This window comes from Cajanus cajan, chromosome 1 (assembly GCF_000230855.2).
Source record: "Cajanus cajan strain Asha chromosome 1, NIPB_CcT2T_4, whole genome shotgun sequence".
NCBI classification, from domain to species: Eukaryota; Viridiplantae; Streptophyta; class Magnoliopsida; order Fabales; family Fabaceae; genus Cajanus; species Cajanus cajan.
The window spans coordinates 74,865,660-74,937,748 of NC_138517.1; the positions used below are offsets into that span (position 1 = coordinate 74,865,660).

The 72,089-nt window shown below is 29.6% G+C and overlaps 6 protein-coding genes and 1 pseudogene across 10 annotated transcripts in view; 2 read left to right on the forward strand and 5 right to left on the reverse strand.

Moving 5' to 3' along the window:
* PTAC14 (plastid transcriptionally active 14) overlaps nucleotides 1–2,619 on the reverse strand; it is an 11,486-nt gene extending 8,867 nt beyond the window's left edge. Inside the window, exons 1-5 of one of the 3 annotated variants that reach the window (XM_083062629.1) lie at nucleotides 2,381–2,619; nucleotides 2,148–2,297; nucleotides 789–926; nucleotides 436–561; nucleotides 111–239 (exon numbers count right to left, since the gene is read on the reverse strand). In XM_083062629.1, coding sequence (XP_082918755.1) covers nucleotides 111–239; nucleotides 436–561; nucleotides 789–926; nucleotides 2,148–2,297; nucleotides 2,381–2,437 — 600 coding nt within the window. In that variant the 5' untranslated portion in view covers nucleotides 2,438–2,619. The remainder of the gene's footprint in view (nucleotides 1–110; nucleotides 240–435; nucleotides 562–788; nucleotides 927–2,147; nucleotides 2,298–2,380) is intronic. The other 2 variants (XM_083062627.1, XM_029272954.2) reach the window with 2 other exon arrangements.
* Nucleotides 2,620–15,407: 12,788 nt separating this feature from the next.
* Nucleotides 15,408–19,344, forward strand: LOC109806339 (homeobox-leucine zipper protein HDG8). Its single transcript, XM_020368711.3, has 7 exons — nucleotides 15,408–15,809; nucleotides 15,935–16,033; nucleotides 16,123–16,326; nucleotides 16,853–17,021; nucleotides 17,107–17,366; nucleotides 17,502–17,582; nucleotides 18,976–19,344. Exons 1-7 carry the CDS (start codon nucleotides 15,408–15,410, stop codon nucleotides 19,342–19,344), a joined length of 1,584 nt encoding a protein of 527 aa, XP_020224300.2.
* Nucleotides 19,345–22,938: 3,594 nt separating this feature from the next.
* Nucleotides 22,939–29,130, reverse strand: LOC109805899 (vacuolar-sorting receptor 6). Of its 2 annotated transcripts, none has more exons than XM_020368181.3 (13): nucleotides 28,653–29,130; nucleotides 27,082–27,774; nucleotides 26,919–27,007; nucleotides 26,691–26,760; nucleotides 25,879–25,962; nucleotides 25,695–25,771; nucleotides 25,500–25,581; nucleotides 24,634–24,716; nucleotides 24,450–24,513; nucleotides 24,223–24,351; nucleotides 23,798–23,901; nucleotides 23,574–23,688; nucleotides 22,939–23,273 (listed from the first exon to the last, which is right to left on the reverse strand). In XM_020368181.3, the coding sequence occupies exons 1-12, from the start codon at nucleotides 28,930–28,932 to the stop codon at nucleotides 23,575–23,577; spliced, it is 1,869 nt and encodes a 622-aa protein (XP_020223770.1). In that variant the 5' UTR covers nucleotides 28,933–29,130; the 3' UTR covers nucleotides 22,939–23,273; nucleotide 23,574. The 2 variants fall into 2 exon arrangements, with proteins under 2 accessions (XP_020223770.1, XP_082918765.1); XM_083062639.1 differs by lacking the exon at nucleotides 22,939–23,273 and adding an exon at nucleotides 23,304–23,457.
* An 8,440-nt stretch (nucleotides 29,131–37,570) lies between these two features.
* On the reverse strand, nucleotides 37,571–39,458 carry LOC109805609 (vacuolar-sorting receptor 7-like; annotated as a pseudogene). Its single transcript, XR_014428069.1, has 2 exons — nucleotides 39,039–39,458; nucleotides 37,571–38,079 (listed from the first exon to the last, which is right to left on the reverse strand). The product of XR_014428069.1 is annotated as a vacuolar-sorting receptor 7-like (transcript).
* A 7,832-nt stretch (nucleotides 39,459–47,290) lies between these two features.
* LOC109806741 (isoflavone 3'-hydroxylase) lies at nucleotides 47,291–54,201 on the reverse strand. Its single transcript, XM_020369244.3, has 3 exons — nucleotides 53,345–54,201; nucleotides 53,033–53,228; nucleotides 47,291–48,077 (listed from the first exon to the last, which is right to left on the reverse strand). The coding sequence occupies exons 1-3, from the start codon at nucleotides 54,052–54,054 to the stop codon at nucleotides 47,472–47,474; spliced, it is 1,512 nt and encodes a 503-aa protein (XP_020224833.2). The 5' UTR covers nucleotides 54,055–54,201; the 3' UTR covers nucleotides 47,291–47,471.
* Nucleotides 54,202–60,520: 6,319 nt separating this feature from the next.
* On the forward strand, nucleotides 60,521–64,493 carry LOC109806708 (serine carboxypeptidase-like). Its single transcript, XM_020369191.3, has 9 exons — nucleotides 60,521–60,843; nucleotides 61,521–61,689; nucleotides 61,860–61,979; nucleotides 62,074–62,217; nucleotides 62,312–62,462; nucleotides 62,602–62,690; nucleotides 62,779–63,040; nucleotides 63,981–64,114; nucleotides 64,229–64,493. The coding sequence occupies exons 1-9, from the start codon at nucleotides 60,521–60,523 to the stop codon at nucleotides 64,316–64,318; spliced, it is 1,482 nt and encodes a 493-aa protein (XP_020224780.1). The 3' UTR covers nucleotides 64,319–64,493.
* A 2,532-nt stretch (nucleotides 64,494–67,025) lies between these two features.
* LOC109806032 (isoflavone 3'-hydroxylase-like) overlaps nucleotides 67,026–72,089 on the reverse strand; it is a 14,386-nt gene continuing 9,322 nt past the window's right edge. The window contains exon 3 of the mRNA XM_020368366.3: nucleotides 67,026–67,821. Within this exon, the coding sequence (XP_020223955.1) occupies nucleotides 67,204–67,821 (618 nt within the window). The 3' untranslated portion in view covers nucleotides 67,026–67,203. The remainder of the gene's footprint in view (nucleotides 67,822–72,089) is intronic.

Below are 72,089 nucleotides of genomic sequence, written 5' to 3' on the forward strand. Positions count from 1 at the left end.
TGTACATTATCTGCCTTTGATATCAAGAATTGGTCAGTAATAATTTCAAAACAGGAATACCCTATCAAACCATGGCTAAATGATACATAACCAGTTTATTTAATACACACCTCTGAAGCTAGAAGTAAGCTGGTGCACTCATCTGCACTTGGTAAGAAGTCACCATACAATTGCCAAAAGTTGCCTTCACAGTCAAATGCATACAAGAGAAGGCATGCCAACCTTAGGTCCCAATCTGTCTGTCACAGATTTTCTCAATCACATTAACCAAATGACCATAATATTTTTTTTTTTACTTTTGTGTAGCAAGTACAATGGTCAAAACACAGGGTAACACATTGGTAATAAATATATTTATCATGAAAAGTGAAAACAACCAAGCAAATTGATTATATAACATATCTTATCATGAACTCAGAGGAGAAATGCAATTACCTCTGGATTTGTCGAGTTGATAATATCAAATATTGGATGATCCAAAGGGATTATATCAGGGAAAAACATCCATGGGAGCTTCTTGCTTATGGTTAACATCAGTTCAAGAGGAATTTCCATTATAACCTGCTCGAGTACATCATTAGGGAAATCATCCATGGACAACTACTAAGAATATAATGATAAAGGATATTATACAAATATCTAACTACATAAAATAATTTAGAATTTAACTTTAAGTGCAATCTTTTTCACATGTGCCACCACCAGCAATCAGAAAGGCAATATCTGGTGCAACATAAGTGGAGTATGGAGTACCATCAGTAGTAGCAATATTAAATGCAGCTACTCACCCTTGCTCGACGAAGAGGCTCTACATCTTTAGAAGCATACACACCAAAACCATCTGGACCTTCTTTAAACTGAACTCCATAAGCTCGCATGCTTCGGACATAACCAATCTTGTAGAAATCAGGATCAGCCGGCTCCAACTAGAGGAACAATTACATTGACAAAAAGAAAAAAATCACAACAAACATCTCATCAAAGCTGAAGCCCCTTGAAGAATTCATCATCCAAAGACTGGTTGTGCAGAAAGAAGATAATGAATCTCAATACAAGTAATATGAGCAATTGAGCATAAAAGTAGATCAAATTAGAAACAACACAAACTCTACCATATTAAGTATTATAAACATAAAAGCACATCGAATTATAGAAACAACACGCACTGTAACATATTAAGTGTTGTGAACTCTAAACATAAAAGTCCCGTATTGTATGTCTCAATAAATGGGATGCAGTTTGTATATCTATTGGACAATGTCACTTAATGTCAATCAGTTTTAAGATAGAAACTAATATGTTATCAAAGTCTATAGTCCATTTCCATACATCTCCTATTCAGGTAAACATCGCCTGCTTTTAGCAAGCATGTGTAAAGGATAGCTATGTGTAGTCTCACTCTAAGCCCTATTTTGTTCCCACATTAATTTTTCTACATTTTCTTATTCTCAATTTGCACTTATATCTATATAAATTTCTTAGTATATAATAGTCAGGAATACAGACGGATTTGGCATGTGCATTACTACTTTTTTGATTTTGCAGTGTGGATGATCGACAAATAAATCACCCAAATGTAACGGGAAAAAATACCACACAAGCATTGGATTGCTTGTGGGCAAGGTGAGGCAGGGCGGGAGAGGGGGGGTCTCACATGTGCGTAACTACTATATTTACAAGCCATTTTGTAACATGTATAGATACGAACACGACATATTAATCATGGAAAAGGCACTGTATCAAGTGTTTTAGACATGGAAGCACATTAAATTATGGAAACAGCACTCACTCCAGCTGTTCCTAGCTATGTGTAGCCTCACTCTTAGCCCTATTTTGTTCCCACATTAACTTTTCTACTTTTTCTTAATCTCCACATGCACATATTATCTATATCAATTTCTTAGTAAATAATAGTCATGAACTATATAGATGAACTTGTCAAGTGCATTACAACTATATTTACAAGCCATTTTGTTACATGTATAAAGACACTGTAGAAGTGTTCTGAACATGAATGCGCACCAAATCATGGAAACAGCACTCACTCTAACTGTTCCTTGTCAGTTAGTCACTGCCAAAGTGCCAACCAAACCAACTAGCAAACAAACGAGGGGCAAAAAGGAAAAAAAACAAAAAATGTGATTTACCTCAGACGATGACTCTTCAACTTGGGGAGGCTGAAACAGGGGAAACGGGGGTGCATCAACCGAAGCTTTGATGGGTCGAGCTTTGTTTTCGGCGTGAGAGCCAAACGGGTAAGTGGGTCGCCACAAGAAGCCACGGCGCGAACCTTTGAACTGTGGAGAAAGAAAACAGGGTTGGAAGAGGTTCAGATTGAAGAGAAACAAAAAATAATGGAAAAAAGGAAAGAAATTGGAACCTGGGTGTTGGAGAATATGGTGTGGGTTGGTTGGTAAAGAGGAAAAGAAGAAGCCATTGGATTGGAAATGGAAAGAAGCGCAAAATCAAAGCATATGAGCACAGTGGAAGCGAAGGGGGACACAACTGAGTGTGTTGAAGAATATGTATAGAGAAAACGTTATCCAGTCTCTGGTTCCAGTCTTCTTGTGGCGACTCACACGACTCATTTAAGAGCATATAATTTCTTCTCACAGGGTTAGTTCCTAATCCTATTCCTACATATGCAAGTTAAGTTATAAAGTTATATTTTCACCATTAACAACTTCTGGTTTTTTATCCCAGTTTAATTAGAATTTAGAAGCAAAATTAACTAATATGTTGTTAATTTTATCAATTTCAAATGGAAATATTTTTTCTGTACTACTATTTTTTTTATTGGAATTTAATGTTAAGAATATAAAAAAAAAATCATTAAAAATAAAATTTAATTAAATGAAAGACATTTTTGAAGATAATAATACTAAATATGATAAAATTAATTAAGTTTTGTTTATATTTAACTTTAAGTTCATCTTTTTTCTTATATTTGAGTTCTGAGAGAGGATCTTTAATAGTCGTTAATCTTGTAACTATTTATCGCAAGAAAAAATATTATTTTCTTGGTCCTATATAAATGTCATCTTTGATTTGTTTAGACAGATAAAAGAATAATAATAATTTACAAAATTAACTTTATTGTTAATATTTTTTAATTAAAGTAATGCAACACATTTACTTTCTAAAAGATATTATTAAGGTGTAAATAAAAAATTAATATTATGTTAATTAGTTAAAATGATACTAATTTTAAAACTTATTTTATTTCTTTATACACAACATTTATTATGAAACAAGAAGTACAAATTGTTATGGAGAAATACTTCAAAGTCTTGACCTACAATTGAAATACCATTTAACAATTGACATTTAATTTTTTTAGTACCACCGACCTAATTCACTTACTCATCAAAAACTGCAAGCAGCTTCTATCTAAGATATTATTTGGCCCAACACTTACTCAACATGAGTTTCGACCAAATCATGTTCTGCACACTTGAACATGCTTTACGTATGGAATATCTTAACACACTCCAACCTGTTTAAAAATTTCTCATGTTTTACATCACACCTTATCCTTATATAAATGACATCATTTATAGTTTTTTTACACTTAATTTTTATCATACTATTACTTTATTTGCATACTTAGTGACTTGGGAATTAAAGTGTTCATGGGTGGCCACCATTGTCATCCTCAATTCACGGGTGCCCTATCTTTGGAGTTCTCATCTTCTGGTTTGTCTATATTCCACCATCCTAACATTGGTATCATTTGTGGGGAATTGTTACCATCTTCTTTATTTTAGGATGGAGATTGTTAGAACCTTCATATGCACATGCTTAGACAGCCCTTTAAGGGGGGCGTAGAGACCTTTGTAACTAGGGATGGCAAATAAACCCGTACCCGTGGGTAATACCCGAACCCGTCCCGACTTTGACGGGGAATACCCGGTTTGACCGGGTACGGGGACGGGTACGGATAAAACCCGATAAATTAAACCGGGTACGGGTACGGGTACGGGTATGACATCATACCCGTACCCGTACCCGTACCCGATTTAATTATATTAAAAAAATTTAACATTTTATTATATGTAATTATTTATTATAATGTGAAATATTTATAGTTGTATAATTATTAAGAAATCTCTTGATTAAAATATGAGATAAAGAAATAATCTAATTATAACTATAATATATTAGAAAAATAATTTAAAAATATTATTTTTTTTTTTGCAAAAAAAAAAAATAATTTTTTACGGGTACGGGTACGGGTACGGGTATACCCGATACCCGACGGGGACGGGGATGGGGATAAAAATCACATACCCGACGGGTACGGGTACGGGTACGGGGATGAGTTTATGTCCCGGGGACGGGGACGGGTATCATAAAACCCGTACCCGACCCGCCTCGTTGCCATCCCTATTTGTAACTTTGGAAGTATGAGTTCCTCCAATTGGACCAATACCACTTGTAGTTGGTGCAACTGTTAAGGCTTATTAAGAAAGTCTTGGTGTAGTGGTAATTTCAACCTTAATGCTACCATTGATGATTCTTATGGCTAAAATTGTCACATTTCTCCTACAAAAATGAGATACCATGGAACAACAAAATTGTTTGATCACATTAATGCAAGCAAAAGGGAATGACTACTTGGGCCACATTCTTCAACCACCATTGTGTTTTCAATGCCCGTATTAGGTTCCCTCATGACTAATTCCTCCACCAGGAACAACCACTTATTCATGAAAATCACTATGGACCCCTTCATTTTTCCTTTCTTTGATCGTGTCATGAGTTTCATAGTTTTGAAGCAACTACAACAACTTTCAATGACAAAGTTGTATGATGGTTAAACTTTATGAAGGTTGAAGAGGAGCATATTGAAATCCCCAACAAAAACCACACAGGCCGTGAATGTCCAATCTTAGGTAAAAATCTTTACATTTTTTTAATTTTAAGAAGCTCCTAACCCTATACAAGTGTCACGAGGAATGTGTTGAGTCTAGGCCACACAATTGAGCACATTAGGCAATGTAGAAGATAAAGTTGGCAACCATTGCGATGGGAAGCGTAGATGACTATAATGGAAACCTATTTGAGTTGTAGCATCAACTTCACCATTTTATTCGTAAAACCCATTGAGTTAAACCGATTCATAACAAGTTAATGACATATCTAATCTAATAAAAGGCTTTAATCAACTTGATTATCTAATTTTAATTCAACTAGTCTGAGATTGTTTTTAAAACATTGCTTGAGTGGTTTGAAAAGAATACTAGAGCAAGCAAGAGGTAATTAGATAGAGCAACCCTGATGCATTTTTTGGGCATACAAAACCACCTTTATTCAATGATTGTGGAACCACCATTCTAACTCACTATGGAATTAAGGTCATCATTCTAGTAGAGATTAGTAAGTTGACTTGGATAATCTCCAACTCGAACCACGAACTTAACAACTTGACTTTACAAGAAGAGATAGACTTAATCAAAGAAAGAAGAGACATAACACCTATCTAGGAAACAACCTTAAAATCCAACTATCAACAAGTACAATAAAAAGTTGGTAGTTAAAGAATTTGAAGAAGGGGATCTAGTGTTAAGTAGAGTCAAGATTAGAAGAAAGAACTCTTCACAAGGCAAGCTAACTGAGAAGTTGAAAATTGATTTAGGAACATATAAATTGGAAACACTTTTGTGGACATCGATCCCTCGAGCATGGAATATTTGTAATTTACATAAGTATTTCAATTAATGAACATGTAATTCATTCCATGAACAAGTGTGGATTTTTAGAACTTGCAACTATTCCTCAATTTTCTTAGTCTAAGTCAATGGTGTTTACTCAAATTCTTTTGTCTCCATAAAAAGTTGCATATTGTCACTTGACTAATGATAAAGAAATTATATATATATATATATATATATATATATAATATATATATATATATATATATATATATATATAAAGCTAAGTTGATGGTAATTATCCAACTTAGACTTGTCAGCCAAAAAAATGACAAGTTAAGTTGATGGCTATTACCTAACTTAGACTTGTAGGTTAGAAGAATCACAAGCTAATTGATGGTATTTACCCATCTCAAACTAGTAGGTTAGAAGAATCACAAGCTAAAGCAATGGTATTTACCCATCTCAAACTTGTAGGTCAAAAGAACTTCAAACTAAGTTGATGGTCGTTACCTAACTCAAACAAATAGGTTGGAAGAACCATAAGCTAATTTGATGGTCATTACACAACTCAAACTTGTAGGTCAAGAGAATCGTAAGCTAAGTTGATGGTTATTACGCAACTCAAATCTTGTAGGTTAGAAAAACAACAAGTTAAGTTGATGGTCATTACCCAACTCAGACATGTAGGTCAACTTTCCCACTCTTCAACCTTATTAGATGGTATTAAATGCCAAAATTAAATGATGTGACTATTAAGGAGTCAAGACATTTATGTCTATATTTAGGTAACAAGCAAGCGTTAACAAAATATTCAATTAAAACGTGTTTGACAAAAGTTTATTAGATGTCGCAAAATACAAAATAAATTTCACCATTTATGAATACAAGTAAAAGTGATCATGTTGGTCCTTAAGTTCAAAGTTGTAACAACAGGCTCATCACTTGGAGGAGTAATAGTCTTAACTGAAACATTAGTTTGACAGTTCAACATTTTCAATAACATGGTTGAAAGGTGCAGTAGTGAAGTTCACAACATCAATAACAATGGTGCTCAACTCTTTTATTAGCTTAGTTGCATCTAGGACAACAACATCTTCTTCAGGAGAATCCAATCGATTTAGACTTAGTTGACTCTTCCATAATGGGAGTTAGCATAGTAAGGTAGGGTTGAGAAGCAATACTTATATTATCCTTCACACTCCAACACTTCCATTCCCCATCCTCTATAATGCAAGTCAAATCCAACCCGACCAAATGATAATGTTAATTTTACTTATAATTATTTGTCAATTTGCATTAATAAAATCAACTTTCTTTAGCTTTTAATAAGCTTGGTTATCCTTTTAATGATTTTTAATTTTTAATTAATTAGATATTTGTTACATAACCTAATTATACCACTAATCCTCACTTTTTTTTTTTAACATTTGATTAGGAAGTAAATTTGGAACAAGTCAAGCAAGAAAGAACACATGGAAGTGAATAAGGAATAATTTTTTAAGACCATGTTGAAGATCTCACTCTACTCACATGATGCCATTGTGATAGAGACCATCCTTGATGCATTTGTGTGCTCGCGTCTAGTATGGGTCAGCCTATTTCGGACATCATTTTTATTACGTGACACTTTTTGATTCATTTTATCTCTCTGTCTCTCTCTCTCCCTCTCTTTGAGGGTTTTGCACCATTATCAATTTAGGTGAGTTTTAGGGACTTTTGGGGTATTGTTGGGGCTTCCTTCAACGCCTTCAATCTTCTCTTTGGCTCTCTTTTTTCAATGATTCACCTTTTTTATTTTTTATGCTCTTTATGAAATGAGGAGCTAAGTTCATTCTTGTTAGAATTAGATGTAACCAACCAAAATCTTAAGTAATTTATATTATTTATATATATATGTGTGTGTGTTGTATGTGTATATGCATCTTTCTATTTCAATTTATTGTGGAGTGATCAACCGTATCTTGTATTTGATTCATTAGGTATTGGAAAATATATTTTATAATCTAGAACTGGAAAAAAAAATTACCTAATGAAGCTTGTATTTAGGAATAGAACTTGATCCATTAGTTGTCTTAAATTCCTTTTTATTAATGCAAGTTTGTTTATTAAGTATTTAAGGGATTGATGCTTAATAAGGAAACTTAGACTCTTTCTTCTAAGGAATTAGGATTCGAGTAAAACTAGTGGGTTAACATTAACATTAATTGTCAAAGAAGATTTGTGTGATTAAAATGCATAAGAGTGGGACTCGGTGAAGTCTAATCCAACATCAACATACCATTTTATTTCTAATCTAAATTGTCTTCCAAGTGTTTGACAAAATAACAAAAAGAACTTTATTTTTCTTTTGCATAGTTTTTATTTCTTTTACAAACCAACATCAATTAATGTTTTTCTAAGTTAGTTATTAGTTGTACTTATTGTCATGTATTACATAAGTCATTTGGAAGACAATGTTTACTCATTACTAGCTATTTGTGCAACCGATGCACTTGCCATAATTGTCTAACACCAAACTTAAGGCAATTGATGGGTTCAATAAGGAAGTTTACTTAATAACGTTTCTAAAATAATCCTTTATGCAACCAACCTAATCTCCACTAAGTTTATCAAAATCAACATAAATCTTGATCTTGTCAGCCTCTAGCTTGTCTAAGGCATGTTGAAGATCATAAAACTTATCTTCAAATTCCCTTATTTTACCTACATGATAGGCTTGCTCATCTACCTGCTTCACCAAGGCATCTTGGTCTACTTTAAGTAAACCAATTTGAAATTCCCAAACCAATTTTTGATCTTAATTTTAAGGTTTGTTAGGAAGCCTCTAGTTCGTCTTTCTCCCTTTATTGCTCCTTTGTTTGACCTAAACTTGTTCTAAGGCTTCATTCTTGGTTGCCTCCTTAGCCAGAACCAACATGGCGTCTCAATAACCCAAGGTCGAGGAAATTTTCATGTAAGCTTTCATTAGAGGAAAATTCTTAGTAAAAAAAAGGCTTTTGAAGCAAGAACTTTCTCAACCTCCTTGCCATCTTAGAGAATTGAAAGCTTATTAACTTCAATGTCATTGGAGGTCAATCTAAATGAAAAGTTGTTAATGGTCAATTACCGACCCCAAAAAAGAGGTCTCCTACCTTATAGCACTAGTATGATTGGTGAAGTAGTCTAAATTATGGGTTAGTAGAAGGAGTAAAATAAGTAGCACCTACACTATTACTTTCCTAATTTTAATGGGGAAGAGAAGAAGAAGACTCATGAATAACCATCCTTTTTAGGCAAACTAAAGGATGGATTCTTTGAAAGTTTGGGCAACACCCTTACCTTTTGTTGCAACAATAAGGGGAGGATTCAACGCAACAATCGACAGACCCTTCGAAATAGAAGCCAACTATCCATTTTGATGAGACGCCAAAGGAACTCATTTGCTTTGCAAACACAATAAAAATATCAAGCACAAGTCAAAAAACACACTTATTATTTTCCCCAACTCAAAGGGTTACATCATTACAATGAAGTAACTAGGAATATGACATATCTTGCCACTAAACCTAATTATCTTATTCACTTCCAAATCTCCATCATAAAGGTTTCTCTTTTCAAAAACATAATGCTTGGTGGGAAGGGTCATCACCATCCCATTCTCAAAAATTTGATATATAATGGTTCAACAACTAGTAGAGAGAAAAATTGGTCATAGTATACTCTCGACTATCCATATCCTTTTCTTTTGAAAAAACATGGTTGTAATTTTTTTTGTTATATAAAGAAAAAAGAATTTGTCTTTGTAGTCTATATAAGAGTCACTATATGCTTCTAACCATGTTGAGTAGTTTACAAGGACAAAATGGTTGATTGGAAGCTCGAGCTTTAGAAATTCACACAACATTTCAAAGGCTACCACAAACCTCTATTCATTAGGGTACACTTGCAAGTGTTGCAAAGCTTTGGTTTCAAACTAGGTAAAGCGAAAATGAGTCTTGGGGTCTTTAAATATGGTGGAATTCACCAAAATGACCTCCTTACAATAAGCACTCGACCCCTCTTTAACGATAAGTAATCACTAGGATCTCCTAAACGAGTTATGGGAAGACGCTAGGCAATCCCATTAACATATACTTGGTCTAATGGCTTCAAAGAGGGCTTGAATCGTCCAAATAAATTTTTGACACATCACTAGATCAACAAAATTTCATTCCTTGTCACTTAAGTTACATATAGCCTTATAATCGACAAGTAACACCTCAGATGACAAGAAAGGGCCAACAATGATATCATTGACACTCAAAGAAGACAACAATTGATTCCTTTTCCTTGACAGAGAGAGAATAAGTTCGATGACCACCACAACCCTCTAGTTCATGAGATGAAAGAGGAATGACACAATTATTAAGCTAGTATATCGTTTGATATGAAAAAATATTTGACTATGCAAATCATGAACAAATATGATAAATTTGGGACACAAAGGAAAAGACAATTAAAAGAGAAGAAAAACAAATGGAGATAAGTTTTATCATCACTAAGTTCATAATTGGTTAAACATATTGCATTGCAAAGAAAAGAATCTACTTGAAATCGTGGAGATTGGGACAAGATAGGATATGAAAGGGGAAACTCTATACCTATTAATTTGACTACATATTATATTTAATAAATATAGTATTTAATAGTAATGGAAAATGAATTTTATTTATAATATATTTATTAAATTTAATTAATAAATGTAATATATAGATTTTAAGCAAAGTGACTTTGCAAATAAATCTATATATATATAAATATTACTAAATAAAATGTAATTTTATAAAACTTAATCTCAATTTCTTTCATACACACAATTATATATTAATAAAGTAAAAATAAATAAACAAAGTCTTGTGGCCAAATGGTTGTAGGGTTGCTTGCCCAGCCTTGTGGCCAAGTGGTACACACACAAATGTATATTAATACAGTAAAAATAAATAAACCAAGTCTCATGGTCAAGTGGTTTTAGAGTTGCTTGCCCAATTTCATGACCCAGTAGTTGTAAGACCATCTATTATGGGATATGAAAGGTGGACTTGATGTTTTCAAGATTCTTAACAAGGATAATTTTTATATTCTTTAGAATATTGCGTGGATTATGCCCATGAACATAAATAAAATTAAAAATAAATATAAAAATAAACTTTTTTGTTACCATGTTATAGGTGTGAAGTATGAATTAATTTTACTGATGATTAATTTTTATTAAAGAACTTGATCGATAATTTTTATTGTTTTCATCCACGAACCAATTATAAGTAGGAATCTTATTGATAAAAAATATAATTAAGATAAAAATTCTACTAAAGATAATTTATTCTTTAATAATGATTGATCATCAACAAAATTGATGAATATGTCATATATCTAATATGATATATATATATATATAAAATATGTGCATGCAAAATGGACAATTATAACATCACTCAAAACCCAAAACTATTTTAAATTCTAGTTGATGGTAGGTAAATATTTTCTTAATATACTTTGAATTTGAGTTTAACTAGTAGTTTGGTTTATACAAGTGTGATATATATACAAGATTGATAAATGTTTATTTTAAGTAGTCATAACTTATGACAAATGAATACTTTTGAATATATATAATATTTATGATTAAATTTTAATAAATAAATATTTTTAAATATATAAATTATATTTTAGATACTAAGATTAATTTAATCATTAATAAATTTTAACAATATCAAAATTTAATACAAAACTAAAAAAAGATAAGATGTTAAAGAAAAAACTCAAAATTATTTTTATTGAAGAAAGAAACAAATATTACTTATATATATAAATATACATTAAGAGATTTTTTTAAATAGTTTTAAATATATTTTTAATCCATCAAATATAAGGTAAATTTATTTTTAGTCCTTCAAATTTAAAATTAATCTTTAATTTTAGTCCATGTAATTTTTAAAAATATTGTTTAATTTTTCTTTCAAGTCATTAATAACATATCTAATAGTAATTGATTGACACAGTTATGTAACATCAATTAGATTTAATATAATTTTTCATTGATAGAAATCCTAGTAGGTGGATTTTGTTAAATATAACATTTGATATATTTACTAATTAATGATATTAGAACATAAGGATTAAAATATTTTTTTTAAAATTTGAAAGACTGAAAATAATTTTACCCTAAATTTAAGGGATTAAAATTATTTTTAAAAAAGAATTCATGACCATTAAATAATTAATATTTATTTCTCACATTTTCGTTTAATATAAAATGATTTTAGCATATGCTACATATATATACAAATGGTCAAAGTGAGTTTCTCATATAGTTTTTCAATTATAATAAATATATAGATATAGATACCATGTATAAATAGTTATTGAATAGAGTGTATATAGTATGTTTAAATCTACACTATTCTTGTTAGTTTTGAGTCTTTAACATATAATATTCAAATAATAAATTTCAAGCATAAAATTTCTTTAGCTAGTACTTTAAAAATTAAAACTTTGGCTATATAGTCATATATATTTTTGAATTATATCAAAACATTTGGTCCTTGTAATGAGTGTTTTCTTTTGCTTTCACCTTTCCACTCAAGGACAAAGAATTCCTTTTCAATCTCTGTTTTCTAATTATCGATATCTTGGTACATGGAATGCTTTGAAAATCTCCACCACTATACATTTTCTTTCCAATTAGTATTTTCCCAAATTCATTACACCCCACATATATATCACTTTTTAACAATTTCCTCTTTAGCTCCATCATGGTAACTTAGTTGAATAGGAAATAATATCAATGCATTAATGAAAAATCTAGCTGGATAACTAATTTTTATATATAAATAAATTGAACTAATCACTTTTAGTGGAACTTTCTTTTTCAACTATATTTTTTTCATTTACAATATTTAAATTCAAGATTTTACTAAAAGGATTGAGGAACAACTTATTAATAAATAAGAGCTTTTATATATAATAAAGATAATTATTTTTTTTTCATTCAGAATATCAGTGAGTAATTAATTTATACTTTTCAGATCTAACATTAATTTCTAAGGGATGAAGGGGCCTATATTAAATGCCTTATAATTCACATATCATACATACACCAAAGGGAATAAAAAAAGAGAACTTCACCATTTTTTTTGCAGGCTGCTTTTCTTTTTGAGGCTAAGAAATTGGATCTTACAATGGAAGACTCTAGAGGTTTTAGTGGTGACGAGAAAATGCCATCCTACGAACTCACTTCCGATCAGCGAATTCAACTTATAGCGTACGTAGTTCCCTTGCTTGTTAATTTCTTATCAATATTTTCCTTTTGCGTGTACTGAGTTTTTTTATTTATTTATTTATTTTATTATTTTAATTTTGCTTTTTGGTTTTAAGAACCCATCAATCTTGATTTCTGTGGGTCAAGTGTATGAAAATGCTAACTTAATTTGCATCATTTCACCAAGGAGTAGGTCTAAGTGAGATCACGGATACTCTTGGGGAATATAGTGAAAGCTATTTAAAATTAATCACGTGGACTTGAAATCAAGTTTTATGCAATTTTGTGTATAAAGAAAGAGAGTAACTCTCTCAACTTTAATTGTTTGTCTTCGGGAATTCTAGTGCAGGTTATTTAAAATTTGTACCATAACTTTAAAATTATAGTGCAGGATAATTATTTGGCTTTGCTTACAATTCGAGTTAATATGATTTTTAGATACTTTTTGTCGGTTGATTACCACATTTTCTGATGATCCTTAATATATATGATGAACCATGCATAAGGTTTTGCTAATGTGAGTGATTTTAAGTTGATTAATTTACTCATTTTTAAGCGATATATATATATATATATATATATATATATATATATATATATATATATATATATATATATTATTTTTTCTAGGAAAAAAATGAATTTGTAATTTGAAACACACTTTATTTCTTTACAAAAAACACACTTTATTTATGCTGTTTATGTAATTATGACAATTAATTTCTATGTCCTACTCTTTTTCTTTTTTTTTTTCTTTTATCAGTGTTAATAATAATTTATTTATTTATTTGATCAATATGTCCTACTCTTTTAATATTGACTGATCAAGCAACTGTGTTGATTAGTGATGTAGAATGTAAGAACTCTTCTAGGATGAATTAAATTTTTATTTACCGTGGGAAAAAAAGATTTATTATTATTTTAAACACTTGTGTTAGAATTCTTTTCGATTTTGCGACATTAATTGATGATCTTTGAAGGATATACATCTCAAAATTCTCTTTTAATGCGTGTATATGTAGAAATTCTATTAATCCTTCTTATATGTCATTCCACCCTTCCTTATATACATATTATGATCATAATAAAAGAAATGAGCATTGCGTTGCAAGAGCTATTACAACACCTCGAACCTATCAATTTATACAGCCTAATAACTTTTCTTGGGGAAACAAACTACTGAAATATTATGTTGTTTATACATAATTTTGAGGTATATAACAAATTTATCTGAAGTTATACTCACGATCACATGACATATTGTCCTAATTATAATTTGAGTTTTATATGTGACCAAAGTATTACAAAGTTTAACATACAAAAAATATATAGATAAAAATATTTGAGTTTTACCTATAGTAATCATAAGTATATGTCATTTTAGTTACAGTGATGTCTTTTATTTTGTCCATTTCCCATTCTATGCTTTTGAGCTAGTGTGTATATGTTTTTTTTTTTCTTTTGTATTAATGTGATATTTTACTTGTAAATTAATTAATACACGGACAAAAATTTGGTTTTATTTTTTTTATAATTGAAATAAAGTTTATTAGAGAGCAACCCAAATCTAGATGAAACCCAAGGAGATCAAATAGCCAAGGAGCTTGGACTTGACCCAAAACAAATAGAGCATTGGTTTCAGAACAAGAAGACAAAGGTAATTAATGATGTATTTTTATTTTATTTTATTTTATACTTGACACAATGTGATAACGTTTTGCATATATATGATATCATAAGAATTTATTTGAGCGAGATATAACATTAAAATTTGGATTTAAGATATCTAAAGAATGAAACTTTCTTCATTATATAGACATTGGATTATTTTCATTTTCTTTTTTATTAGCAAAATTATTATTGAGAAAAAGAAAGCATAACAAATTTTGCAAACAACAAAGTTGCATTACGAACCACTCATCAAAAGACAGACAAAATGGTCGCCCATATACCATGACAGACTGAAAATAATATCAAACAAAAGACCCTCCTGTTACAATCGATACAAGATAAAATCAAATAACTCAAATACTCCTTGAAAACTCGTGAAGCCTGCAAAACTATAATATCAACTTGCTCCATTTAATTGCACAGTGTAGAGGATTAGACTCCAAGATAGACATTGGAAATTGTATCTAATTGACCAATCTTTTGGGTTTAGAAGAAGGGCATGGATGCAGTTATATTATTTACAACAATTTACTTAATTTTTAGGAAAGTGAATTGCAATTTTTTTTATAAAATTTCTTTCAACTCGTAAAAAATTATGGTTAAATTTATAAATAAACTTCCATTTAATAAAATAAAAATATAAAATAAGTGTTAAGTTAATTTTTTTATTTTAACCAAAAATATTTATTTATTCAAACAAATTCTTATTATGTGAAAATATTAAGCTTGTGGTTAACTAACTTGAATGGTTGATTTTCTATGTGTTTGATCAGCTTTGGGTTGATTTATGAATTATCTTCAACATGAGTACACTTCCAAGTTCCATTTCTTCTAAGGTGCATGGAAATATTGATGTCTTAATTATCCTCAATATATCACAGGCTCCTACCATAGAACAAACCGATGAGGAAACTCAACAGTACTATGTTAGTGATCATGATGAAGCTGGTTGGAAGGAAATAGAACATATAGCAAAGGTTGCAGATGCTTCTATGGCCGAACTCTTGAAGCTTATAAGAGTGAATGGACCTTTATGGACCAAGTCTTCACATGGTGAGGGATATGTTCTCGTTAGTGAAAAATATGCAAACATGTTTCCTAGGGTTGATAGCTTGAACCGTCCTCACACTCGTGAAGAATCTTCAAAACATTATACAACAGTGAGGATTAGAGCAAGGCAATTGGTTGAGATGCTTTTAGATTCGGTTAGTATATACTTACATACAATGCTTCTTAAACACTCTCCCCTCTTAGTTTCTTTTATATTTATTTAAGTAATTATATTGTGATTAATATACTAATGAGAGTATGAAACTCTTGTTAATTATAGGAGGAATGGGTTAATATTTTTCCAACGATTGTTTCACAAGCAGAAAAAGTCGTACTTGATCTCGGTTCATTGGATGATCGAAATGGAGCATTGCAAGTGGTATATATAATTTCATGCAAATATTTGATCAAGCTTAATAAAGGTCTTAGATTCCTTAATGACAAAAGATTAATTAATTCTTTCTTCAGGTGTATGAAAAAATGCACGGTATTTCACCTCTTGTGTCATCTCGGGAATTAGTCTTCCTTCGCTGTTGTCAAAAAATTGGAGAAGATGCATGGGCCATAGCTCATGTGTCAATTGATTCCTTCAGAGGGTGTTCCTATGATTTTCCTGCACGAAGGCTTCCATCTGGCTGCATGATTTATCAAATGACTAAAGAGTTTTGCATGGTATTTATAAAAAATAAAAATAAAAAATTAGCCATAACTAATTAACACAGCTTCATTTTCGTGGATGTATCATGCATACCAACCATTATAAATCAACAAGAGCCGTTAAAAAACATGAATAAGATGTCGCTAATGAGATCAAGATGGAAAACATGTTCTAGAGATGATTTTACCAGTTTCAATATTTTTTTTTAATATGTGCCAACTACATACTACAAGAAATATTACACGTAGTAATATGTAAAAAGTGTCATTATGAATATAATATGTATCAATATAAATTTATTTAATATATAACTATACGCAATTTTATAAAATATTAATTTTGATTGAGATTTAACAATATTATATTATATATTATAGTATATATTATATATATATATATTTTTAATAATATATTAATATATATTGTATTAATATTATAGATTAATTTTTAATAATAAGTATTGGTATATTATATGTCACTATATGATAATTTTTTTTTAGTGACAATAAACTTGTAAAAATATTTCATGTTTTGTTTTAGGTTACTTGGATTGAGCACGTGGAAGTGAATGATAGAATAACACAAAGGGGTCATATTCGTAATAATATTGCATATGGAGCAGAAAGGTGGCTTTGGGCACTTCATAGAATGTGTGAGAGGTTTGCATGCACTTCAATGGAAAGTATTCCCCTTCAAGCGACTCAAGAAGGTTACTACTTACTGTACATTTATTAATTTTTATTAACTTGTTTGGCCTATTCTTTGTTATGAGAAATTAGTTCCATGTCACTCAGTGGTGAATACATTCAATGCAATCAAGAAGTCCACGAAGTTTTCTGATCGAATGGTTCAGGGCTTTTGTCGAGTTTTGCATGAATCACGCCATGAGGGTTTTATACAAGAAAACAGTAATGCGATTAAGATCACTCTTCGCACGAACACAGCACCAGACATGCCTGAAGGCATAATTGCCACTGCTGTCACTTCGATAAGGCTACCTGTCCCTCCTCACCAAATTGTTAGCTTGCTCACGGAGGCAAGAAAACGTTCTAAGGTTCATAACCTAAATACTCCTTATTATTTTGGTTATTAGGATATGTACCTTAATTTTTTATTTTTTGAAAATAATTAAGTTTTAACCTTGAACTTATGTAATCATAAATATGGTTAATTGTTATTTCTCTTGTAGTGGGATGTTCTTAGCTGTGGACTTCCGGTGAACGAGCTTAGGCACTTCACAATTGGTGGAAGCCGTATCTCGATTTTAAAGGTATTTTACCATCTCTTTTATATATTTAGTTGAATCACGGATTTGCATATTTAGTTTGAAATGAAAAAATGGTTGCAATATGCGTCTTAGTATAAATAAATAAAAGATTAGAGGAAGCATTTTTTTATACATAAAAATGGTAGGAAAAAAAAATGATACTTTCATGATTATTTGACAAAGAGCTAATGACAATATTAAATGAAACATCTTTTGTATACTTAGATTTGGTGAACTTATTTGAACTTAAGTTATTTAATATTCATTGTCAAATACAATGATTTTAAAATCAGCTCAAACTGATTTATTGGACTCATTGAATTGATGACTAAGCTAATTCAAATATTTTATTCACTCGATTGTATCATTAAGTCGGTATTTTAGATTGATTTGAACCTACTATTTTAGATGCTTGAAAGTTTAGTAATCACTAAATTAATATGTTTAATTGATATACAAATAACTTAAATAATTTTTATAGTGTGCATAATTTAAAATGAAATATTTTATTATATATCAATTTATACTATAACATAATGACTCAATACCTTCATCAAGTTGCACTTATCCCTGATTTTATATTAAGATCAAATAGGTATCTTTATTGGATTTATAGTGCTTCAGATATGATGTTGAAGAAGTAATATACATATGTTAGTTTGACATGTTCCCAACACGTACGTGTTAATTTAAATTGATTTTCACTTTTCCTTAGCATTGTTGGTTCAAACTACTAGATTTAATTAAAATCATTATAAGGAAATATGTATATGCATGCACATTAGAATTTAAAAAAGATGATATATAAAGTGTGTTTGAATACACGTCTAATACGTGAATCCAATAATAAATTCATGTTCATAACATAAAAATTATAACTAGGAGCGTTGGATTTGACGTGAAAAATCATGTCCATTACCAAACACACTAAAAATGTAGCTTGAAATTACGTGATACGACAGACAACATGATATAAATTGTTTTAAAATGAATAGTAAACAAATATAAAGTTGCTCTATATTCAATATGCAATATCTAATAAAAATCCTAATATTTTAGTTTAGAATTTTATTTTCTTACATTATCAATTAATGTAAAAAGAATCTATATGCAATATCTAATAAAAGTTCTATGGAATTTTATTTTAGAGATCAACTTTCATGCAATGCAATTTTTTAATTTATAGAAATAACTCTAAATATAACCTTAGTGATTATTACAAAAGTTAACATTTTTTGTCAACATTCTTATCTTGAGTAACACTTTATGATGGGATGAATTTTTTTTTTTTAAAAAAAAAACTCTAGACTATTAAGGATATATATTTTAATTAAATTATTTTATTATTGTGTCAAATAAACTTAATGAAATTTGTTTCTATATTTACGATGAACAGATTTATAACCGAATAGAGAACGATGTGATGATATTTCAAGATAGTTATACAAATCCTTTGGGATCGTATGTGGTGTATGCCCCAATTTCTATGAAAAACGCGTGCTTGATTATGAATGGAGATGATCCAATGGTGCCAAAAGTTCTTCCTTCAGGATTTCTGATATCTAAAGACAATCGCACAATTGTTGAATCATCTAGTAGACAACATCCCAATAATAGATCAGGGGGCTCATTCTTAACTGTGGTTTACCAATTACTTCTTTGTAGCAATGAAGAATTAATTGGTGACATAAAAAGAGAAACTGTGGCTGGAATCGTCATCTCAATACTCCAAAAGATTAAGAACTCTTTCAATAATTCCAATTAGGCTTATTCTTTTGGTGAGGTGCTTTTCTATAAGACTCGGATATGATCAATGCTGTTGATTTGTTTTTTTAATTGGTAGTATTTTTGGGTTCGTTTCTTTGTTTTTATGCAAACTCATTTCAAAGAATATAAATTTACTTACAAAATAATGTGATTTTGAATTTACTTATCATTTGATGTTTAATTGATTTTGAATTTGTTTATGAAGTGTTCTTAGAATTTTTTTTCAAAAAAATAAATATTTTTCATTAGAATATTTATATCCATACTATATATAAGTTGTAACGACATTGCACTTATCATATCGTTTGATTAAATGTAGTATCCAACCAACACAGAATGGTTTATATACAATGTTTCTTCTCCTTCTATGTTTACATTTGTTTTCTGGTATGCTTAAAAGGTTCTTCTGTTAAGATCAAGCATAGTTTATAAATATTCCCGCCTTAACCCATCGTTGAGACGTCTTTTAAAGATTAAAACTGTGACTAATGAACGTTAACTGGATAATATCTTGGATTTAGGGTTTAGGGTTTAGGGTTTACTGACATTTTTATCCTCAAAACCTCTAATCCTCGTCCTTTCTGGTGTCGTCGAGCCTGGTGTTGTCCTTTGCTCGTCCTTCACGATTTCCCCTTTGTTTTCGCATATTACTCTCGGGTAAACGCCTTTTGTCCTCTGTTTATTTTTTGTTTTAACTTTGATATGGACTAGTTGTGATTTATATTGTATATCTATATGTTTTATTTATTTTTATGAATTTTTGGGATGTTCATATCACGTGAGATACTTGTTGTGTTCGGATGATGCATGTGAAGTGTTTGTAAAAATGCTTTAACCAATTTTTTTGCCTAGTTTTGGCATTTAGGGGGCCAAAACACGTGTAGTGTGGCTGACCATTTAGGCAGCCACGTCATTTAAGGATCCAAGTTTTTTTAATTTAGTTTAATTTATTGTTTAATTAGTTTCATTAGTTAATTTGTTGAGTTAGTTACCGTTGTTAGTTTAGTAAGCTTAGTGCTTAGTTTAGATGGTTATGATTTGTTTAGTTAGTTAATTTAGCGCTTAGTTTAGTTGGTTGTGATTTGTTTAATTAGTGATTAGTTAATTGGTTATGATGAAGTTAAATTAGTTAGTGTAGTCTATTATTAGACTAAGTTAATTTATTAGTTTAGTCTAATAGTCTTAGATAAGATAATTAGTTAGTGTAGTATACATTAAGCAAATTAGTTTAGTGTTTTAGTGATTACGCTGAGGTAGTTTAATGTATTGGTAATTTTTGTCTAATTATAGTTTTTTTTTTGTTCGTCCTTGGGGTATCTACCGGTAATTTTTGTCTAATTATAGCCTTTTTTTTTTTGTTCGTCCCTGGAGTATCTACCGTCGATAGCGGTGACTAATCTCCTCATTACGTTTGAGGCACCTCAAAGGGTGGGATAACTGGCCCCAAGATTTAACGCGGCTGCATACACAAGGCAGGATTCGAATCCCTGACCTTGCTTAAGCGTGGATCAACCCCTACTGCTGAACCACACGCTTGTCTAATTATAGCTAACTAGACTAAGTTAGTGTAGTTAATTAGTTAGTAAAGTGAATAATCTCCATATAAGTTAGTTTAGAATTTTAGTTATTTAGTTTAGTCTATTAAACTCTTTCTGGGCCTTAATATAATGCATAATTTAGAGAGAAAAAAACAATGATCCTTTTTATAAGACATACTTTACAATTTATAAGATATTAATTTTATTTTTTAATTTTTATTCTTATTAAAAAATATAAAAAATATGTGATTTTTATTGTTGGATAATGAGAAGAGAATTTGAGAAATAAATATTGTTTTCAACCTCTTAAATTGTTCAATTATCATTTATCAATTTTATTAGTATTGGTACATAAGCTTTGATACGAAGTAATATCTTCACTCCTCTCATAAAAAATTAATGATAAGTAAAAAAGGTAAAATTGATATATCATGATTTTGTTATATAAATTCAATAAAATTAACTAAAATAACTATCTGTATTAATTCATATAATTCAATTAAAAGTATTCTATAATAAGGATCATACATAATAGTAATTAAATTAAATTAAAGTTAGCTTATACTAACTTTAACTATTTTAATTAGGTATACCTTATAAACTTAGCCTATACGTAGTTTAATTAGGTGTACCTTATAAACTTAATCTATAGTAAGTTTAATTAAATTAAACTTGGATTATACTAAGTCTCACCTTAAATGGTATTCTTTAAAAAAGACTTGCTACATGGATAAAAAAAGTCACACATCACTTATACACGTCTCAAATCCAATAGTATGGAGTGTAAAAGGGTATATCGAAGAAAACTTGAATTCTACCTATTTTAGATCTATTAAAAAATGGTCACTCACCATATATTTATCCACAAACCAAATCCAACAATGTTGGACATGAAAGGTGCATTGTAAAACATCCAAGTTTCCTATTGAATAGAGATAATGTTAAAAAAAAGTATATAAGTTGGAGAAAAATCCCTATTTTACAATTCAATTTTGTAGGTTGAATTAGGTTATTAGGCTTGGTGTGTGGATAAATTATGAATGACCATTTTTAATAGATCTATGATATGTAGGACTTGGATTTTAAGGGAAACATGATTTGCGTTTTTTTAAATATATTCTCTCACGTCTAATACTATTAAACTTGGTGTATGGATAAATGGTAAATGACCATTTCTATCGGATATTAGATGAGTGAGATTTAAACTTTTCTCAATACACTTCTCAAAATCCAAGTCTTGCTTATCATAGATCAATTAAAAGGAATTACCTATCATTTATCAACACATCAAATCTAATGAGCTAACTTAACTCTATAAAATCAACTTGTAAGATGAGAATGTCTCCCCTCTCTAATTATATACTTTCTGTCCTTATCTTTAATCGATATTAGACGTGAATTTTTTTTTTCATTACATTCTATTACGGCTAACACTATTAAACTTTATATGTAGATAAATGGTGAGTTATCTCTGGGCAAGATTTCAGTTTTTCTCAATACACTCCTTACATCCAATAATATTGGATTTGATGCATGGATAATTAATGAGTAGTCATTTTTTAATGGATATAAAATAAGTAAAATTTATATTTTTCTTGATACATCTCTTCATGCTTGACATTATTAAATTTAGTATGTGTATAAATGATGAATAATCATTTTTGATAGAGCTAAGATACCTCTCACATTATTTTACAACAGAATTTGAATCTAATTCAATTCTATAAAATTAAGTTATGAAGTTAGAATTCTCTCCGTTTTTATACTTTATTTTAGCTTTATATCTAATCAAATCCGATATTTAAGTTTTTTCCGGTAGTATAGGTGTAAAATCTCGACTGTAAGACTAACAAAGTAATAAGTATTTTATAAAATTATATAATATATATTTTATAAAACCTTGATATATGACTGCAACATGAACTAAAAGATTAGACGTTGAAACACGTGATGTATTATATAGATAACTTTGAGCAGATTAAGAACTTACTATTAAGCAAAATGCTCAGTGAAATATTCGATTGGTGAACACAGATTATATCTTAGGCCACACAGAACAACCAAATCGATGTATTGTATTGACAACATTTTTCATCAATGTCATCATAAGTTGTACTGTGACATCACGTGGATCCTTATTTTCTATATCAGGTACATTTACATCTCAAAAGTTCTATTTACAAACTGTGGAAACCGAAAATTATACCATGTAGAAAATTTCTGTATGAATTGCAATCGTGCACATAATTATCCTACAGTAAAGTACTGATCTTCCTTCATTGTCAAATGGATTCAAATCCATGTAGCCAGTCATGTTTGTAATCCATCTCTCATGTGGATTCTACAGTGCAACGGGTTCCTTTGACTATTTTTAGCCCATTAAGTATGTCTGCAGGCAGAATACATATAATGGCAAAATAACTAAATAAGAATATTATTCCCCATAAAATCTGTCTCAAATGCAGCAAATTAGTTTGACAAAACGTAATTACATTCCTCAAATGTTGTTGGTACTTTTCTCTACTTAGAATTGAAGCTCACTTTGACAATCTATACTGACCTTTAATGCATACCTTTTATAACAAAAATTACCAAAGTATAATTTCAATCTCATTAGAGAATACTTAAAATTAAAAACTGCATTATGTTTTGTTCTTGGTTAAAAGGTGAAGGGATGTGAATAATTCACCTTACACGGTGCCTTCTTGTCGTAAAGGCTGAGCTTCTGCATGAACTACATTATTTTGCTGGTCCAGTGGCATGTATTGTGACATGATAGCCATGATCTCAGAGTCCATGTAAGACTTAAAAAATAAAATAACAAAGATAATTTAATATGGTGTTAATTTGGATCTCCAATTTAGCATAGAAGATTTATAACATTATTTGTCGTTGAGGATGAATTAGGCTTACCCGGAGCCTGTATTTGTAGAACACGTAACCAGCTAGACCAGCACCCACAACAACTGCGATGACCACAAAGGCAAGGAACCGTCCAAATCTTGATCCACTTCTTTCTGCATGATAAAAAGCAAAATTCTAATCATGAACAAACTGAATTGTCTTTAGAAAATTTTAGTTAGACAGGAAGAGTAGTTTAAAATATCTTAATGTCAATCTAGGATTTGAGCATTGGATCAAGAATTGACAATAGTAATAGATTAGAAACAAGATCCTTTAATTGATTTTCATTGAATATTAGCCATTGTGTTATTGAAATATTATAAAATTGTGTATGTTTAGCTGGCTATATTTACTTCATCACTTTAAATTCCATGGAATGCTATTCATCTGTTTCTCAAATAACAATTTCTAAGAGGTTGACTTTAATATCTTACCAATACAAACATCTTGTTCCTTTATATAAAGAAGATTTCCCTTGCATTTACAATCGTAACTGCCCCAAGTGTTCTTGCAGCTGCAGCCATCACACTGACAAGCACTTCGTTCCTTACATTCATCAATATCTGAATAAAATCAAAAGATTAGTCTTTAAATATATCTATATTTTTGCAAAATTGATCATGCAAAGAAAATAACAACGTTTTTAGTTGCCTAATATTACCTTCGCATTTATTACCATCCCCATGAAACCCAACCGGGCACTGACAGCCATTTACCTTGGAGTCCTTTATACAAAAGGGAATTCAGTTAGCCTTGAGGGATGCATGTCAAGGAAAGTCGGATAATTTGCAATAACCAGAAGAAGAAGAAGAAGAAAAAAAAGGTTAGGTTATGCAGTACTGAACTGAGCAAGCTGAGAAAGTCACTCCTTTTCTTGTTTCTGACCAACAACCACCATTGTTTATAGAACACCTCGCAGGTCCAAAAGCTGTCAAATAAGGAAAGGAATATAAAGCGCAGCAACATCATTAAAAGGAACATATCACTTCGAGTACTGAAGTAAAACAATTCAAGTGTCCCTTATAGTGGACCATGCAAAGGCTTTTTTAATAGCATGTTCGTTCTAAATATACTTATATACATTAATCTATCTATAGAAATTTGAAATGTCTAACTAATTTATTCCAGAGCCGCCATAGGTAATACTTACAAGGCTTTTCAAGGAGAAACAAGTGACTAGCTTGAATAACTCAATTCTAGCAATACTGAAATGGGGCTTTTATATCTTTCAAAAGTTTTGTGTATAAGTTATTTAATAGCATCCCAATACGGAATTGTCATTATTCACAAGAAATTAGTAGTATCCTCAGAATGAATAGATCTTTTGCTTACAACTTAATAACGGAAGTGCTTATAAAGTGAAAATTAGCAATTTCATATTTGTAACAAATAAATAGCAATTCTCATTTCCCTTACAATTTTTCCTGAGTAAATCGATCTAGATCACAAATAAGAATGTTTAGGGGGAAAGGCTCTACTAATCTCCATCCACATTTATCAGCAACCATGCACTTGTATTTGGATTTCGATTACAATATGAAATGAATTTTCTTAATCGTTTTGACAAAATAGTTGCAAATAGGATGACTTCCAAATCATAGAGGAAATGTTTTAGTCTCTGGCTCCCATAGCCATCATGTTTTATAAGAAAAAAAAAAATATTAATATTCTAAAGTAACAAGGGCAACTTCTTAAATTGGAAAATGCATACCTTCACATGTTGTATAACCGTCACCCTTATACTGAACACCGTTCACAATAGGGCACTCGCAAACTCTTCCCCTGAAAGTATCCTGACAAAGTACAAAGGCTTAATTGCAGCCAATCATAAGCAGACACACATAGACCACAAAATATGCCCAATAATTCTATCTTTGGTTGATAATAGAGATTCCTTATTTTATACCTTGCAAGCAGTTATATTAGCATTTTTGTCTTGCCAACATCCTCCATTTCTTTCAAGACACTCGTTAGTCTCAACATCTGAAAAATTCATATCAGGATGTAAAGTTTGTTACACAGTAGACTTTTGGAATTATAATAATCAATCATTAGTGAAATTCATATAATAAAATATCGAGCACACTGACCTCCGCTTAAACAAACTGAAGGTTCAGTAGTCTCCTTAAATCCAGAACATACAGCCTTCAGTACCGAAGTTCTCTCCAATTTTCCTTTAAACAAGATAAATAGAATCTTTAGAATTCTGATATATCAGATATGTTTTAGTAAAGTATAGTTGAAGTTGATGTGTAACATATATATCCACTAAATTACACCAATAAAAGATTTCATAATTCAATTAACCAATCAACTGAAATAGAAATAATAAAGTCAAAGTAATTTACAGACTAGAGATAAGAGAATGGAGTAAATCAGAGACAACTAAAGAAGGTCTAAACTTCACCAATCTGCCTCAAGTGAGAACGAAAACCCAGATTTTCAACATTATAAAGGATTAGCAAAAATCCAAAATTCATGAATAAGAATTAAGGTGAAGCCAGATAATCAAACTATAAACCTCTGTAAACCTTAACAATTTTTCAGACAATGAGACAAGTCTTCAAGTCCTTTAACATACGAACAGAAAAACTCTCCATTTACAGGTGGGGAATGTGATCAAGAGGGTTGGTTGATTATCTAGTTATAAGACAGTAGCAAACATAGTGGAAAAGTAAATTCATGAATCTTTTCAGTTGCCAGAAAGCCATAATATTTATAGAAGCAGAACATTTATTTTCTCGGCCCTTAAACTCTCAACTCAGCAAATATGATAGCTGGATTTTTGATAGGTAAAATTCAGTAATAGAATACACGTGTATCTCATATACATAGTTGAAGATCAGTGAAAGCGTGATGTGTTCAATGTACATGAATGTAAGTAGGTATTAAAGTAACTAACCTCTATACTGGACATTGTTTATAACCAATGTTGGCAAGATGGTGACATCACCGCGAGAACCTCTCCCAATCTGAATATCACAAATGAAACACAAGTATATAAATTGTTGAATTATATAATCATCTGGATTTGGTGCTTCATTTATATGGAAGCCTTTATTATTTTGATGGCTGTTTACAATTGTTTTATTTTTTCTATGTACACAGCAAAAAATGTTAAATATTTGACCTGGACTTGTTGCTCATTCTTTAGCACTTCATTCTCCGTATCCGCTTCAGGATCACCCATGCATTTCTTAATTTTCTCCAAAGGCAGATCTGTAGTGTTAAGATTAAACTTCAACAAAAGAAGATAAAACAACAGGACAACAGCATCAAAAAGTGTTATTTACCTAATGATTTCATGACCTCCTCAGCACAATCTTTGCTGTATCTTTTCTCCTTCATAGAGCATCTAACATGGAAATCTGTCACATAATCCCACCAGACCCATGAACGGTTGCTCTCATTGGCAACTCTATGGACACACAACTGCCTCAAATTTTCATACACCACATCCTTCCCTTCATAGCCCTCTCCAAAATCCTTCTCTGGATCCGGGGCACAGTATCTGCCACGGTTAATACATTGAGACTTGCACTGACTGCTAAGAATGAAGGGCGGTGGACAAAACCAAGTTATATAATGTGGAGTGAACAAGGTATAACCACCCCTCTCAAGAATCTGAGCATGACCCTTGAAATTCTTGACGAAATTCATCTGTTCATCGCAACGAGCTCCACATTCATCATTGCTGTTGGTCCAAAACTCATACTCAACCCTGTTATCAGGGTGAGGTACTGACTCTCTCCAGTCAATTCTTAGCAAAACTTCATCTTTGTTATTCAAAGCTTCCTTCAACGTATCACCAAAGGATTTCTCTATCAGAGCTGATGGAATCACAATCTTCTCTATGTAGCCATCTGCATCAGAACTCTCCTCGGGAGAATCCATGGTTATCAGAGACTCATCAATGCTGTCCGTCACCAAAACAGCCGCAGCACCAGCCTCTTGGGCATGCCAAACCTTCAAGGCAAAGTAACACTCTACAAGTGCAAATAACTTTCCCATTAAGCATCAAAAACTTGGATTTGAAGAATAATAATAGAAATGGATTCTTGAAGCTCCTATGAAAATGCTTCTAAGACTAGTCCTTCTGTTGCCTTTATGATTTATTAAAAGAAACATATTAGAATCCGTCTGGAATAGTTTAACCTTGTTTCCTTTACAATCATAAAAACAACTTGTACATCCATAAGTACTTAGGATCTATTCGGATAAACTTCTCATAAAGCACATCTAGGGGAGAAAAATAAGAAGAAAAAAATGAAATAAATTTCTTCAAAAGCTAATTTGTAGAAACTCTTTCTTATTAACTTCTTCAAATTTTTATTTTTTAACTTCTGCATATAAAAAATCTTCTTTCAATTTTTCATCCTAGTTTTTTCTCTTACAAGTATTTCCGAAAAAGTTTATCCAATCAATAAAAAAATTATTCAATAAGCACTTAATTAAGCTATTTAGCCAAAATGAAAAAGAAAACACAGCTAAATTACGAATCAACGAGGACCAACGGTCAAAAAAAGGAAAGAGCAAGACATTATATTAGTTCCTTTTTTTCCGGATTGTTATAGTACCCTAAATATTTCACTTTTAAAACGATAAGAAATTCAAGATGAAAAAAAAAAAAAAAAACAATCCACAGATGCAACATATTCCATAACAGAATCAACGAACCAACGAACATAACTAATCCACAACACGTCAAAAGAAAAAAGAATAAAGCAAAGGTAACATTAAATTAACAGCGCGATGCAGCACGCAGGAGTCACGACGAATGAAGAAAGTCAACGAGCACGAAAACGAAGAAAAAGCATAATCGATAGTTGGATACATAGATATAGATAGATAGATAAATAGATACCTCCACGATCAAGGAGAAGAATAGTGGGACGATTAGAGCGAAACTTGAAGGGCTTATCGCCGTCGAAGGCGTGACAGGCGTGGGAGCCTTTGTCGGGATAAACGACAGAGCCAAGGATGAACCCTCCGTAGTCGGGAAGTCCGAAGTTGCCGATGGCGCCATCGCGTTTGGCCCTGAGCTTGTGCGGCGAGAGGACCGTGATGCTGCTCTTCTCCACCACGAAGCGCGCGTCCACGAGGACACTCAACAGAAACAGAGGGAGCAAGACGCAGCGTTTCATGGTTGGTGGCAGCGAAGAGGGAAAAGAGAGTAATAAGGAAGAGTTGCTTAGAAAGTGCGTGTGTTTATGGTGCGGAGGTTTGCGTTTCGCAATCAAAACGGTGACGTAAAGCCAACGTAAACGACAGGTGAAAGGAAGAGGAAGGTGGTGGACGGAGTCAGGGGAGCTACCTCTAGTCTTCTACATACACCGTTACTTCCTTTTTTCTTTTCTTCTTTTTATTATGCCAATTTTTTATTTTTTATTTTTTATTTTTTTATATATAAGGTACACGTGAAGTGTGTGTCTCAATCTTATGTTGTTTCAGAAAGTTAAATATGTTTTTAGTCCCCTAAATTTAAGATAAATTTGTATTTGGTGCCTCAAATTTAAAATTGTTGTTTTTAGTCCTTGTAATTTTCAAAAATATTGTTTTAGTCTCTTAGGTCACCAATAATATATTTGAAAATGACTAATTAAGACAGTTATGTAATATCAACTGAATTTAATGTGATATTTTCACTAATAGGTAGATTTTACGCAATAATATTTGATAAATTTCTTAATAAAATTTGAATATAAGGACTAAATTAAGATTTTTTGAAATTATAGGAACTAAAAATAATAATTTTAAATTTGAGAGATTAAAAATAAACTTACCCTAAATTTGAGGGACTAAAAACATATTTAAGCCTTTTAGAAAATTAACGACCTGTTAGTTTTGTATTCTGTGTTTGTGATATTTGTTAGAAACTAGTTATTACTTTCTATGTGTGTTTGTGAGAAATTAGTCATTATTTTTAGTATTAAATATTCATATTAATATCATGTTTATTGGAAAAAATAAAATTTGGACCAATGAGTGAAAATTGAAAACGTAGAATGATTAAGAGAAATGAATAATCGTATATATTTTAATTTTTCAAAGTTTAAGGTTAGAAAGGTATTTATCTTTCTTGAAAAATTAACTTTTTCTTATTAGAATACCTAACTACCCCCTCCCACAAACAATTGCTTAGGTTTTCTCGTAAAGTTTAATTCATGATGTTATAAACAAAGTAGCAGAAGTTCCTGTCGATGAATTTAATGATAAATTTACTAATCTATATATCTAGATTGATCTAATAAAGCAAAAGTCTTCGGATGTTAACATTTTGGTTTTCTTTTTTTTTAATTGACTTAGTCTACATGACATTGAAGTATCATGTATATTTCCAACTAGATGAAGACGCTAATGAAAATTCCCATTGTTTTTTTAATTATCTTTTCAATTCGGGGGAATCCTTTAACTAGCTAAGGAGGTATTTCAATTTATTGCCATAAATATTACGAAAAGGAAATATAATTTTTTGACTGAAAAACATGCGTGAACAAAAATTAAAGCAGCATACTTTTTTTATGTGGTTCATTTTTTTTTCTCATTCTATCGACATGTTTTCATATTGGTAATTAAAAAATAATTTATACGTGGAATTATATTTTAAAGTTGATAATTAAAAAATAATTTGTAAGAGACGTGATTTTTGTTGAACAAAACATAGTGTAATCTATTTCTATCCAATGTTTGATTTTTCTTATTTTGTAATTAAAGATTCTTATTTTATTAAAAATTAATTTAAAAACATTTAAAATATATATATAAAAAATTCATATTATCATGTAACAGATAATTATATAAGTTTATTAACTTCTATAATAATTATTTTTAAAATCATACTATTTCAGAATGAACCCTCTCAATTAAAATTTTTATTTAGATTTTCTTGAGGTAAAACTTTTACTAATCCGATTATCATTCATAGTCTTTTCATTATTTAAACTCTTTTTTTTTTTTAATTAAAAAGGGTCGAGATTTTATTGAACATAAATAATACATGAATCTACGGCTTATGATTTTTAATTTATGAAACAGTATAAAATATTTTACACTATCATATTGTTAAAAAATAAAAATAAAAAGTTAGAAAGTACAAATGGATTATAAACCTTTTTGAGTGGATACCCTTTCTTAGACTGAAGGAAGCTCCCTAGAAATTAGAAAATGAAGAAATTTTGTTGTCCATTATAAAATTGCAAGGAACATGACACCATTAGTATTGGTTAGGCCAAGTCAATGTAGAAAAATATAAAATAGAGGATGTTTTTCTTTGGTTTTTAGGGGTGTAGTTCCAAGTCAATGGAAGACCATAATGCTGAAAAGCCCACCTTATAAGGCACGTTAAGTGCTTCAAGGGCTAATCTAATGATATTATCCATCACCTAATGCTTACAATTTCAAAATTATTTATAACCAATAAGATTCAAATGACGTGAACTTTTAAGATTATGTAAAATATAAGAATATTAATTAAAAATATTTTAAAATATTAAAATTATAGTAAAAATGTATAACCAGATATGTTTAGTTTTTTCAATTACACAAAGTGTCAGAATTATTAAAAAAAAAATTAGATTCACATAGATAATAAAACAATTATATATGATTGAATTAAATATAATCTAAAAAATATAAATTGAAAATAAATTTTGTGATAAGATATTCGCACCTAATTTGAATTTTGCAAACAACAAAAGAATTATAAGTTGATTCTTTTCTATTATTCGTAAAATAAACTATAACTCAATATATAACTAGTGACGGATCTCACTAGCGTGGGGCAATTATCCCCACAAACTTTTAAATTCTATTAATATAATAACACTACGTACAATTATAAATGCTTCTTGTAATTTAAAATGCTGTATAGAAAAATTCAATTGCAATTAGGCATGACATCCGCGCGGGGCGAGGTGAGTTTTACGTTTCTTGTCTCTGTTCTCACAAATTTAAACTATTTTTGCTTCTGCCCTTGATACCTGCTGGAGGTAAAATTTGGATACTCATCCCCATTCTCAGCGGGGTTTGGGTTTTCACACCCTGCTCTTGCCCCCGCTTTTACTTTTTTTTTTTCTTTCTTTTTTTTTCTTTTAAATAAATATGAATAAATTTTAAAAAATAAAAGAAAAGTAAAATAATACAAATTTTTACATATAAATATTTCTAATTTAGGTTTATATATATATAAAAATAATTTTTAATTATATTATTAAGCGGGGCGAGGTGGGGGTGGAACGGGTACGAGGGCGGGGGCAGGGCGGGTATTAACATCTCATCCCTGCCCCCACTCCCAATTTTATCAATTGAGAAAAACTCGAACTCGATAAACACAAATTTTCCCCGTCTAAATTGGGGCGGGTTCAAGCGGGTACCAACGCGACGGGTTAGATTGTCATGCCTAATTGCAGTAAAAAGAATTTAATTTATAATGTGTACTGCGTCTACAAATTTATTCCTCAATCCTCACAATTAAATATTGTTAATATGAGGGGTTGTAATTATACCGGTATAACTTTAACTAAATATTATACCTCTCAATAATTTTATATTAAATGTGAATTTTGAAAATCCAACTGTTAGATTGAAAGTTCATATCACTTTATACGTGTATATCAAATTTTGTTAAAACTGAACAATAACTTGATGGTAATTAAAGTGTTCATATTTTAGTGTATTTTGAAATGAATATATTGCGTCAATTTTATTTTATAAAAATGAAGTATCAAATCATCTTAGATTAATATAAGATATGAACTTTCAATCTAACGGTTGGATTATAAAATTCACATTTAATATAAAGTTATTAAGCGGTATAACACTCAATAAAAGTTATACCGGTGTAATTATAACCCGTATGTTAATATTATGTAACCTATAAGAAACATCTCTCATCTATTTCGAACTAACTTTTTTTTATTTAATTTATTATTATATGCATACTTACAATTTTTTTAATTGTATATCTTCCTCAATCTATATTTTTTTATTTAGTCTTAAATTAAGTTTTAATATTTTTAAATTATCAATAATTAAAAATAATAATCTTATACTAAAACTAAATTATTCAGTAAAATTTATAATCTAATTTATATATATAGTGTAATTTATTTATAAATAAAAAATAAAAAATCTATCATTTACATTACTAATTTATATATATATATATATATTATCTAATAATTTATATATATATATATATATATATATAAATTTACATTACTAATTTAATATTATCTTTTTATCTAATTTTATTAATATCAATAGTATCGGATAATATTAAATATTTTTAAAATTTAAAAGATCAAATTAAATATTTTAAAAATAATAAAATAAAATTAAATCTTAAAAATAAATAAAGAACAAAAAATATAGTGTAGTTAAATTAAAATATTCGAATCTGTGGCCACATATAACGATGGATTAACAAACGACATGGTGTGATGCGTGTGTAAGTACATATATTTAAAAACACTACTAAGAATGTCTTACCTTAAATTAAAAATCAAAATAAGGTATTCTCTGCAGCAATGGATTAGAAGACCATTACACTAGTCAACTGCACGGTGGTTTTTTCTTTCTTCAAAATTTGCAATATTAATTACACAACGTGGATGTGAAAAATATCTCCATACCAAAGTGGGAAAAAATAGTAAAATAATAAAAGTCAATCAATGGATCTCTATTTATGTATTTATTTGATCGAAAATGTTTTATACTTGTTTTATTATTATTCTGCATAAATTAATGTGTTTTTACTTTAGTTTTTGAGAGGATGTGATTCAAAGTTAAATCAAGTAGAAATAAAGCATGTCATTTTGTAGTGGCTTATACCCTATTGCATGGATGAATGATAATAAGAGTTGAATTTGTTCGGTGAATTTGTTAATTTGTTTATTTTTTTATTAGTTTTGATAAATAAATTTACTGATTCATTTAATTTGGTGGTTCAACCTGTTAATTTATTTTTTGTTTTATATTTTTAATAAATAAATTTGTAGTAAATTTATATTGGATTAATATTTTTATTTTATAGTTTAACTTTTTTTAAAAATAATAATTCTCCTTTTATATGAAATAAAAGTATATTATTCTTATTTTAATAGAATTATATATTATTTTGCTTCTTTTCATGAAAAATATAGCACCTTTAACCAATTTTACAAATAATAATAAAATTATATGTTGAAGTGATAATGTAATTATAAAATATTTCAATTGATTTTTGTTAAAAAAAAATTGGTGAATTGAAAGTAGGTCAACTTGTTAATCCACCAACTCATTAAAGTGTACCAACTTACCAATCCACCCTTAAGTGGGATGTGTTAAATTTTTTAACTCATTTTTTTTTATAGGTTAACTCGTTCCACCCATTTTAAGTAGATTGACTCATTTTATCACTCTTAACTTAACTTATATCAAACTCATGTCAAACTAAACTTCTTTAAAATTAAATCATACAATTTTTTTAACAAAATATATTTAATTAAAATAAAAGCCAGGTTCTAACTTATCTAAAGAGCCTATTAGGTCATAACAAATTGAACTCTTTGAATAAAATTAAATAAATATTAAATATTATATATCAAATTTTTTATGATATATTAAAATTATACATTTATATATTATCTTTTTAAATATTAAGTATGTTGATTTATAAAAAAAAATGAATTTATAAAATTATTGAAAGATAAATTTATGTCTTGTTTAGAGTTTTAATCTCAAAATATTTTTTAAATAATTTATCATCATGAATATCATATTAGATCTTTAAAATATGATTATATTATATAAACAAATTAAATTAAATTTTTATAGAATTTAGTATATTTAGTTTCTCTTTTATTTCAATTATTAAAATTATTACAAAATAGACTCTTAAATAGACTTGTAGGCTAGATCAAACTGTTATATCAAAGATGTCTAACATTTCAAAAAGTCATATGACAAGTAAACAAGTCAAGCTTAGGCTAGGCTATGTACTTTCAACCAAGACATTATTTTAACCCATAATTATAGCAAAGAAAGTCCATTAGGCCATATAGGATCCCACAATATACTTAAGGTACTTATTGTAAAGAAAGTAAAGATAGAGAAATAAAGCACACAAAGATTTATACTAATTCACTTTTCAATAAGAGTTACATACAATTCCTCAAACACAAATGATTTCCACTATAACAAACCTTGTTCCATAGTAAAGTGTTTAATCATCTTTCATACTACAATAACATGACTTGACCCATGGATTCTTCATAGTCTCTTCATAATCTACACTTATAATCTCAACCCAAGATTACTTGCAAAAGTGTGTAAAAAGGTACTCATTGAAATGAGTTTACAATTTTTAAGCATATATAGATACACAACTTGATAAACATAAATATTAATCAAATAATACAAGTGTGTATGTATATAGATCATTCAATTAAAATTTAAAGAATTTCCCTTTTAGTTCAAATTAAAGGTTCAAGTCTAAAATATTCTTCAATCCTCTTTATATATATATATATATATATATATATATATATATATATATATATATATATATATATGAGGAAGGTTCAAACGAAACCGGTATAACTTTTACTAAGTGTTATACCGCTCAATAACTTTATATTAAATGTGAATTTTGAAAATCCAATCGTTAGATTGAAAGTTCATATCTCTTAGATCATATATATCAAATTTTATATTAATCTAAGATGATTTAATACTTCATTCTCATAAAACAAAATTGACGTAATATATATATTTTAAAATATACTAAAATATGAACACTTTGATTACCTTCAAGTTGTTGTTTAATTTTAACAAAATTTGATATATATGATCTAAGAGATATGAACTAACGGTTAGATTTTCAAAATTCACATTTAATATAAAGTTATTGAGCGGTGTAACATTTAGTAAAAGTTACACCGATGTCGTTTGAACCCTCCTATATATATATATATATATATATATATATATATATATATATATATATATATATATATATATATATATATCTCACTATGAAAGGATGCATTTAGAGAGAACATTCTCATTTGAAATTGCATTAAATGTATAACTATATTTTCACGTAATAAATAGGGAGAGAGGTTGATAGATAAAATTGGCAGTGTAGGAAATAATGGTGGCAATAATTGTGGTATGATGGTGGTAGTGGTAGTAGTAATGACAATGACAACAACAATGGTAGGTGTGGGAGGAAATGAAGCATGAGCACAATTTTGTGAGTTTAGTGATTTGTTGAAAAATGATAGAACAATATAGGCACATGAGAGGTATTTAAAGAATAATTAAATTTGAACCATTTATTTTCATCCAATAGTTATAATAAGTCTCTTTCATTCTCACATAAGAAAATATCATTTCACTATATATTTTCATACAAGGAGTGTATCCAATGAGAGCATGTTTTAATGTGAGAGATGGGATGGTTAAATAATAGCCTTTAAATTATAGATTAAAACAATTAATGTTAAAAATCTCATATAGACTAGTGGTATGCCAAAATAAAATATATAAATGAAGAATAATATCACTTCATAAATCGATTTTATAAGATCTAGTTATGCTCGGATCTATTTTCTCAAAATGATATCAATTAAAGTTTATCTTAACAATTATTTGTTATTGGACTTATCAAGCCGCTCGTAATCAAGCCGCTTTGGGATTGCTATTGGACCATCCCACATATGTCCAATCCTTCATGGGGTGTTGATGAAGGTCTCACATCGATTAGTGATAGGGCCATAAAATATGCAACTTACAATATTTATTTTAAGGTCAATATAGTGTATATATATATAAGTAGAAAATAATATTCACTTTTAAAACTGACTTATAAGATAATAGTTACTCTCCACTTATATACTATGTTAATATATTATGGACATATATATCACTAGTTGATGTGATATATCCAACACACATCTCACATGTTGAGAACTAAATTAATATCTCGAACATGAAATTTTCAAGACAAGACATATTTATTGGAGGTCTGATAACTGCTCGTTAACAAGTGACCTAATAAAGTCAACAACAAATAATTGCTAGGATTTGAAAAATGGATTATGTGTCAAACTTAACCCTATAAAATTATATTAAAAATTATTGATGAAATTTTTTTTCGATGATCATATTTCTAACAAATGTTTATATGTTAGAAACTCTCTTTTACAGATCGATTTTTGTTGTTATTGATAGATTATGATCGTCAATAGTTAGCATTTTATTTATAGTATCCAAACATAATTTTATTATTCAGCACGATTTTTTTTTTACATAACAAGGACAATGAAAACAAAATTTAAAATTTTATATAAATTATTTAAAACTCTCTCATTAGACCAAACTTAGTGGGTTAATTATTTTTAGCTTGATACTTGTATGTTATTATCAATAGTAGGAAAATAAGACACACTATACCTATGAAAGCATGATTTGGGTTCTCTAAAGTGAAAAAAAATTATTTTAGAGAATAAACTTCAATAATAATCGTTAATTAAAAAATCACTGATAAATATTATAATTAATTTTAGATTCTATTATATATGTATATGATTTTATTATCAATTGTTGATTTTTTAATCAACAATTAAAATTACACTTTATCTTCTAAAATACACTTTTACATTTTAGAAGAGCTAAATCTCCGATAGAAACAATTTTATTTTAGTTAATTAAATGATGAGTAATTTTTTCTTATTTTTGTTGTAATATTCAGCTACCTTTAATTATGGTAATTAATGAAAGAGTATAATTAAAAACAAATTGTGAACACCAAAAGATAATTTCTTATTTATTATTGGTATAGATTTATAATTAGTATTATTGTATGCAGCAGGCTTGTCATTAATGTCGTCACTAACGGATTTTTATTATTTTGTGGTATAGTGTGGACTGAACAAGGTGTAACCACCTTTAAAATTCTTGATGAAAACTGTTTATTCGTGGAAATGAGCTCCGCTTATTCATCATTCGTGTTGCTCGAGAACTCATACTCAACCGTTGATCATGGTGAGGTACTGAATCTCTCCAGTCAATTTTTATCAAAACTTCATCTTCGTTATTCAAAGCTTGCTTCAACATATCGCCAAAGGATTTCTCTATTAGAGCTGATGGAATTGAAATATTCTTTATGAAGCCAAATTCATCATCATGGCTATCATCGACTTCAGGAAAATCCAAGGTTATCACAGGCTCATCAAGGTTGTCACTCACTAAAACTGCTGCAGCACCAGCCTGTTGGGCATGCCAAACCTTCAAGGCAAGATAACAATCTACAAGTGCATTACCTTTCCCATTAAGCATCACCAAACTTGGATTATTTTGAAGAATGATTATAACAAAAATGTATGCTTGAAGCTAGCATTATGAAACAGTTTTTTTTTTTTTTTTTTCTTTTTCTTTTTCTTCTTCTGTTCAACTTCAAGAAATGGAATTTTTTCACTATATAAGACTAGTCCTTCTGCTGCGTTTAAGATTCAGTAAAGGAAATCGTAGACTAAAAGAAAAAAATACAAATCTAAATTAGGTAGAAATGAAGACGATCAGGAAAAAAAAAAACTTTACTTTTAATGAAAAATTGTTAAAATCTCATGTTATTATAATTTTAATCGATCCTCACCTCACACTAATTTTTAACCAACTTTATTAATAATTAAAATATTTATCAATTTTATCGATAATTAATCTTTCATCATAATTAATTTTTAACTAAAAACACCGTTATATAATAATTTTTTTAATTATATTATTGATATAAAATATTTACTAATTTTATCGATAATTAATCTTTATCAAAAATACTAACTAAATAATTTTAATGGAGTGACTCTATCCAACTTTTCGTACATAATAGTTTTAGTGCAAATAACTTTCATATGATAATTTAAAATCATTTTATATTTTCTTCCATGTAAGCATCGACTTTTAATAAATTAAAATCATATTTTCATAATAAAAATCAATAATTTCTAATTATATGATTATCCATAATTGAAATAAGTATATTTCAATTATAAACTAAAAAAAACACGGCAAGGTTATATTTTGTCCTTTTTCCATATTGTTAAAGTGGCCTATATATACCTTCCCTTTGATAATGATAAGATATTTTTTTTAAAAAAAAAAAAACAGTAACAAGAAAAGATTAAAAAAAAAAAAAGAAGAAGGATTGTGATAATAACAAGGATCACGATGAATGAGTCAGTTAAAGTAAGGAAGATTGAATAGATACCTCCACGATCAAGGAGAACAATAGCGGGGTGATAAACCCTAAAGTTGAACATGTTACCATCGAAGACTTTGCACCCGAGAGAATCTTTCTTGGGATAAACAACAGAACCAACGATGAATCCTTGGTAGTTTGGAAGACCAAATTTGGCGATGGCGCCGTCTCGCTCTCTCCACAGCTTATGCGGTGATAGAACCGCAATACTTCTCCTCTTCACCACAAACTGTGCATCAACAACGACCACCCACAAAGCAAATAGAGCCACAGCCACGCACGGTTTCATCGTTAATTTCTTTGTGTCAGCACTCAGCACTGAATTAGAACAGTATGAGAAGAAGAAGATTAATAATGAGGTCGAGTGTGCACTAAGATTTTGGTGTGTTTTTGTTTTTGGTACGAGGATACACTTTACAGGATTATCATTTTTCCTATCAGAATACATAACTTTTTCTGCTTTTATATATATCAACATATTTGCTTAGTTTTTATCGTCAGGTTTAACCATTTTCATGGAATGTTAAGTAGAACAAGTTCTTCATATCGTTGAATTTAATGATAACTACTTTTTTTATATATATAATTAATTTAGTGTACCTTTCACAGTGAAGTATCATATGAATATTTCCGCCTACTACAAATCATTGTATTTACATAGTTCAACGTTTGAGTTTGATGTTGATGATATTGTAATTTCAAATTTTTCATGAATAAAAAAGTAAAAGTTAATTACAGTTATTTAGTATACTTAGTACCATGTTCTGAATTAGACTTTTATCTCCATAAAATTTATTTGCATTTGATGCAAACTTTTAATTATATTACTGAAATAAAACTCTAATTTTAATCGAAAAATAATTTTGACTGTACCTAAAAAAAATTAATGGATTTATTTTAATTGAATGATTAGGATGTGAAAATTGTTATAAACAATTTTAGTATTGAATGAGTTTTTTATGGATAAAAATACAGGCTAATGAAAATTTCCATTAAGTTTATTTATTTATTTTCTAAGAAAATCCTAAACAATAGCCGAAAACAAACTATTTTTTTTATCGAAATATTAATACAATGAAACATTAATTATTTTATATTATTTTTTCTTGTGCCCCCACTTTTCTATCTGTTTGATTTAGAGAGAGAAGATGAGAAAATGAATATCATTGATTTAGAAAAATGATTACATTGCTGAAGGATAACAAAATAATGTATTTATAGGAAATGTTAAAGGCAAACTAACTCTAATCCTATCTTATAGGTAAACTAACTAACTTTCAATAACAACAATGAGACCTTTCATCCTTTACCCTTAACATTCCCCCTCAAACTCATGGTGTCCAAAGTGGTAACCATGAGTTTGTTTCGAAAATAATGAAATTGTTGTTTAGCTAGAGGTTTTGTAAGTGTATTTGCAACTTGGTATTCTATAGGAAAATGAATAACTCTTACTTCATTCTTTTTGACTTTATCTCTCACAAAGTGCAAGTCCAGCTCAAAGTGTTTAGTTTTTGAGTGTAACACAAGATTGGATATGTAATGAGTACTGCACTTAAATTGTCACAGTAAATTTTGGGTAGAGACTTTGGAACCATTAATTCACGTAACAGTGACTATATCCATATAATGTCTGTTCTAACATCAGCTATACTACGGTATTCAACTTTTGTTGTACTTCTTGAGACTTATTTTTGTTTCCTTGATGACCAAGAAATAAGATTGGAGCCTAGATACACACAAGAACCACTTGTTGATTTTCTATCATCTTTATCATTCCCCCAATCTGAGTCATAGAAGCCAGTCAGATTTAGTTGCTTATTCTTTTGAATGAGAAGACCATGATGAATGGTCCCCTATAGAAACCTTAGAATTCTTTTTACTACCTTTCAATGATGTTCTTGTGGGCGGTGCATATATTGACAGACCTTATTGAATGTAAAAGAAATATCAGGTTGAGTAATGGTGAGGTATTGAAGTGCTCCAACTATAGATCTATCGTAGGATGGATCTGGCACTGATGTTGTCTCATTTTCTATCGACTTCAGATTAGCAAGCATAGGGGTAGGTTGTGGCATTGAATCACTCATGCTAGCCTTATAAAGAATTTCTTTGAGATATTTTGTTTGAGTCAAAAGGAGATTACCTTTCTTTGTGTTAGTTACTTCAACACCTAGGAAGTAGTGTAGTGAACCAAGATCCTTTAGAGAAAACATGTCATGAAAGAATGAAATTACAGACCTTATTTCTTCCTTTGAGCTGCCAGTAATAATGATATCATTTACATAGATAAGTATCATAAGTGTTGTGGTTTTGGAAAACCTCACAAACAGTGAAGTATCATTCTTGGTTGAATGAAAACCCATCTGAATGAGTGTGTTGTTGAGCTTATAATACTAGGACCTAGGTGCCTGTTTTAGACCTATATTGCCTTGTTAAGCTTGCAAACCTTATCCTTATGTTGGGTGTTGAATCCTGGTGGCTAAGACATATAAACTGATTCTTGAAGGTCTCCATGAAGAAAGGCATTATTGATATCTACCTAATGTATAGGCCACTGATTGGTGACAATTAGGGACAAAACTACTCTGACTATTGTTGGCTTTACTACTGGGCTGAATGTCTCTGAAAAATCCAAACCTGGTTTTTGATTGTAGCCTTTAGCCACCAGTCTGGCCTTGCGTCTTTGAAAACTCCCATCTGAGTTGTGTTTGGACTTGAAAATCCACTTGCATCCTATAGCTTTGTATCCGATAGGAAAATCTACTAGAGACCAAGTTTGGTTGGATACAAAAGCATTTTGTATGATCGTAGGGTGACTTCATGAGTGTTGTTGCATAGGTTTTAGGCTTAAAAAATCCTTCCTTAGACCTAGTGGTCATGGGATGAGCATTTTGTGGACCACTTGATGAGACACCTAGTTCAATTATTGGAATAGTTGCTAAAGCAGTAGGATTAGTATCATTTATAGATAAAGCATCAGTAACATCTAAATTAGCAATAAATGCAGGATTAGAATTAGTATGATGATCATTTTGAGATGGTGATGTCAAAAAAGTAAGATGACTTAATTTAGAATTATTATGAATAGAATTGGATGAGCTAGTTGAAGGAATAAAGGGATTAGGTTGTGTTTGACAAGGGAAAGCTGTTTCAAAAAAATTAACATTTATAGAGAGATACCTCTTTCCATTTGAAGAAAGGCAAATGTAGCCCTTGTGATTAGGACTGTATCCTAGAAAGAGACATAGTTGAGATTTGAAATCAAATTTATGAGGATTATAAGGCCTTAGCAAGGGATAACAAGCACAACCAAATATTTTGAGAAACTTGTAATCTGGTGTTTTGTGAAACAACATTTCATGAGGGCTAACATTATCAAGGTTTTGGTGTAGGCAAAATATTAATAAGTGATGTAACAGTAAGAAAGGCTTCTCCCCAAAAGCTTAAAGGAAGTGAAGCTTGAGCTAAAAGAGTGAGACTCGTCTCAGTAATATGCCTATGTTTGCATTCGGGGCTTCCATTTTGTTGGTGTGTATGTGGGCAAGATATTCTATGAATAATTCCATTTTGTATTATGTAAGGAGAAAATTTAAGGAGCTATTTTGCATTATCAGATTGAAGGGCTTTGAGCTTAGTTCCAAGTTGTTTTTCAGCAAGGGATTTAAATTGTAAAAATGCATATAAAGCTTGAGACTTGTATTGTAAAAGATAGATCCAACTGTATTTAGAAAATGCATCAAGAAATACAATATAGTATCTACTTTCATGGGTGGAAGCAATAGGAGAAGGTCCCCAAATGTCAATAAACACAAGCTCTAAAGGCTTAGAATATATAGTTGTAGATTGTATAAAAGGTAATTGATGTACTTTCCCAAAACAACAAGAGTGACAATTAAGATTGGTACTTGTATTACAAGAGATTTGACATTATCTAAAACGGTTTTGACAATTTTGGAGGAGGGATGGCCAAGTCTTGCATGCCACAGCTGAAGATTGCTAAGGGATTGAGCAGGAATAAAATCTGTGACAGCTTGATAAGTAGAATAGGAATGAGTGGTCTTTAAGTTTGGAAAAACATATAGGCCTTGCTGAAGCCTACCTTGCAGAATAATCTGGTTAGTATCCTGTGTTTTGACATTGCAAAAGTTAGGGAAATTTTCAAAATATACAAGATTTTCCCTAGCAAATTTGGATACACTCAATAGGTTTTTAGTGATAGAAGGTACATGAAATAACTGATTTAAGATAAAATGTCTAGAAGTGTTTGGCATATACAGTTCAAAATAACCAATATTTCAAATTTTCAAACCTGCACGATTACCAATTTTGACATTGTTTGAGCCTTCATAAGAGGATTTAGCTGAGAAGTTAGCTTCATCATTGGTAATATGATGTGAGGCCCCACTATCAGGATACCACAAAGGATCTTGAACAGTTGATGGAATGGCAATGCTTCCTTGATCAGAATAAACCGATGCACTGAAATGAAACTGTGAGGTATTAGGCTATGGAGGTTGATGAAAGTCTTGATTAAACCTTTGCCAGCAATCAATAGCCACATGCCCAAATTTTCCACAGATTTGACATTGTGGTTTAGGATCATTCCAATTATTTTGATTGAATTGAAACCAATTATTTCTGTCAAAGCCTCTTCCTGGTGTATTTCTTCCTCTTCTATAGTTATTGAAGCCACCTCTATTATTTTTTCTTCCTCCACGACCATAGTTAGCACCATGGGCATATTGTTGTCCTCCTCTTCCTCTTCCAATATTTTCCATTTGAGAATTTACTATTGCAGTATTTGCTTGAACAAAATTATGTTATGTTTTTCGGTGTTTGTCAAATCTTTCTTCTTGTGCTAATAACAATGCCTCAATATCATCCACTAAGTAAGGATCCAAACGGGATGTAATAGATGTGATAAAAGAATCAAATTCTTTCGGAAGTCCATCAAGAATGGCCTCAATATGATCCTCCTCAGAAATTGGTGAACCAATAACTGCTAATGAATACAGTCTTTTTAATTGAAAGAAGATATTTTGTTACCGTGCAATTTTTCTTTGACATACGTAATTGCAACTTTAGTTTCTTGGTCTTTGCTCGTGTTTGTGATGTAAAATAAGTCTCCAAATGCTTCCATATCTGATGAGTACGCACTAGCCCAACCATTTTAGTCAAGATTGGAGTTGTCATTGATGTCAATAACCATGCCACTAATAGTTGATCTTGTTGGTCATACTACAAATATTCATCCCTGATCTTGTTTTTTGCTTCATCTTCTTTGGTATTGAACTTTTCTGGAACTGAGTTTTCAAGAAGATACTTCCCAAGATTGAATACACAAATTGTAGCCTGTACTTGTTGTTGCCATATGAGAAAATTATCATCATCAAGTTTTGTGGATATGGGTGTGTTGAAGGTTTGTGGATTGAACGAAGAAGCCATAACGAAAGACGATAGTTAACCACTAGAGGCTCTTGATACCATGTTTGATTTAGAGAATGAAGATGAGAAAATGAATATCATTGATTTAGAAAAATGATTACACTGCTAAAGGATAACAAAATAATGTATTTATAGGAAGAGTTAGAGGCAAACTAACTCTAATCTTATCTTACAGGTAAACTAACCAACTTTTAATAACAACAATGAGACTTTTTTATCCTTTACCCTTAACACTATCCTATGTTTTCTCTTCTTCATTTTCTAATTGCAATTCCTTCTTTTAAACCAAAAAACCACACTTTTTTTTATATTTTAGGCAATTGTAGGTTTGAGCACAATATATAAAGGTAGACGACTACTTAAGCATTTGTTTAAAGAGGCACCAACTTTTAGTGTATCTGTCTATTTGTGTGTGTGTGTATGTCTTTCTCTCTCTCTCTCTCTCTATATATATATATATATATATATATATATATATATATATATACATATATATATATAAGGAGTGATCCAATTATTTTAAGAGTAAGTCTTGATAGATTTATTGTATTTAATAATTTATGTTTTACATCAAAATTTAATAATTCAATCATTAAATTAAGAGTTATAAGTGGATCTCCCCTCTCTTTTTCTTTTCTCTCTCTATATATATACATTACATAAGAAAATTATTATAAAGAATTAATTAATCACCAATAATTAATCAATTGATAGGTGATACTTTTATTTTTCAACAAAGACTTATCCATAATTTTGGAAAAATCTACACATAATTTTAAGAAAATAAATTAGTGATATATTAAATGTATAGAAAAAAGTGTGATATATTGTTAATTTATTTCCTTCTATTTTTCTCGATTTGAATCATTCTTGGTGTTAATGAAAAAGGGTCACATTAGATTGAATCCTTTAACATATTTGTCTCCATTGACACACTTTTGGAGAAAATTTACAAAAGGTTAGTTATTTTTAAGTTGTTCCAAGTTAAATACATTTAATTATGAAATTATTAAGTGATGAACTACTAAAAATTTATCTTCAACTGTACAATTTCACATTTGTGTAGCTTCTAAATTGAGGATAGTAAAAATGAGTTCAGTGGACTAGACTAGATGATTCAATCCATTTAGGGTTTAGGGTTTAAAAAATTATGTTTAATTTTTTTACAATGTAACTTTTTAGAAAGAATTTAATGTTTCTAAAAATAAAATATAAGTTTGTTAGTATTAGTTTATTTTATAAATTTAATTTCTCTTATATTAATAGAAATTTAATATTCAAATGAAATTTAGACTAAATTATTAATATATTTCACATCTTTTAAGTAAAATTATCTATTCAAATTAATTTTATAAAATCAATCACATTTTTTCTTCTTTTCAAAAAAATTATGACAAGACGAGTTAAGGTGTTTAGTTAATTGGCAGGCTAGCCTAACTTCACCCAAATTTTCAAACTTGAAAGCATATTCCCTTATCGCCGTATTTCTTTGTTTTAATTGCATGATTTTTATTTCTTATGCTTTCCTTGCATCATTAAGAACATATTTTGAAGTTAAAAAAAAAACGTTACTTTTAAATATTTTACAAGTGATAAGTATTCTCTCCCTTCCAATAATTTCCTAGTGTTGTCCCACTAATATTTTGATTCTCCTAGTATTATAAAAACAAACATCATTGTGTAATGACAATTTTAAAATTTATAATATTATTAATTATAGTATTACTACTAGTGCAAAACTTTCATTTTATTAAGTATTTCTGCACTGATTGTTACATAGTTGATGTAAACAATAGTCCAATGACAATACTTAAAATTTGAAAATGTTTTCTATATTTGATATCAATAACTAATATAAAATATGTATATTTCTACATCGATTCTAGATTAAATCGATGTAAAGAAAAAAAAAATAGTACCTATTCTCACCTAGAATGGTCTAGGTGGCAACCTTCCTAGGCGAGATCTTTGAGTTTCCTCTGCTTGATAGTTTGGTTCTTTTGATGGGAGAATACTTGCAAAAGAAACTCCGATACTTAGGTTAATTTATGATAATAGAGATTCTCTTATTTATAATGCACGTACCTTTTCAGAGATAGGATTATCTTTTATGCGGGTGTTACAATCTTTATAAAATGGGTCTGTAATCGTACCATATATTTGTAGATAGGATCTTTAGATGACGTGACCCTATTTGACTGATGTAATATACCAATGTTACTTGGCTCATGTGTAAACATTTTTGCAACCAATTATTTATCTATGAATTGAGATTCTCTCTGAACACGAGACTTACACACACATGTCTCCACATTATTATATCATCTAAAAGGCCCTCTCAAAACAATAAGGTCATGGCATGACTTGAACCCAGTACTTAAGACCCAACTTTTTTATGTATAACTAAACAAACCACTAAACTAATTTGTGCTTTGTAAAAGAAAGAGATCAATTATTCCCTTAAAAATGATTTTTTAAAATACTTGTTAAAAAAATAATAGTTTTGAATTATATAATAATTCATGATTAAATTATAGTATATTTGAATTAATTATTTAACCAATGAGATAAGTTTTTTAAAAAATAACATGTTTATATATTTATTGGTCGACATTCATTAAAAATCACAAATTTTGTAACTCATATCTCATTTAATGAAATTCTATCATACATTTTATTTAATGAAACCTTTTTTTTTTTTTTGAAGATTCACAAAAATTTGATTTTCAATAAATTTTTACTTACTTGCTAATAAGGTATTAGAAAGAGTGTTAGAGAAAACATTTCTCTTATAAATAAATATCAACTACAAAATATAAATTTAAGAGGAGCTAATTTGTATACACTAACCATCCGTTAATTGTTAATCATTACATGATCGTTATTCAACATTTTATTTTACTCTAGAATACACATTATTCACGTCCCTTAAGCATTGAAAATGCATATTTATTTTGTCATCACACATCACTACAATTACTGCAAAATACTAATTAATTACTTCATGACGTCATTGACGATAGGTCGTGATTTGGCCATGGCTTGTAACGGAATTAGCTTCGGCATGGTAATCCCTTTGTCCTCCATCATGTCAAGTTTTTCCTCACTTTCTCGTTCCCATTCGAAGCATTGGATCAATAGTGCCATTGTGAAGCCCACCGTACGTTGGGCCAGGCCCAATCCGGGGCAAGCCCTACGCCCTAGCCCAAATGTAATTAACTTGTTCACTTCCCCTTCTTTTTCAAATCTCTCGGGCATAAAGCTCATGGGGTCACTCCAAAGTTTAGGATCACTATGAATGAGCCACGCATTAGTCAAGACTATAGTGTTTCGTGGAATATGGTATCCTCCAATGGTACAATCCTCTGAAGATTCATGTGGCAATAGTAATGGAGCTGGAGGATGCAATCGAAGTGTCTCGGAAATTATGTTTTGAAGGTATGGAAGTTTTGATAGATCTTGTTCTTCTACCAATCGGTCCTTTCCAATTTGTGTGTCTATTTCATCCTTTGCTTTCTTTAATACTTCGGGGTTGTTCAATAATTCAGACATCACCCACTCTATGGTCACAGCTGATGTATCTGTTCCAGCAAGAAGCATAGCCTGCAACTCATGTGAAATCAAGTAGCATTTAATTAACAAGATACATTGGGTTTAATAAGTTCTTGTCTAAAATTACAAAAATATATATAATCTCGATAGTTTGAGTTACTGATCAAATTATATAATATAGAATAAGCACAAGGGTTGTCCTGGTGATGAGAATTGGACTAAATACATGATGAATTATGTTAAATCTCCATTGTTGTAATCTTTCCGGTTGATAATTCTTTTTAGAATATAATAAAATAAAATTATACTTGTCTAAAGGCACACTCGTAATGAAGGCCGAACGAGAGTTCCGGAAAAACGCTCTAAAAGGGAAAGGGTACCTGTAAAAGATATCCTGACGCTCAAGTCAAGACAAGCACGAATCTCGATAGTAATAATGAACAGGAACCTACCTCGTTTTACGTGACTTATTTATACTACTTATAATGGGCCTTGAGTGTGGTGGATCTTCTTTGACATTTACCAAATTATGTAATATGGTGCTAAACGACTGATTATGTCTTAATCATGTGTTTGTCCCTGTTAATCATGATTATTGTTCTAATCATGGTACATTAGCCATCTTGGCCATTGGCCGAGCTGAGAGGAATAGGACCGCCTAAGTATGAGCGTCTTACACAAGGCTGTCTTCGAGTCTCAGCCTCTAATCGAGCCAAGACGTTATTGACCGACTAGTTAGGTTACTAGTATGATTGGGAGTTCGTCGTCTTGGGTGTAAGGAACCTTATAGATTCGACTATCTCGACTACCGACGCGCCTGAGATTAGTGACTAATTAGGTGATAGAAATCCAATAATCTTGATTATCTTAGTGGTCGACATGACCGAGACTATTGTACTTTGAAAGAACACCCTTTGTCTTGGCACTTTCGGTGGCCGAGAGGATGTGTCACGTGCCGTTTCACGTGACCGATGTGATCCTCTCAGTACAACTCCCATTTACCAGAGTTGAATAATTAACATGATTGTAGAGCGTGTACTTTTTTTCTAAAAAAAGCAAAACTACTTAAATATGTTTTTATTTTTAGTTATTGTAAAATGGGTGAGTTTTAATTTTGATTTTTGTAAAAAAATTTCTTTATTTTTCATATTTTTAAAGTTTGTAAACATTATTTCTAGTTCCTATTAAATAAACAAATTTTGGTATTAGTTTGTGCAAAATATTTTTCTTTAATTTTCATCCTTATAAAATTTAAAATCATTATTTTTGGTTCCTACGAATCATTTTTAGGTACATATATATAATGTTAATTTTAAGGATTTATAAAAAAAAATTAAGAAGTGACATGCAAAACAAGTATCATGGACAACTATCAGTACCAGATGAGATAATCACATAATAACCTTCTAATATAAACTTTTTTTTTTTTTGAGGGGATTCTAATATAAACTTAAGTAGTTAAAAATTGTCACAAAATAATAGGAACAAAAACTATAGTTTGAAATTTTTGAGGGATAAAATACAAACAATTTTTTATAAGGATCAAAATCAAGACATGCTTATTTTGCAAGAACTAAAAATATATTGAAGTTTAAAATTAAATTACAAAATTATAATCATTTCGCTCTATGATAAGTATCACATTAAAAGAAAAAATAAATTTCAAAGTAAGTGTCTTATTAGTTTTTCAATTGGTATTAATTATCTATTTTTCATTTATATCCCTAATAATACTATGTAGAAAGTAAGTTGGATTGCATCTTTCCAAACAGAAAATTAAAAATGTGGTTAATTTTATAAAATTACTATTCTCTTTTATTTATTTATTTATTATTTTTTATCTGTGTAAAAATAAGTTATTATAAGACGGAGGAAGTAACTTAGATTAAAGTTATGATGGATAGTTTTTATTTAAACTTTCATATAAAACGGATGTTATAAGGTGGTATGGTGGTGGGGGAGGATGTTATAAGGTGGTATTGTGGTGGGGGAGGGATATAGGGATGAAAGTGATTGATACGGAAAGAGTGTGTTTAAATCTCATAGGTAACGTAACACACTAATTACTGATATTTGTCTATAAAAAAATTCTCTTATATATAAAACAAATATGTTTATAGTGTTTTTGACCTGACTTTTTTTAACTTATATTTTCTTTAAAACAAAAAGTAGGGCCAAACACTTTTTTTTATTTATAATAAATTAAGATCTTGTGCATGTTCATATTACTCAAATCTCTTAGTGGTCTTTTAAAATGAGCTTTTTTTCTTATTAAAGTAAGTTTTAATTAAGATAGTGGGAGGAATTTTTTTTTTTTTTTTATGACTTTTAGGGAGCTTATTTATGGAGTGTCTTCTTCAAATCTGAATAAAACCGAAAATACCAACAAAAAAAAAAAATTCACTAATTTTCATATTTGGGCGCTTCACATGCTTCCAATTAAATAATTATCAATTATTATAGTTTATTTTACATTATAATTATTTCTTGTGTGGCTAAATTATATTTTTGTTATTTTCTTTAATTTTATAATTTAATTTGATCACAATATTTTTAAATTACAATATTTTTAAATAGTTCAAGTTGGTCATGGTGTAAATTGATTTAAAGTGAATTTAAGAGCTAATAAAAATAAAAAATTTACCTAACAGGCTAACAACGCATACATATTTTTTAAGATCTTATTATTTTTACCTTAATATATATGCGTTATTTGTTGATTTAAATTAAATTCTGAAGATTTTCCACCTGGACTTGGTGGCATATGTAAGCAAATGATGGCAATCTTATTTTTCTTGTGACATGTATGGAAATGAGGTTTGTGTTAATTATTAAATTTTTCGTTAAAAAATATTAGATTTATGAGTTTCATAAAAAAAAATTTAATTTATGAGGTTTATTTAATAGTCATAAAAACATAAATATAAAATTTTAATACGGACGAATGTAATCTTAATTTCTGTAAAATATTCATCTTCTTGAATAAACCGCAAATATAGCTAGACCATTACATTCATGCAACTGCTAAGTAAAATATATAGAATGTGTTTTTTTATTTAAGATTGAAAAAATTGAATACTAACTAGCAAATTTTCTATCTGACAAAAATAACTAATAATAAATTTTTTCATGAAATTAAAACACAAATTATAATTCTTTTAAGTGATTATATGACTTCAAATCTTAATCATACAATTAAAGTGATTAATGTGTTAAATCCAAAATTGAATTATTGAGACAGTATCTAAATTCGATCTTTAATAAAAAGGATTCTTTAACTAAATTTTATTTATCTCCTAATCAAATCAAATTACTTTAAGATATTGATATATAACCCAAAAAAAAAAAATCATACATTTAATTATAGTTATATAAATTAGATTTACCTGTTTCGTTCTCACATAAAAAATCATTTTTACAAGATACGTCCCTGTATATATAAGGCCTATTATATGACTGATAATTATTGTAAAAAATGATAATTATAAATTTAGATCATACATTTATTTATTTTTAATTTGGATCAATAAGAATATATGATCTAATATTCTATATTATAGTTATTATAGTTTACATTAAAAAGAAACTATGATTTGATATATTCCCTATATATTACAAAAGAAAAGAGTAAAGTGAAAGAAAAAATTTAATAAATGTTTAAAATAAATATAAAAAATGATATGTATAAAAAACAAAAAACAAAAAAAAACACGAGTACGTATGCTCGTATATATGTTTAGGTCAAAGGAGTGCAACTAATCCAATTAATGACGTAGTCTTTGACAGGCAGAGCTCGTGTATAAGAACTACGACTTTTTTGGTACTACGGAAGAGGTATTCCGTTTTATGTTAAGGACAATCAGAATTGAGGAGGAGATATTATTTTTGAACTTCGGACTTTTATTTTACTTTAAAGACTAAATTATTATTATTATTTTTTAATTTTACCTTGATTCATGTTGCTCTTTTATTTTTTTTAAAAATTATTTTGTCTTTTATATTTTGAAGTTTAGTTTAATTTGATCCTTTCAAATCGTGTTTATTTTTATTAATTTTAAGTCACAATTTTGAATACATTTTTAATAATTTAAAATTCACCTACCTAAAAACTACATGAACCAAACTGGTGTTCCATAAAATAAAAAGACAAAAACATGATAAAAATTGATTGAAAATGAGTTCATTGGACATTTTCTAATTACTTGTAGGTTTTCGTGTTTTACTAGTTTTATAATTCTTTTTCCCTCAAGATTTATTGAATTTTATGGTTTTCATATAAATAAATTTAATAAAATAAATTTTATGTCTTAAATTAATTTAAAAAATAAAATAAAATCCTAAAAAATCACTATTTAAAAAAAAAACAAATTGTCCCAAATTTTAAAATTAAAGACTAAAAATAGAATTTAGTCAATTTTTAATCAACTAAACAGCGAGAAAAGTACTCCCTCCATTTTTTTTCGTAGTCGTTTTGTCAGAGTTTGTTATTTTTTTTTCATTGTCATATTACTAAAATAATGAGTTATTAATTTTTTTCTTTCATTTTTACCCTTGATAATTAATACATGTTTCTTGAACAATGTGTGTATTTATTTTTAATGTCTACCTAATTTTTCTCCAACTATTCATATAAAATTAATGTTCATTTATAAGAACAATATATTCTCAACAAAATACTATAAAAAACAAAAAAAGGGACAACTATTTAATGGAATAATTCAACAGTCTAAAAAATACAAAAAAAATAAAAATAAAAGATAAAATAAGAAAGTAAATAATAAATATTTTTAAAAACTAAAATATCAATAATTTCTTTAAGTACCGTGTAAAACTTTAAAAGAGTATTAAAAAAAAATAGAGGGAGTAACTATCTTATTAATGACTCCCTTTGAAAACAAATCCAACTTCCAAGAAACTATGATTATATGTTTGGCAAGTGAAACAAATGAATGAAAAAGATGGGGGATAAAAGTTGTTTAAATATGATTAATTAATTAATTAATTACCTGGATAAGACCTTTGATCATATGATCCGAATAGTACTCAGGCTGCGACTCTCCCAGTTTCAAGAGATGATCAATCATGGTGTCAGCATTCCCGTGCTTCCCACTGCGATGCTCCTCAATCAGACTCTGCAAGAACGCATCAGCTCTCTTCGCAATCCTCTTCAGCCTCTTCTCCAAATCATCAAAATCAAACAACCTATACCAACTCAAAACTCACACTCATGTCATGTCCTAATTAACCTTAAACAAACCAAAAAAAAAAAAAAAAAAAAAAAGAGTGAGAAAAGTGATAAGGTTTGAGTTACACTAAACCTGAGAAGAGGCAAGAAATCACCCTTGTTGTTGGCACCTAACAGCGACAGCATCTCCGATATGATCTCCCTGAACTGCTTGGCTTCTTCAGCGTCCGTCACGTCGCAGTCATCGCCGTAATACCTCTTCCCGGAAATCATCCGCATCATGGCGTTGAACGTCATCTCCGTCAGCCTCGGCCTCAGCGCTACCTTCTTAAGCGCCTCGCCCTCGCGACACGTGGCGTCCTGTCCCAGCCTCGCAACCAGCCTCCTCGCCTCGTCCCTGCGAATCCCGACAAACGAGTTGAGGCGGTGCGTGGAGAGCACGTCGATGGTGGTGATGCGGCGGAGGTTGCGCCAGTGGTCGCCGTAGGAGGCCGACCCCAGCGTCGTGTAGTTGTAGAAGATGTACTTCCCCGCCAGGAACCTCGGCCGGTTCGCCAGCACGACGTCGTTTCTCCCGAAGCATTCTTGCACCAGCGACGGCGACGACACCACCACGACGAGGCGGGAGCCGAACCAGAGCGAGACGATGTCGCCGTAGGTCCGGCAGAGCGCGGAGATGCTGCGGTGGATGGGCGGCTTCAGGCGGTGGAGGTTTCCGATGAGCGGGAAGGGCGGTGGGCCCGGGGGGAGGTTTTTGGGCCTTCTTGATTGGGCTTGGAGCAAAATCTTAATAGTGAGGGTGAAAGCGAGGAAGAGGAGGGAGTAGTAGAGGAACGGTGCCATTAGCAATTAAGTGTGAGGTAACGCAGCTTGCGTTGTAATGTGTGTGTCGGTGTACGTGGTGGGGTGGAACTATTTATTAGACGCGCCAGTAATTAAGGTGACGCAGTGCTTATGGATTCCACTACCTACTCTACTGAAACTCATGTAGTCATGCGTACACGAGTCAGAAATAGAAGCCGCCACTGCTTACAATTTATTTCTGGCTCTCCAATTTTTTTTTAAAAATAAATAAATCATAAAACCGATCTAAATACTAATTTAAAATTGAATTATCGATATTCATAAACTAATAATAATAATTAATATAAAAATATAATATTATAATTTTATAATATTAAAAATTAAAATAAAATATTACTTATAATTTTTAATATTTAAAATATAAATAAATTTTAAATTAAGTATAATATAATATTTGAATGGTCCAGGTTAACATTAGATTTTACTTAATGTAAATTTTATTATTATATTAATTTTATTTTATTTTGTGAAATGTCCATTTTGTCCCAAAAGCATATAATGTTTGCAAGTGCTTCATCTTTCTCGGAGGCTTCATTCTCAAAAAGGGAAGGTTGAGGATTTTGTGGTCGGAGAGGGAGTTGGTGGCTTCGTAGATCTCATTCCGAGGATCTCCGCAAGGAAGGAGAAGTATCAGAGGTCTGCTTCGGGATAATGGTATCATGATTTTTTTTTATAAATTTTTTAAGAGGGGTTTATGATCATTTTATATATTTTAAATAAATAAATAAATATGAACACACTTTTTCATGCGAATCATTTACCAAACTTTTCCACCATAGCAACGGTCACAGCCGTGTGTACCACAATATATTTACTTATTTTATTTATTTATTTGAATAAAATTTCAGTTCTTTCTAAAAAAAAAAAAAGATGAAATAGTTAATTCTATAAAGAATATATATATATATATATATATATATATATTTTTTTTTTCACCAGTTACATACAGTTACCTACTGAAACTGACTCATGTGTACTCCACTGAAACTGATTTGGACATGAGTCAAAAGAAGCCGCCGGTGTCTACATACATTCATAATTTTAAAAATTGAATCTATCTTCAAATCGATTAAAATACTATATTAATAAATCAAAGATTAAATTAATGGATTATTAATTAAATTATATAATATGATTTTTATTAATTTTTTAAAATATTTATGATAATTATATTTTATATTTATAAATTTTAATAAATTTATATATTATTTTAAATTCAATTTTTATCTTACTTAAAATTATTTTTATTTTTATTTTGTATAAAAAATACATAAAAAATTATATGTTAAATTATATATTAATACAAATTAAAAATATAAATAATATTTACCTATTTAATATTTTGTAATTGATATAAAAAAATAATATATATAATATCTATATAGATATTATATTCTTAAATATATAATTTAAAATTAATAATGTACTATAAAAGATATTTAAGCTACATATATAACAAACAAATATATTAGAACAAGTGGTGATTGTTATGTGTGATAAGACTCTTTGCTCTTCCATGGACATGATTCAATTCTCAAGGTTATTTTTGTGATTTGTGATTCCTTCAAAAAAAAAAAAAAATTTGTGGTTGAATTTATTTGACTCATCGGTTCACTAATAAAAAAATTGATCGATTCACTCCGATTTGAAATGAGTCGAATGCATAATCGATTCAACTCAAGACTCAAACTTGTTAGACCATCGATTTTCGATTCAACCGGTTCGAGTCGGTTTTTAAAACTCTGCATACATTATAATACATCTTTTTGAAATAAAAAATATTTATATACTAATGTGTTGTCTTCCAAATTTAAAAAATGAGACAACATTTATTTCTTAAATTGTCTTCTCATTATCTAACAATAGAAATAACACATGTTTTCACAATCTTAATAAAAGCAAAAGATAAAGAATAAAATTAATGTTTTATATAAATTATAAAATACTTTATAAAAAACACTATCATTTCTTCTAAATTGTCTTATAATAATAAAGATCGAAAGGAGTATTTTTTGTTGTTTGTTATTAATTCAAGGTGATTGTTGTTATAGCACTTATTACCTTACAAAGGTGGCATTAAGACTAGTTTGTTAAAAATATTACTTAGTTGTCATTAGTTTATTATAAAGCTAGAAAGTGTTTTATAGATAATAAGCTCTATAAATAAAAGCACTCACATTTCTATTTTATCTTTTATAACTTTATTTCATAATATATTTTTTATGGTAATTATTGGTTTTAAAAATATTAAGAGAAGAAAACACAACAAATTTACGTGGTTCAAACAATTTGACTAACATCTATAGGAGAGAGCTGATTTCACCATTTGAAAACAAGATCAAGTCTTTACAATAAAATAACTTTTGTTCTTCTCAGAAATCCCTTAATCTCTCTAATGGGATCTCCTTTCTTTTCTATGTATCTTTTTTCTTGACTCTCCATGCTCACACTGAACACTTTGTTCTTATGCTCTCTCTCTCTATGTTGCACACTCTCATGCTTTCTCTCTTTGTGACGTGCACTTAGAAAGGACTCCCAAAATACACACACACACACACATATATATAATGACCTAGGACACTACAATTAAGTTGTATAAAATAGAACAGACTGAACTCATTAGACTAATGAAAATAGATTGAACCCATAAGATGAATGGAGATAGACTAAACCCATGAGATGAATGAAAAGAATCTGTATGTTGAATCCTGATGAACGGGAAGAAGTGATAACAAGGCTAATGGAGAACTAACTCCAACTTGAACAAGTATGATAGATTTGGTGGCTTCTAACGATGAGTTCATATATGGAGATGCAGGTCTTCTTAGTAATATGGAGGTCAAGTGCGTGTCTTATTTCCATGAATTAACTGTGGAAAAGTGAGGGTCACTATGAAATACTTGTGTGGTTTATCTGCTGAAAGAAAGGTTTAACTATGGTCTTTTATTTGAGAGAAAGATTGTTGAAAGTGCAATCAAAGTTCCACATTATGTGAAAATGAGAACTATAGATTTTATAAAATGTACACATATTTCATTAGTATGAGATTTTTTTAGAGATAATCAAAAACAAAATCGATCATAAGGATTTAGATTTAAAATAAACAACATAATTTCTTTATTTTGAGTTTTAGGACACTACTAGAAAATTGCAAAATATCGACCGAAATTAGCGATCGAAATTTATCAGTCGCTATTTAGCGACTGATTTAGCGACCGATTATGAATAATCAAAATAGAGACCGATTTAGAGACCAAAATAAGTCGTCGCTAGAAAATCGGTCGCTATTTCGGTCGCTAAATAAGAAATTTTATTTTTTTAGCGACAGAATTTAAATTCTGTCGCTATTTCGATCGCTAAATTATAAATTTTGATTTTTTTAGTGACAAAATTTAATTTGGTCGCTAAATATTAGTTAAAATTAGCGAAAGAATTGAATTCGGTCGCTAAATAGTAGTTAAATTTAGCGACGAAATTGAATTCGGTCGCTATTTCGGTCACTAAATTATAAATTTTGATTTTTTTTAGCGACGAAATTTAATTCGATTGCTAAATATTAGTTAAAATTAGCGACGAAATTGAATTTGGTCGCTAAATAGTAGTTAAATTTAGCGACGAAATTTAATTCGGTAGCTAAATCAGAAATTTTGATTTTTTAGCGAGAAAATTAAATTTGGTCGCTAAATATTAGTTAAAATTAGCGATAGAATTGAATTCGATCTCTAAATCAGAAATTTTTATTTTTTTAGCGACGAAATTAAATTCGATCGCTAAATATTAGTTACAATTAGCGATGTAATTCTATTTGGTCGCTAAATATTTGTTAAAATTAGCGACGAAATTCTATTCGGTCACTAAGTAAAACTTAAACAAATTTATAAATTGCTTAAAAGTGATCATAATATTGTTGTTGAGTATCAATCCCATTTTCTTTTTTTTGTAAGAGCAAGACATTAATTTATAATAAAAAAATATTTATATGCACTTCTACATAATTAATACCAATAGTTATTTATGTGAAAAAATATTTAGAGATTTTTTTTTAACGATTGAATTTTTAGGCAGTTTTTTAATTAGAGTATATGAATTTTAATATTTCTTATTTATTTTGATCATATTTTATAATATATATTTCTAACTTATGATAACTTTATTTTTAAATGAAATTTATATTTAAATTTTATTGATAGAAGAGATGTGATATCTTAAGGAAAAAAAGAATTATAACATCCTCTCTTTTTCTAATAGGAAGAGTACAAATGTATTTTCTTAACTATTAGTATTTCTTTATTGTTATGTGATAAAATTGATTATTTTAAATTTTTTTAAATTATTTAACTAGAATCTTATTAATAATTTACTATATGATTTTAATATTTTTGTATAACTAATATCTGATTTTAAACTTGATATGAAAATATTATGATATATAACTAGATAAGATTTTAAATTAGTATTTTATTAATGGTTGATAATTAGAAAATAAAACAAGGATAAATAAATTTTTTGAATTTTATATCTTAGATTTAAGATGGATAAATATTAAGTTAATTAATAATCTATTTAAAATGTTAAAATTTAATTTATAAAAATAATATTTTAAAAGAGAAGGGTTATAATAACATCGGTGTAACTTTTACTAAGTATTACATTGCTCAATAACTTTATATTAAATGTAAATTTTATAAATTCAACCGTTAGATTGAAAGTTTTTTACTCTTACATCATATATACAAAATCTTATATGAATTCAAGGTGATTTGATATTTCATTCTTGTAAAACAAAATTGACGTAATATATACATTTCAAATAAAATATGAGCACTTTGATTACTTTTAAGTTGTTGTTCAATTTTAACAAAAATTGATATAAACATATGAAGTGATATGAACTTTGAATTTAACGGTTGGATTTACAAAATTCACATTTAATATAAAGTTATTGAGCAGTGTAATACTTAGTAAAAGTTATATCAGTGTTATTATAACCCTTCTCATTTTAAAATATATAAATTATTACTTAAACTTTTAAATTTATAATAAATAATTTAAATTGTATTATAAAATTAATTTTAAATAGAAATAAGTTGATTGTTAATTATAAAAGTAAGTATATATAAAGATTAATTAAATATAATATAATTATTATTATTAGTAATATAATTATTATATATTTATAACGGTCCGGATACACCAAAATGATAAGGATCCAAAGATAATATAATTATAAGATTGGATAGTTGAGGATGACTTAAATGAATTAATTTGTACTACTTATACTAACAACATGCATCTGCTTTTTGGTAGCTTATCTCATAAGAACTTCACAGTTAAGCGTGCTTGACTTGGAGTAATATAGGGATGGGTGCTGATAAGTTTTCAAAAATTGTGTAGTTAAGGACAAAACATGCTAAAAAGTTAAGTATTGTGAAATAAAATCCTTAAGAGGTTAAATATGAGTGGTTCGTAGCAATCAAATTTGTGACGTCTATAAAATTTAATAAAATAAATAAATATTTAGCGACCGATTTATTCGGTCACTAATTTGGTCCCATACATTTCAGCGACCAAAATCATTGCAACTATTTAGCGACCAAAATTTTTTTTGTCGCTAAATAGCTTAGCGACCAAGGTTTTAGCGCCTGATTAAATTTGGTTACTAAGGTAAATAGCGACCGATTTTTACAATTTAGCGACCAATTTTGGTGGTCGCTAAATTGCATATTTTTTGTAGTGGGATGTATGGGCATACTATGATGTTACTTGCATTTTCTCTCAAACCATCTCATACAAGATTATCAAAATGAACTAGTCATTAATCAAAATAATGCACTTAATTTAAATAAAGAAAGATTCAAACTCAAGTCAAGTGAATTAAAAAAAAACAATAATAAGTCAATAAAAGAATTACTATACTTTATTCACATTAAAAGAAAAAGGAATTCTTTAATCTACAATGCGTTCCCCCAAAAAATTACATGATTTCTAATACCACACATTACAATAAATGTTACATATAGTGACATATAAAAAGTGTCACTATAGGTACAATATATGTAGGTATATGTCTATTTGATATATAATTACACACAATTTTAATTAGTATTGATTTTGAATAAGATTTAACAACATATTTCGTGTATCACTATAGTCTATACCCACACTTTTTAATAATATACCAACATATATTATAATTATTGTGTGGGTAAAAATAATTTTTAATGACATGTATAGTATCACTATAAGGTGCATGTTACAATTTTCTTGTAGTGTCAAGTCAATAGAAGAATGAATGTAAACAAGTACATGATTACTAGAAAATGAAATACTATATCATTATAGTTTTCCGAAATACTATACGTTGAAAAGAGGTGGGGAATGGCTTCGCATTGCGAGTGCTATAAATTCACAACAACTGGTACGCATTTTCACAAACGTAAACAACATGGCATCTTCACCAACCCTCTCCAAACTCTCCTTGTCTCTTGTGTTCCTCTTCTTCGCATCACTTTCTTCCTCAAATGCAACTTCTCGCCTCATCCATGTCCGTGCCTACCCTCCACAATCACGAGCAGAGAGACTCATAAGAAGCCTTAACCTATTCCCAAAGGACCAAGTAAACGTTATTAAATGTGATATTGCTGCTGGTTTCGTCCCAGGAAAGATCGTGGAGAAGAAGTTCTCGTTTCTTGGTGATTCTGGACCTTCTATTGAAGACCTTGGTCACCATGCAGGCTATTATTCACTTCCTAATTCCATAGCTGCAAGGTAAATATCTTCTCATCTGATATCATTATGTCACTATTCCACATTATTCCAATGAGATGCTAGCTGTCTGGAATGGCTAAAGAAGTGAAGAGATTTAGAGTAAATGTCATGTGATGAGTCAGCTCTTTGCAAAAAGAAAACAAACAAAGAAAAAACAACTTTTTTACATCATAATGATTAATCAAGGTCAACCATTGCTGCACCCTTTATTCCTTTTCTCATGTAGCTACTATTATATGCATGTTGGTTTACTCACCATTATTTTTTTCGGCTTTTTAATCTATTCTATATGGCGTGATATTTTCTAAGTGAGTACACACCTTTCTTTCATTTCTATATATTTATCTATAAAGAAATGAGCACAGATCTTAAGGTATCACAAATTGTTCTACAAGCAATTTGCATGTGGAATGTGGATCAAATTTAATTTCGTCATACGCGTAATATCGTCACATCACAGCATTTTACAGGTTTTTAGTGTTTTTACAATTGTATTTATCAGTAAATTTGGCTAATTCTAAGTATAATTATGATCACATAATTATTGATTTGGAATTCTTCAATTAAGTAAAGTTCTGTATTTTCATTTTAAATAGTTAATTTAAATGTTGTCCTTTTATTTACTTGCTATTGTGTAATTCTTATTTGAATTTCCACTTTTTTCCCATGACATTAAGGATGTTCTACTTTTTCTTTGAATCACGGAGCAACAAAGATGATCCTGTTGTCCTATGGTTGACTGGAGGACCAGGGTGTGGAAGTGAATTGGCTTTGTTTTATGAGAATGGCCCTTTTCATATTGCCAATAACTTGTCTCTTATGTGGAACGATTATGGCTGGGACCAGGTAATTACTATCAATTGCCAATCATGTTTTCTTTATGGAAAGTGTGTGTGCGGGCAGTTCAACCATAAAGCAGACATATATGTCATTGGTTAAATTTGAGAATCTAGTTGTTAAAAAAAAAAAAAAATTCACATTAACAAGTTATTTTCTGAACTTTTCTCATTTTGCAGACATCAAATATTTTATTTGTAGACCAACCCACTGGGACAGGTTTTAGTTATTCTTATGATAATAGTGACATTCGTCATGATGAAGCGGGCATTAGTAATGATTTATATGACTTTTTGCAGGTAATAAATATATAGTCCCTTTTTCATCTCAATTATCCGAATACAAGATAATACAAATAAGATACCCACTAAATTGATTTTACTATAATTTCAGGAATTTTTTAAGGCGCATCCTGAGTTCGTTAAGAATGACTTTTATATTACTGGAGAATCATACGCTGGACACTATATTCCAGCTCTTGCATCGCGGGTTAACCAAGGAAATAAAAAAAATCAAGGAATTCATATAAACCTCAAGGTCTTACACTATGCTAATATAATTTATATTCAGATTGATAAGGTTGATTAATTAATTATTTTGTCTTGTTTTTGCTGGTATTGATTCATTTCAGGGTTTTGCTATTGGTAATGGACTAACAAATCCTATGATTCAATATCAAGCATACCCAGATTTTGCATTAGACAAAAGAATAATTACGAAGGCTGATTATGATAACATCAGCAAGTCAATCCCACACTGTGAACAAGCCGCTAAAACATGCGGTACAACCACACTGTGATGCATGAGTTCTTTTCCCTTTATCACCCACACACACTCCTTTTTACTTACATTGTTTCACTTTGTGATGTTGTTTGTGTTTGTTTGTTTGTTTGTTTTTTTATTTTTTATTTTTTATTTCAGAAACTCAAGGTGGAAAAAGTTGCGAGACTGCATTTAATATTTGTGATGGCATATTGAGTAGTATCATGTCCATTGCTGGTGACATCAATGTAAGTATTTAAGAAAGAACAATACCTTTTTCTTTATCCTTCTCAGTTTAGTTTTGCTCATTGCATTCTGTTGATATTCAAATTGCAGTACTATGACATCAGAAAGAAATGTGTAGGAGATCTGTGTTATGACTTTAAAAACGTGGAGACTTTGTTAAACTTGCCGAAAGTGAAGAGAGCTTTAGGCGTGGGAGATTACTTGAAGTATGTTTCATGCAGTGGAATAGTGTATGATGCTATGGTTCAAGATTGGATGAGAAACCTGGAAGTGGGGATTCCTGCTCTTCTTGAGGATGGAATCAAGATGCTTGTGTATGCAGGGGAAGAAGATCTCTTATGCAATTGGCTTGGTGAGCCTACTTGATTCATTTGGAACTATTGTTTTTGTGGTGATGTTGAAAATGCCATAGTGAATTGTCTAAAATAATATATATCTATATATATATATATATATTATATATATGATAATAATATATATAAGTGAAGAGTAATTTTCATCTTATTATGAATTACATTTTAGGATCGTGTTAGATCTAAATTCAAATTTTATAATAACATTAAAATCTAACTTGTTAATTAGTTGTTGGACCTAATAATTAAGTTATTCATTCTTGTACCTTAGGAGGATTATTTAGAGATGTTCGATTGTTAAATTTTGAGAGTTAAAATATATTGGTAATCTCACATTAATTACTAATATGATTAAAATAGTACGTGTATGTGTAAGTGTTTATATATATATATATATATATATATGTGTGAATTAGAATCTTTTGACACCGTATTGTTAAATTAGTGAAATGATATTTTTAATAATTTTTTATAGAACTTAAATTCAAATAAGCTAATTATTGAATTTGATGATATTACTAATGTTTAAATCAAGTATAAAGAATTGCATACAATTCTAAAATTATTTGATAGTGTATTATATCACTTTATTTCAATGTATAAAATGATATTCAAAATACATGTAAATATATATGGTTAAATAACATATATAAAAAAATCTAAATCATTTGAAATATATACATGTTTATCACCGTAATATCATCAAATATAATAGTTGGATCAAATATATTTGTATTCTATAAAAAATTATTGAATGTAAATTTTCATTAATTTGAGATCATAGAGTATACAGATTTGACCATATGTATATATGTGTGGCAATTTCCATTTTATGATTTGGCTTTTAGAATTGAATTGGGTTTAAAGCCAAATTTTGAGAGTTGAAAAGTAATGTATTTGTCAAATTATTTAGTTCTTAATGTGGTTCTCATTCGACAGGAAATTTAAGGTGGGTTCATGCCATGGAGTGGTCGGGTCAAAAGGCCTTTGGAACATCTCCTACTGTGAAATTTGTTGTTGATGGTGCAAAAGTAGGGTCTGTGAACAACTATGGACCTCTCTCTTTCATCAAGGTTTGTGTTCAGTAATGTATTTTTGAGTGTGACTCTGTTAATTTCATATTTGGTAACTTTTTTAATTGTGATACTACATATTTGGTAACTTTTTTAATTATGATACTACAATAGGTTCATGGGGCTGGCCACATGGTTCCTATGGATCAACCAAAAGCTGCACTTCATATGTTGAAAAGCTGGATGGGAGGGAAACTAACCTAATAAAAGGAGACAATTAATGTGTAGGGGTGATAATGGATTAGATCCGTACCAAATCAAATTTAATCTTGATTGGATCAGGTTCATATTTTTAAACTCGAATCAAATTAACTATTTATGTATTATTATTTTTTATTGATTAACATAGTAAATATATATTGTGTTTAACTTTGAAGAATTTATTTGTATTTTGTTTCAAATTCGAAGTTTAAAAAATAAACCTTAACAATAAAAAATTTGAAATTCTCACTTCTTTTAGTTAGTTTTCTTTCTATTATTATAGATGGAGTAATATAATTTAATCAATTATTTATTTATTATTTTTATAATTTATGATAGAATTAGTTTAATTCAATTAAATTTAGATATATAATTTATATTCTTTTGGGACAATATTACATGTAAATTTTGAGGGAAAATCATGTTTATTTTTAAATTTTAAAATAATATTTTTTTATTAGTTATTTAATGATGTTCTAGCCGTAAGTCTATTGTCATCATTAGGGTCACCGCATTTGAGGTATTGTCTACTTTGAGACTCGTTTAACCATCATAATTTTGTTCTTAAAAAAAGTGTCTCAATGGATTAAGGAGAGATGATATTTATAAACTATTTTTAATCTCGATTCCTAAGCAATGTTTGACTGTTTTTAGCATATCGGAACAAACTTCCCAGTCAAAACTAAGGGGCAAGAGTAACCTAGACCTTCCTTTTAGTACCAATGTTCTGACCGTAAGTTCGTTGTCATCATTAGGGTCATTGCATTCAAGGTATTGTCTGTTTTAACATTCATTGAACCATCATGATTTTGTCCTTAAAAAGACGTCTCGGTGGATTAACGAAGGAAAATGTTTATAAACTAGCCTTCGATTCCTAAGTGATTGAAATTTTTTTAGGCATATCGAAACAAATGACATTACAAAAAAATTGTAAATTGTCATGTAATGACACACTTAAGAATGAGATAACACTTGTTACTATTTTTTTTTATTACTTACATTATAGTTACAATATATTGGTATATTATTAAAAAGTGTAATTACAGACTATAATGATATATAAAATATATTGTTAAATCTCAATCAAAATCAATATTAGAATTGTGTGTGGGTATAACTTAAATAGATTCTTACATATATTATACCTATGATGATACTTTTTGTATGTCACTATATGTGTAATTTTTTGTGGTGTGACCCTAATCGAACCAACCTATTCCACATAAGTTAAGTTTAATTCATATTTCTAAGAGAAAATGAAATATGAATGAATTAAACATATATATATATATATATATAGAGAGAGAGAGAGATAGTGAGGAGGGATCCATTTACTTTACGAGTAAGTCTACCTAAACTTACTCAGTTCAATAACTCATATTCTACATTAAATTTCAATAATTCAACCATTGAAATTATAGCTCTTAATCTATAGATTAAGTTTGCAAATTTTAAAGAAAGTTTGAAAATCATTTGATACTTCATTTTATTAATTCGATCAAATCAATATATAAAATATTTTTATGATTATTCTTAATAGTTAAATTTTAATAATCGTATAAATTATAAGAATAAATTTATTATTTTCTTTCTTTTTTAATTGAGGCAAGTAGTGTCTTTTTTTTATACTAGTTATTAATAAAGAAAATACTCATTTTATCAAATGTTTTTCTCTCTCTCTCTATTTTTTCTTTGATGTTTTTGTTCATACAATTAATTGTGCGACCTTTCCAACAATATTTTAGTAGAAGATAAAATTGGAAAAGAAAAAAATATAAAAGAAGAGAATGTAACTGCAGTGTAACGGTTAGAAAACATTTGTAGGTGGGTTGGGAATGGGAAGGACACATTATTATGAGAAGATATAGTAGGGCGGAGGAAGAAAGGCCTATGGAGAAGTTTTTCAGATTATATAATATAACAATGGATAAAAATGAGAGGATTGTGGATGTAGTGGGATGTGTGGATGGGGTGAGGGAATGGTGTTGGAGAAGAGAGTATTTCAATGGGAACATGCCCAATTAAAAGAAATTGAAGCAATTATTCAAAGCTTAAGTTTGAGAGATGAAGAGGAGGATAAGTGGTTGTGGAGAGCTGAATAAATCCGGAGAGCACTATGTGAGTTCTGCATACATGGTTCTTTAAAATTAAAGTTTTTTAGAGCAAGAATAGTTTTTAATTATAATTCAATTCTTCCTTCCCTCTTGAGTTGTTGAGACCACTTGGTTAACAACTACAAAAACAAAAAAGAAAAAAAATTCAACTCCCCAGTCAACTTGCTAATTATGGAAACTGAATTGCAACTAAAATTAGGCAAATATATAACATTCTTCAAAGAATTTTGTCTATCAATCCTTATTTCTCCTATTAATTTGACATTAGCCATTTCCCCTACTAGGCAGGGCCACTTTAACAAGACCCTTTAGATCTATTCTTCTCTTTAATATTGTTTCATCAACCAATATATGGTTTGATCAATTCTCAAGCGAGTAGGGCTATGAGTTGATCAATTTGTCCTTTGGAAAGCTAACTACTTTTTCCAAGAGACATCTTTCTCTTTTGAGATGCAAATTTTCTTTTCAAAACAATGGTCTTTACTCCTTAGTGTGAAAAGTTTTGTTTCAAAGCAATGATTAAAATATGCTAAGTATCCATCGATGAATCATTACATTTGGCTCTAAAATACATGCTACTCACGCCCCTTCAGCACTGAAAACAGACAATGCACATTTATTTTATAATCACATAACACTACAATTACTAAAGATAACAAGAAAGGCACGATTACATGCTACGCTACTCACGTCCCCAAAAACACTGAAAAATACACTTTGTTTTATCATCACACAACACTACAAATTCTACTATTAGTAAAAGATACTAATTAATTAATTAATTAATTTCTTCATAATGTTATTGACAATAGGCAGTGATTTGCACATGGCTTGTAATGGAATTAGCTTTGCCATGGAGAGCCCTTTATCCTCCACCATGTCAATTTTTTGCTCACTTTCTCGATTCCATTCGAAGCATTGGATTAGTAATGCCACTGTGAAGCCCACCATACGCTGGGCCAAGCCCAGTCCAGGGCAAGCCCTTCTCCCTAACCCGAATGTAATTAACTTGCTCACTTCCCCTTCTCTCTCAAATCTTTCAGGCTTAAAACTTGTAGGATCACTCCAAAGTATAGGATCTCTATGAATAAGCCATGCATTAGTCAACACTATAGTGCCTCGTGGAATATGGTATCCTCCAATTGTACAATCCTCTGAAGATTCATGTGGCAATAACAATGGTGCTAGAGGATGCAATCGAAATGTCTCGGAAATTATGTTTTGAAGGTATGAAAGTTTTGGCAAATCTTGTTCTTCTACCAAACGATCCTTTCCAATGTGAGTGTTTATTTCATCCTTTGCCTTCTTTAATACTTCGGGGTTGTTCAATAATTCAGACATTACCCACTCTATGGTCAGAGCTGGTGTGTCTGTTCCAGCTAGTAGCATAGCCTGCAACTCATTTGAAATCAAATGACATTTAATTTAACAAGATCCATTGAGTTTAATAAATTCTTATATATAAAAATAAAAAAGGTATAATCTGGATAAATTTATAGAACAAAATTCACAAGTTGGTTCGAAGAGACTGAGAAAAAAAGAAAAATTAAGTAACTTACATATTTTATAAGATGGTATTTATGTATTAATTTTATTTTTATTTTTATTTCCTAAAAAATACTAGATGGTGATATATGTAGAGAGATTCATTAGATAGGTTTGTTAAGATTTGTATTGTAAATTAAGACATTAATGATTTCCCTTCACCACACAAAACTCAATCACATCCCATTACTACATGCACACTTAACATCGGTGGGTGCAACTCCTCAAGACCTTTATTTTTTTCTCCATCAGCTTTTCTCACATTCTCATCACCATACATCTCCACCATCTAACTTTTCTCACAACACCAACCGTCATCATAACCACCCATCACCACACTAAACCAAAGCCTTCATTTGAGAGAAAACAAGCAAGCCATTTTATTCTCCTCATCCCAAATTAAGTAACAACAATGCCACTTTTTCCCATGTTTTGCCCTCACATGAATGCTCCCTGACCACCCTACCTTTTACAGAACCAACTCTACCCGCCATCCAACCATCCATTCCATTTATACCCCTAAAAAAGAATTTTACTCATCCAAACTTAATAAAATTTGTGTATCTTTTCTTTTTCACATGAAACAAAACAAGTTTCCTTTCATAACATTACAATCAAAGCCTCTCATTCACTATATAAGTACAATTCTAGTGCAAAAATTAGTTTTAAAATCGAGGTTTTAAGATCGGTTAAGAGGTAACCGATCTTAATAGTGACGTGGTGACAATTTTGTAAATAATGTGAACACTTTTAAGATTGGTTAAATTTTAACTGATCTTAAAAATATTTTTAAGATCGGTTATTTTATGACTGGTCTTAAAATGTATGTCTGACACAACTTTTAAGATCGGTTACAAACGAACCGATCTTAAAAGTGGTATACAAGATCGGTTCTTTTAATACTCGATCTTAAAAGTTGTATCAGACATAACTTTTAAGATCGGCCATAGAAGAACCGATCTTAAAAGTATTTTTAAGATCGGCTAAAATTTAACCGATCTTAAAAGTACTGTAACTATTTAAAAAACGCAACGCTCTCCCTTAATCATTCTTCGAAGCATGCGCCTCCCTTACTTGACCTACCTTGCTCTGCGAACACAGGCACACCCTTGCGCCTCCATCTCCCCCATCAGTCTCCCTCACGCACACTTCCTTCACTTCACAAAGGTAGCCCCTTGCGCCTCCGTCGCTCTGTTGTTCCTTGTTTTAATCATTCTCCCTCGCTTTGCTAATGCACCCCTCACGCCTCCGTCGTTCTCCTAAGATTGTTCTCTCTCGTGCGCGCTTCCCTTACTTGGTCTCCCTTAATTGGAAAATGTAGTCCATTGTGCCTTTACCGCTCCCCCTTGTTCGTTCTCCCTAGCACATGCCTCCCTCTCTCGGTCTTCCTTACTCCATGAATCTTATCTGAACGCATGATTTTCATCCCTGACAATGTTTTGCCTAAAGCAACCCTCTATTGGCCATCATTATTCTTCTTAAAAGCTATACTTTTAAGATCAGTTATTTAACCGATTTTAAAATTCTAGCTTTTAAGATCATTTCTTTTAAGATCAATTCTTTAACCAATCTTAAAAATAAAAAATAATTGATCTTAAAAGTCTTTTTTCCACTATTTTATCAATATTCTACTCATGCCTCTCACCAATTCTAATACCAACATCTCATTGGCCATTAAGAAAATTCCCCCAATAAATTTCAACCTTTCAAAATTGTTTTATATTTATTCTCAAAACTTTGAGAAAGGTTCCTATTCAACCTAGCAGCAATAATAGGATGAACTTAGAGACTCCGAAAGAAGAAAGTTAATTAAGTGGCTTAAAGATTGTATAGAGTGATCTTAAAATATTATTATATTTATTTTTTAATATTAGTTTTATTTACATTTTAAATATACCCGGACATTACTATAATTTCTCTTATTACATGAGATTTTTCCTGCAAATTTTTCTGAAAAAATCGCAGGAAACGTTGTTCCTACAAATTTTTCTGCGAAATTTTATCTGTAGGTAATACCTTCGTGGATAATATATTTTTGCGAATTTTAAAATTCATAGGAAATTTTCCTGTGAAATTTCTTGTAAAAAAAATTCGCAGGAAAGTTTCTTGCAAAAATTTTTTGCAGGAAAGCTTCCTGCAAAAAAGAATTCGCAAGAAAATTCGGAGAAAAGTTTCCTGCGAATTTTTTTACAAGAAATTTTGCAAGAATATATTTTACGAAAAAAATTAAAGAAATTACTATAAATCCTATTAATAATTCTTCAACTTTCAAATGCTCACAATGAATTTATCTGAAGCATTTGTTTCTATGCCTCCAACATGTGATACATAATCTTTTAAATTCTAAGATTGTAGATTATAAGCCTAACACTCAATCATACAAATCAACTTATAAGGTAACTGTTGCCCCAACTTATATACTCTTTAATTGTTTTATTTTCAATCGATGTGACTTGAGTTTTTTTAAAATATTAAACTTATAAATTTAAATATTTTTTCTTGCGGATTAAAATTTGTGAGAAAATCTACAGGAAAAGTTACCTGCAAAATGTTTCTACCATTTAGTAAATATTACTTGCGAATTTATTTTTGCAAGAAAATCTACAAGAAACAAAATAAAATTCTTACAATATTTTCTGTAAATTTTTACTATGGAAAAAAATTTCTATGATCATTAAAATTATAGAAAAATTTGTAAGAAATATCTATAAATTATTTTTCGCAAAAAATTTCTGCGAATATTTTTTTTGCAGGAAAATTCACAAAAAAATTCTGCAAATATTTTTTTCAGGAAAATTCGTAGAAAAATGACACTTTTTTAATAGTGTGATGAGACATAGGGTTATCATTCATTAAATTTGTTATTAATGTAAGGTTTACATTATATGGAAGTATCAATTAAAATCTGAATTATTCGTATAGTAGCTTTTATCAGTTCTTAGTTTTAATAGTAGATTTAGGTTATTTTTGTGGTGTACCTTATGTTTCTATGATACTCATAATAGATGGACAAAACTGAAAAACAGTAAATGAGACTTGATTACAAACACTATGTTTGGTCAGCGATAAAAGAATTCGCTTCTTGAAGAGAATGCTGAAACAAAACTGTCAGACATAATTGAGCTAAGACTAAATACTCTAAATCGAAGAAGCATGAGGATGAGATGCACGAATCATAACTTTTGCGTGTGCATGCTCGTGTGCGGAAGAATTCTCTTACTTCACAACTAGATTATTAAACTCAGTAACTTAAGATTTATATTGAGTTATAATGATCTAATTATTAAATTAAAATTTTTTAATGAATAAATCAAGTTTATAAATTTTTATAAAATTTAAAAATTATTTAATATTTTATTACATTAAATAAATCAAGTTTATAAATTTTTATAAAATTTAAAAATTATTTGATATTTTATTACATTAATTCAAATCAATGTATATTCATAAAAGTATAATATACATTAATTTGAATCTATGTAATGAAGTATTATATATTTTTCAAGTTTTGTAAATTTGATCTATTCATTAAAATTTTTTAATTTAACGATTGGAACATTAAAATTTTATGTAGATAGTGAATTATTGAATGCAATAACTCTAGAAAGAGTTATTCTTGCAATATGTATATAGAGCATATATTATGAGAATGTCATTTTAATATGGGAATGAGAATGTTCAATCTCAACCTATAAAATGAAATAAATAATTTAAAATAAAATTTACAAATAAAGTTACCATGAACCATCACCATATAGTTATCTTTATTATTATCGTTAACATTATCATCATTATCACTGTCATCACTATAATTACCACCATTGGCACAATTATTGATAACAATGATGTTGATAGTTGTGGTAACAATGGTGTTGTGTTAGCAATTGCAGTGGTGGTGGCAGCATGATGATGACGATTGTGGTGGGTGACACTAGTGGTGATGTTGGTTAGGAAGGAGAACGAAGCATGCCATATATATGGGTGTGGACACCTTCCTTGTGTAGACGCGTTTTGGGGTGGCATGCGTGCCATTGCCAGAAACAAATCCGTGAGGGCTGCGGCCAAAGCGGACAATATCCTCATGCGGGTTGCTTGGGCTGTTACATTGGTATCAG

Coding starts and splice junctions, on each gene's coding strand:
- LOC109805899 (XM_020368181.3), bottom strand. CDS start 28,932: ATGAAACGCTGCGTCTTGCTCCCTCTGTTTCTGTTGAGTGTCCTCGTG. Junction 25,963..26,690: donor AAACAATGTCCAGTATAGAG/GTTAGTTACTTT, acceptor TCTTGTTTAAAG/GAAAATTGGAGAGAACTTCG. Junction 24,717..25,499: donor CGGTTATACAACATGTGAAG/GTATGCATTTTC, acceptor CTTATTTGACAG/CTTTTGGACCTGCGAGGTGT.
- LOC109806741 (XM_020369244.3), bottom strand. CDS start 54,054: ATGGCACCGTTCCTCTACTACTCCCTCCTCTTCCTCGCTTTCACCCTC. Junction 53,229..53,344: donor GATTTCTTGCCTCTTCTCAG/GTTTAGTGTAAC, acceptor GAGTTGGTATAG/GTTGTTTGATTTTGATGATT. Junction 48,078..53,032: donor TGATCAAAGGTCTTATCCAG/GTAATTAATTAA, acceptor CATGAGTTGCAG/GCTATGCTTCTTGCTGGAAC.
- LOC109806339 (XM_020368711.3), top strand. CDS start 15,408: ATGAGTACACTTCCAAGTTCCATTTCTTCTAAGGTGCATGGAAATATT. Junction 15,810..15,934: donor TTGAGATGCTTTTAGATTCG/GTTAGTATATAC, acceptor TGTTAATTATAG/GAGGAATGGGTTAATATTTT. Junction 17,367..17,501: donor AGGCAAGAAAACGTTCTAAG/GTTCATAACCTA, acceptor TTTCTCTTGTAG/TGGGATGTTCTTAGCTGTGG.
- LOC109806708 (XM_020369191.3), top strand. CDS start 60,521: ATGGCATCTTCACCAACCCTCTCCAAACTCTCCTTGTCTCTTGTGTTC. Junction 61,980..62,073: donor ATTTATATGACTTTTTGCAG/GTAATAAATATA, acceptor CTATAATTTCAG/GAATTTTTTAAGGCGCATCC. Junction 62,691..62,778: donor CCATTGCTGGTGACATCAAT/GTAAGTATTTAA, acceptor TTCAAATTGCAG/TACTATGACATCAGAAAGAA.